A 71,133-nucleotide genomic window follows, 5' to 3' on the forward strand; every position below is an offset into this window, starting at 1 on the left:
GGGAACAGGCCAAAGGGAGGCAAGAGGAAAAAGTAGTGCCGGGCTGCAGGACTGAAATGGAGGAATTGAAAGACGAAAGCCAGGAAGCAGGAGAGTTTGAGAAAAGGAGAGAGGAAAGAAGAGACATGCAGCCAGACGAGGGGTTAGTGAGAGAGGCTGGGACAGAGAACAGGATGAGAAGGAAATAAGGCAAGGCAAGGCAAGGCTAGGCCAAAGGACGTTTCTTTGATTTATATTTTCTACCACATTCATCTTGAGATGAGGAGGAAAGCCATCAGACCTTATGGATTAGGCCCAAACAAAAGCCCCGGCTACTTGAGACACTTAGACTAAGCCTAAACCACAAAGATCTCTCCTTAAAGATGGTTTTTATACTGTACTTCGACAACCTTCTGTCAGTACAGAAGAACAAGCGGCAGATGTACTTAGGCTGAGTCATGGTGGTTTGGTGCAGAGACCATGCATATCATGGGAATATTTCAGCATTTCTGCTCTGGTTTGCAGTGTATTACACCAAAACACCCACCTGATGGCATCATTTCAAGAGCAAAAGCAGCAATTTGCAGAATTCAGCTTCTTTGGGGAACTGAGCAACTGCTGAACTGACACCAAGTCCTGCTGGGTCCCTGTCACCTGCAGAGTGCCCGCATCCTCACCACGGTAGCGGGCATTGTGACAAAGGTTCTATGTCAGCTGGGTGTGGCAGCCGAGCGCCCGCTAGGGGAGGGGGAGCCTGTCAGCCCCGGGCCCGTCACTGCCTGCTGTCCCCCCTGTCAGCAGCGAGGCCTCTGAGAAGTTTCCAAAACATCCCCAGACTTGGGTGCAAAGTGGCCAAAAGTCTCCAAGAGACAAGTCGGGAAGAAGGATATGGAACAGAGGGAGAAAGGCAAGGGAGCAGGCCAAAGGGAGGCAAGAGGAAAAAGTAGTGCGGGGCTGCAGGACTGAAATGGAGGAATTGAAAGACGAAAGCCAGGAAGCAGGAGAGTTTGAGAAAAGGAGAGAGGAAAGAAGAGACATGCAGCCAGACGAGGGGTTAGTGAGAGAGGCTGGGACAGAGAACAGGATGAGAAGGAAATAAGGCAAGGCAAGGCAAGGCTAGGCCAAAGGACGTTTCTTTGATTTATATTTTCTACCACATTCATCTTGAGTGAGGAGGAAAGCCATCAGACCTTATGGATTAGGCCCAAACAAAAGCCCCGGCTACTTGAGACACTTAGACTAAGCCTAAACCACAAAGATCTCTCCATAAAGATGGTTTTTACACTGTACTTGCACAATCTGCTGGCAGTACAAGAGAACAAGCGGCAGATGTATTTAGGCTGAGTCGTGGTGGTTTGGTGCAGAGACCATGCATATCATGGGAATATTTCAGCATTTCTGCTCTGGTTTTCAGTGTATTACACCAAAACACCCACCTGATGACATCATTTCAAGAGCAAAAGCAGCAATTTGCAGAATTCAGCTTCTTTGGGGAACTGAGCAATTGCTGAGCTGACACCAAGTCCTACTGGGTCCCTGTCACCTGCAGAGTGCCCGCATCCTCACCACGGTAGCGGGCATTGTGACAAAGGTTCTATGTCAGGTGGGTGTGGCAGCCGAGCGCCCGCTAGGGGAGGGGGAGCCTGTCAGCCCCGGGCCTGTCACTGCCTCTGTCCCCCCTGTCACCAGCGAGGCCTCTGAAAAGTTTCCAAAACATCCCCAGACTTGGGTGCAAAGTGGCCAAAAGTCTCCAAGAGACAAGTCGGGAAGAAGGATATGGAACAGAGGGAGAAAGGCAAGGGAACAGGCCAAAGGGAGGCAAGAGGAAAAAGTAGTGCCGGGCTGCAGGACTGAAATGGAGGAATTGAAAGACGAAAGCCAGGAAGCAGGAGAGTTTGAGAAAAGGAGAGAGGAAAGAAGAGACATGCAGCCAGACGAGGGGTTAGTGAGAGAGGCTGGGACAGAGAACAGGATGAGAAGGAAATAAGGCAAGGCAAGGCAAGGCTAGGCCAAAGGACGTTTCTTTGATTTATATTTTCTACCACATTCATCTTGAGATGAGGAGGAAAGCCATCAGACCTTATGGATTAGGCCCAAACAAAAGCCCCGGCTACTTGAGACACTTAGACTAAGCCTAAACCACAAAGATCTCTCCATAAAGATGGTTTTTATACTGTACTTCGACAACCTTCTGTCAGTACAGAAGAACAAGCGGCAGATGTACTTAGGCTGAGTCATGGTGGTTTGGTGCAGAGACCATGCATATCATGGGAATATTTCAGCATTTCTGCTCTGGTTTTCAGTGTATTACACCAAAACACCCACCTGATGACATCATTTCAAGAGCAAAAGCAGCAATTTGCAGAATTCAGCTTCTTTGGGGAACTGAGCAATTGCTGAACTGACACCAAGTCCTGCTGGGTCCCTGTCACCTGCAGAGTGCCCGCATCCTCACCACGGTAGCGGGCATTGTGACAAAGGTTCTATGTCAGCTGGGTGTGGCAGCCGAGCGCCCGCTAGGGGAGGGGGAGCCTGTCAGCCCCGGGCCCGTCACTGCCTGCTGTCCCCCCTGTCAGCAGCGAGGCCTCTGAAAAGTTTCCAAAACATCCCCAGACTTGGGTGCAAAGTGGCCAAAAGTCTCCAAGAGACAAGTCGGGAAGAAGGATATGGAACAGAGGGAGAAAGGCAAGGGAGCAGGCCAAAGGGAGGCAAGAGGAAAAAGTAGTGCCGGGCTGCAGGACTGAAATGGAGGAATTGAAAGACGAAAGCCAGGAAGCAGGAGAGTTTGAGAAAAGGAGAGAGGAAAGAAGAGACATGCAGCCAGACGAGGGGTTAGTGAGAGAGGCTGGGACAGAGAACAGGATGAGAAGGAAATAAGGCAAGGCAAGGCAAGGCTAGGCCAAAGGACGTTTCTTTGATTTATATTTTCTACCACATTCATCTTGAGTGAGGAGGAAAGCCATCAGACCTTATGGATTAGGCCCAAACAAAAGCCCCGGCTACTTGAGATACTTAGACTAAGCCTAAACCACAAAGATCTCTCCATAAAGATGGTTTTTACACTGTACTTCCACAATCTGCTGGCAGTACAAGAGAACAAGCGGCAGATGTATTTAGGCTGAGTCGTGGTGGTTTGGTGCAGAGACCATGCATATCATGGGAATATTTCAGCATTTCTGCTCTGGTTTTCAGTGTATTACGCCAAAACACCCACCTGATGGCATCATTTCAAGAGCAAAAGCAGCAATTTGCAGAATTCAGCTTCTTTGGGGAACTGAGCAATTGCTGAGCTGACACCAAGTCCTGCTGGGTCCCTGTCACCTGCAGAGTGCCCGCATCCTCACCACGGTAGCGGGCATTGTGACAAAGGTTCTATGTCAGCTGGGTGTGGCAGCCGAGCGCCCGCTAGGGGAGGGGGAGCCTGTCAGACCCGGGCCTGTCACTGCCTCTGTCCTCCCTGTCACCAACGAGGCCTCTGAAAAGTTTCCAAAACATCGCCAGACTTGGGTGCAAAGTGGCCAAAAGTCTCCAAGAGACAAGTCGGGAAGAAGGATATGGAACAGAGGGAGAAAGGCAAGGGAGCAGGCCAAAGGGAGGCAAGAGGAAAAAGTAGTGCCGGGCTGCAGGACTGAAATGGAGGAATTGAAAGACGAAAGCCAGGAAGCAGGAGAGTTTGAGAAAAGGAGAGAGGAAAGAAGAGACATGCAGCCAGACGAGGGGTTAGTGAGAGAGGCTGGGACAGAGAACAGGATGAGAAGGAAATAAGGCAAGGCAAGGCAAGGGTAGGCCAAAGGACGTTTCTTTGATTTATATTTTCTACCACATTCATCTTGAGATGAGGAGGAAAGCCATCAGACCTTATGGATTAGGCCCAAACAAAAGCCCCGGCTACTTGAGACACTTAGACTAAGCCTAAACCACAAAGATCTCTCCATAAAGATGGTTTTTACACTGTACTTCCACAATCTGCTGGCAGTACAAGAGAACAAGCGGCAGATGTATTTAGGCTGAGTCGTGGTGGTTTGGTGCAGAGACCATGCATATCATGGGAATATTTCAGCATTTCTGCTCTGGTTTTCAGTGTATTACGCCAAAACACCCACCTGATGACATCATTTCAAGAGCAAAAGCAGCAATTTGCAGAACTCAGCTTCTTTGGGGAACTGAGCAATTGCTGAGCTGACACCAAGTCCTACTGGGTCCCTGTCACCTGCAGAGTGCCCGCATCCTCACCACGGTAGCGGGCATTGTGACAAAGGTTCTATGTCAGCTGGGTGTGGCAGCCGAGCGCCCGCTAGGGGAGGGGGAGCCTGTCAGCCCCGGGCCTGTCACTGCCTGCTGTCCCCCCTGTCAGCAGCGAGGCCTCTGAAAAGTTTCCAAAACATCCCCAGACTTGGGTGCAAAGTGGCCAAAAGTCTCCAAGAGACAAGTCGGGAAGAAGGATATGGAACAGAGGGAGAAAGGCAAGGGAGCAGGCCAAAGGGAGGCAAGAGGAAAAAGTAGTGCCGGGCTGCAGGACTGAAATGGAGGAATTGAAAGACGAAAGCCAGGAAGCAGGAGAGTTTGAGAAAAGGAGAGAGGAAAGAAGAGACATGCAGCCAGACGAGGGGTTAGTGAGAGAGGCTGGGACAGAGAACAGGATGAGAAGGAAATAAGGCAAGGCAAGGCAAGGGTAGGCCAAAGGACGTTTCTTTGATTTATATTTTCTACCACATTCATCTTGAGATGAGGAGGAAAGCCATCAGACCTTATGGATTAGGCCCAAACAAAAGCCCCGGCTACTTGAGACACTTAGACTAAGCCTAAACCACAAAGATCTCTCCATAAAGATGGTTTTTACACTGTACTTCCACAATCTGCTTGCAGTACAAGAGAACAAGCGGCAGATGTATTTAGGCTGAGTCGTGGTGGTTTGGTGCAGAGACCATGCATATCATGGGAATATTTCAGCATTTCTGCTCTGGTTTTCAGTGTATTACGCCAAAACACCCACCTGATGACATCATTTCAAGAGCAAAAGCAGCAATTTGCAGAACTCAGCTTCTTTGGGGAACTGAGCAATTGCTGAGCTGACACCAAGTCCTACTGGGTCCCTGTCACCTGCAGAGTGCCCGCATCCTCACCACGGTAGCGGGCATTGTGACAAAGGTTCTATGTCAGCTGGGTGTGGCAGCCGAGCGCCCGCTAGGGGAGGGGGAGCCTGTCAGCCCCGGGCCTGTCACTGCCTGCTGTCCCCCCTGTCAGCAGCGAGGCCTCTGAAAAGTTTCCAAAACATCCCCAGACTTGGGTGCAAAGTGGCCAAAAGTCTCCAAGAGACAAGTCGGGAAGAAGGATATGGAACAGAGGGAGAAAGGCAAGGGAGCAGGCCAAAGGGAGGCAAGAGGAAAAAGTAGTGCCGGGCTGCAGGACTGAAATGGAGGAATTGAAAGACGAAAGCCAGGAAGCAGGAGAGTTTGAGAAAAGGAGAGAGGAAAGAAGAGACATGCAGCCAGACGAGGGGTTAGTGAGAGAGGCTGGGACAGAGAACAGGATGAGAAGGAAATAAGGCAAGGCAAGGCAAGGCTAGGCCAAAGGACGTTTCTTTGATTTATATTTTCTACCACATCCATCTTGAGATGAGTAGGAAAGCCATCAGACCTTATGGACTAGGCCCAAACAAAAGCCCCGGCTACTTGAGACACTTAGACTAAGCCTAAACCACAAAGATCTCTCCATAAAGATGGTTTTTACACTGTACTTCCACAATCTGCTGGCAGTACAAGAGAACAAGCGGCAGATGTATTTAGGCTGAGTCGTGGTGGTTTGGTGCAGAGACCATGCATATCATGGGAATATTTCAGCATTTCTGCTCTGGTTTTCAGTGTATTACACCAAAACACCCACCTGATGACATCATTTCAAGAGCAAAAGCAGCAATTTGCAGAATTCAGCTTCTTTGGGGAACTGAGCAATTGCTGAACTGACACCAAGTCCTGCTGGGTCCCTGTCACCTGCAGAGTGCCCGCATCCTCACCACGGTAGCGGGCATTGTGACAAAGGTTCTATGTCAGGTGGGTGTGGCAGCCGAGCGCCCGCTAGGGGAGGGGGAGCCTGTCAGCCCCGGGCCTGTCACTGCCTCTGTCCCCCCTGTCAGCAGCGAGGCCTCTGAAAAGTTTCCAAAACATCCCCAGACTTGGGTGCAAAGTGGCCAAAAGTCTCCAAGAGACAAGTCGGGAAGAAGGATATGGAACAGAGGGAGAAAGGCAAGGGAGCAGGCCAAAGGGAGGCAAGAGGAAAAAGTAGTGCCGGGCTGCAGGACTGAAATGGAGGAATTGAAAGACGAAAGCCAGGAAGCAGGAGAGTTTGAGAAAAGGAGAGAGGAAAGAAGAGACATGCAGCCAGACGAGGGGTTAGTGAGAGAGGCTGGGACAGAGAACAGGATGAGAAGGAAATAAGGCAAGGCAAGGCAAGGCTAGGCCAAAGGACGTTTCTTTGATTTATATTTTCTACCACATTCATCTTGAGATGAGGAGGAAAGCCATCAGACCTTATGGATTAGGCCCAAACAAAAGCCCCGGCTACTTGAGACACTTAGACTAAGCCTAAACCACAAAGATCTCTCCATAAAGATGGTTTTTATACTGTACTTCGACAACCTTCTGTCAGTACAGAAGAACAAGCGGCAGATGTACTTAGGCTGAGTCATGGTGGTTTGGTGCAGAGACCATGCATATCATGGGAATATTTCAGCATTTCTGCTCTGGTTTTCAGTGTATTACACCAAAACACCCACCAGATGACATCATTTCAAGAGCAAAAGCAGCAATTTGCAGAACTCAGCTTCTTTGGGGAACTGAGCAATTGCTGAACTGACACCAAGTCCTGCTGGGTCCCTGTCACCTGCAGAGTGCCCGCATCCTCACCACGGTAGTGGGCATTGTGACAAAGGTTCTATGTCAGGTGGGTGTGGCAGCCGAGCGCCCGCTAGGGGAGGGGGAGCCTGTCAGCCCCGGGCCCGTCACTGCCTGCTGTCCCCCCTGTCAGCAGCGAGGCCTCTGAGAAGTTTCCAAAACATCCCCAGACTTGGGTGCAAAGTGGCCAAAAGTCTCCAAGAGACAAGTCGGGAAGAAGGATATGGAACAGAGGGAGAAAGGCAAGGGAGCAGGCCAAAGGGAGGCAAGAGGAAAAAGTAGTGCCGGGCTGCAGGACTGAAATGGAGGAATTGAAAGACGAAAGCCAGGAAGCAGGAGAGTTTGAGAAAAGGAGAGAGGAAAGAAGAGACATGCAGCCAGACGAGGGGTTAGTGAGAGAGGCTGGGACAGAGAACAGGATGAGAAGGAAATAAGGCAAGGCAAGGCAAGGCTAGGCCAAAGGACGTTTCTTTGATTTATATTTTCTACCACATTCATCTTGAGATGAGGAGGAAAGCCATCAGACCTTATGGATTAGGCCCAAACAAAAGCCCCGGCTACTTGAGACACTTAGACTAAGCCTAAACCACAAAGATCTCTCCATAAAGATGGTTTTTACACTGTACTTCCACAATCTGCTGGCAGTACTAGAGAACAAGCGGCAGATGTATTTAGGCTGAGTCGTGGTGGTTTGGTGCAGAGACCATGCATATCATGGGAATATTTCAGCATTTCTGCTCTGGTTTTCAGTGTATTACACCAAAACACCCACCTGATGACATCATTTCAAGAGCAAAAGCAGCAATTTGCAGAATTCAGCTTCTTTGGGGAACTGAGCAATTGCTGAACTGACACCAAGTCCTGCTGGGTCCCTGTCACCTGCAGAGTGCCCGCATCCTCACCACGGTAGCGGGCATTGTGACAAAGGTTCTATGTCAGCTGGGTGTGGCAGCCGAGCGCCCGCTAGGGGAGGGGGAGCCTGTCATCCCTGGGCCTGTCACTGCCTGCTGTCCCCCCTGTCAGCAGCGAGGCCTCTGAAAAGTTTCCAAAACATCCCCAGACTTGGGTGCAAAGTGGCCAAAAGTCTCCAAGAGACAAGTCGGGAAGAAGGATATGGAACAGAGGGAGAAAGGCAAGGGAGCAGGCCAAAGGGAGGCAAGAGGAAAAAGTAGTGCCGGGCTGCAGGACTGAAATGGAGGAATTGAAAGACGAAAGCCAGGAAGCAGGAGAGTTTGAGAAAAGGAGAGAGGAAAGAAGAGACATGCAGCCAGACGAGGGGTTAGTGAGAGAGGCTGGGACAGAGAACAGGATGAGAAGGAAATAAGGCAAGGCAAGGCAAGGCTAGGCCAAAGGACGTTTCTTTGATTTATATTTTCTACCACATTCATCTTGAGTGAGGAGGAAAGCCATCAGACCTTATGGATTAGGCCCAAACAAAAGCCCCGGCTACTTGAGACACTTAGACTAAGCCTAAACCACAAAGATCTCTCCATAAAGATGGTTTTTACACTGTACTTCCACAATCTGCTGGCAGTACAAGAGAACAAGCGGCAGATGTATTTAGTCTGAGTCGTGGTGGTTTGGTGCAGAGACCATGCATATCATGGGAATTTTTCAGCATTTCTGCTCTGGTTTTCAGTGTATTACACCAAAACACCCTCCTGATGGCATCATTTCAAGAGCAAAAGCAGCAATTTGCAGAATTCAGCTTCTTTGGGGAACTGAGCAACTGCTGAACTGACACCAAGTCCTGCTGGGTCCCTGTCACCTGCAGAGTGCCCGCATCCTCACCACGGTAGCGGGCATTGTGACAAAGGTTCTATGTCAGCTGGGTGTGGCAGCCGAGCGCCCGCTAGGGGAGGGGGAGCCTGTCAGCCCCGGGCCTGTCACTGCCTCTGTCCCCCCTGTCAGCAGCGAGGCCTCTGAAAAGTTTCCAAAACATCCCCAGACTTGGGTGCAAAGTGGCCAAAAGTCTCCAAGAGACAAGTCGGGAAGAAGGATATGGAACAGAGGGAGAAAGGCAAGGGAGCAGGCCAAAGGGAGGCAAGAGGAAAAAGTAGTGCCGGGCTGCAGGACTGAAATGGAGGAATTGAAAGACGAAAGCCAGGAAGCAGGAGAGTTTGAGAAAAGGAGAGAGGAAAGAAGAGACATGCAGCCAGACGAGGGGTTAGTGAGAGAGGCTGGGACAGAGAACAGGATGAGAAGGAAATAAGGCAAGGCAAGGCAAGGCTAGGCCAAAGGACATTTCTTTGATTTATATTTTCTACCACATTCATCTTGAGATGAGGAGGAAAGCCATCAGACCTTATGGATTAGGCCCAAACAAAAGCCCCGGCTACTTGAGACACTTAGACTAAGCCTAAACCACAAAGATCTCTCCATAAAGATGGTTTTTACACTGTACTTCCACAATCTGCTGGCAGTACAAGAGAACAAGCGGCAGATGTATTTAGTCTGAGTCGTGGTGGTTTGGTGCAGAGACCATGCATATCATGGGAATATTTCAGCATTTCTGCTCTGGTTTTCAGTGTATTACACCAAAACACCCACCTGATGGCATCATTTCAAGAGCAAAAGCAGCAATTTGCAGAATTCAGCTTCTTTGGGGAACTGAGCAACTGCTGAACTGACACCAAGTCCTGCTGGGTCCCTGTCACCTGCAGAGTGCCCGCATCCTCACCACGGTAGCGGGCATTGTGACAAAGGTTCTATGTCAGCTGGGTGTGGCAGCCGAGCGCCCGCTAGGGGAGGGGGAGCCTGTCAGCCCCGGGCCTGTCACTGCCTCTGTCCCCCCTGTCACCAGCGAGGCCTCTGAAAAGTTTCCAAAACATCCCCAGACTTGGGTGCAAAGTGGCCAAAAGTCTCCAAGAGACAAGTCGGGAAGAAGGATATGGAACAGAGGGAGAAAGGCAAGGGAGCAGGCCAAAGGGAGGCAAGAGGAAAAAGTAGTGCCGGGCTGCAGGACTGAAATGGAGGAATTGAAAGACGAAAGCCAGGAAGCAGGAGAGTTTGAGAAAAGGAGAGAGGAAAGAAGAGACATGCAGCCAGACGAGGGGTTAGTGAGAGAGGCTGGGACAGAGAACAGGATGAGAAGGAAATAAGGCAAGGCAAGGCAAGGCTAGGCCAAAGGACGTTTCTTTGATTTACGTTTTCTACCACATTTATCTTGAGTGAGGAGGAAAGCCATCAGACCTTATGGATTAGGCCCAAACAAAAGCCCCGGCTACTTGAGACACTTAGACTAAGCCTAAACCACAAAGATCTCTCCATAAAGATGGTTTTTACACTGTACTTCCACAATCTGCTGGCAGTACAAGAGAACAAGCGGCAGATGTATTTAGGCTGAGTCGTGGTGGTTTGGTGCAGAGACCATGCATATCATGGGAATATTTCAGCATTTCTGCTCTGGTTTTCAGTGTATTACACCAAAACACCCACCTGATGACATCATTTCAAGAGCAAAAGCAGCAATTTGCAGAATTCAGCTTCTTTGGGGAACTGAGCAATTGCTGAACTGACACCAAGTCCTGCTGGGTCCCTGTCACCTGCAGAGTGCCCGCATCCTCACCACGGTAGCGGGCATTGTGACAAAGGTTCTATGTCAGCTGGGTGTGGCAGCCGAGCGCCCGCTAGGGGAGGGGGAGCCTGTCAGCCCCGGGCCTGTCACTGCCTCTGTCCCCCCTGTCACCAGCGAGGCCTCTGAAAAGTTTCCAAAACATCCCCAGACTTGGGTGCAAAGTGGCCAAAAGTCTCCAAGAGACAAGTCGGGAAGAAGGATATGGAACAGAGGGAGAAAGGCAAGGGAGCAGGCCAAAGGGAGGCAAGAGGAAAAAGTAGTGCCGGGCTGCAGGACTGAAATGGAGGAATTGAAAGACGAAAGCCAGGAAGCAGGAGAGTTTGAGAAAAGGAGAGAGGAAAGAAGAGACATGCAGCCAGACGAGGGGTTAGTGAGAGAGGCTGGGACAGAGAACAGGATGAGAAGGAAATAAGGCAAGGCAAGGCAAGGCTAGGCCAAAGGACGTTTCTTTGATTTATATTTTCTACCACATTCATCTTGAGATGAGGAGGAAAGCCATCAGACCTTATGGATTAGGCCCAAACAAAAGCCCCGGCTACTTGAGACACTTAGACTAAGCCTAAACCACAAAGATCTCTCCATAAAGATGGTTTTTACACTGTACTTCCACAATCTGCTGGCAGTACAAGAGAACAAGCGGCAGATGTACTTAGGCTGAGTCGTGGTGGTTTGGTGCAGAGACCATGCATATCATGCGAATATTTCAGCATTTCTGCTCTGGTTTTCAGTGTATTACACCAAAACACCCACCTGATGGCATCATTTCAAGAGCAAAAGCAGCAATTTGCAGAATTCAGCTTCTTTGGGGAACTGAGCAACTGCTGAACTGACACCAAGTCCTGCTGGGTCCCTGTCACCTGCAGAGTGCCCGCATCCTCACCACGGTAGCGGGCATTGTGACAAAGGTTCTATGTCAGGTGGGTGTGGCAGCCGAGCGCCCGCTAGGGGAGGGGGAGCCTGTCAGCCCCGGGCCTGTCACTGCCTCTGTCCCCCCTGTCAGCAGCGAGGCCTCTGAAAAGTTTCCAAAACATCCCCAGACTTGGGTGCAAAGTGGCCAAAAGTCTCCAAGAGACAAGTCGGGAAGAAGGATATGGAACAGAGGGAGAAAGGCAAGGGAGCAGGCCAAAGGGAGGCAAGAGGAAAAAGTAGTGCCGGGCTGCAGGACTGAAATGGAGGAATTGAAAGACGAAAGCCAGGAAATAGGAGAGTTTGAGAAAAGGAGAGAGGAAAGAAGAGACATGCAGCCAGACGAGGGGTTAGTGAGAGAGGCTGGGACAGAGAACAGGATGAGAAGGAAATAAGGCAAGGCAAGGCAAGGCTAGGCCAAAGGACGTTTCTTTGATTTATGTTTTCTACCACATTCATCTTGAGATGAGGAGGAAAGCCATCAGACCTTATGGATTAGGCCCAAACAAAAGCCCCGGCTACTTGAGACACTTAGACTAAGCCTAAACCACAAAGATCTCTCCATAAAGATGGTTTTTACACTGTACTTCCACAACCTTCTGTCAGTACAGAAGAACAAGCGGCAGATGTACTTAGGCTGAGTCGTGGTGGTTTGGTGCAGAGACCATGCATATCATGGGAATATTTCAGCATTTCTGCTCTGGTTTTCAGTGTATTACACCAAGAGACCTACCTGATGACATCATTTCAAGAGCAAAAGCAGCGATTTGCAGAATTCAGCTTCTTTGGGGAACTGAGCAATTGCTGAACTGACACCAAGTCCTGCTGGGTCCCTGTCACCTGCAGAGTGCCCGCATCCTCACCACGGTAGCGGGCATTGTGACAAAGGTTCTATGTCAGCTGGGTGTGGCAGCCGAGCGCCCGCTAGGTGAGGGGGAGCCTGTCAGTCCCGGGCCTGTCACTGCCTGCTGTCCCCCCTGTCAGCAGCGAGGCCTCTGAAAATTTTCCAAAACATCCCCAGACTTGGGTGCAAAGTGGCCAAAAGTCTCCAAGAGACAAGTCGGGAAGAAGGATATGGAACAGAGGGAGAAAGGCAAGGGAGCAGGCCAAAGGGAGGCAAGAGGAAAAAGTAGTGCCGGGCTGCAGGACTGAAATGGAGGAATTGAAAGACGAAAGCCAGGAAGCAGGAGAGTTTGAGAAAAGGAGAGAGGAAAGAAGAGACATGCAGCCAGACGAGGGGTTAGTGAGAGAGGCTGGGACAGAGAACAGGATGAGAAGGAAATAAGGCAAGGCAAGGCAAGGCTAGGCCAAAGGACGTTTCTTTGATTTATATTTTCTACCACATCCATCTTGAGATGAGGAGGAAAGCCATCAGACCTTATGGACTAGGCCCAAACAAAAGCCCCGGCTACTTGAGACACTTAGACTAAGCCTAAACCACAAAGATCTCTCCATAAAGATGGTTTTTACACTGTACTTCCACAATCTGCTGGCAGTACAAGAGAACAAGCGGCAGATGTACTTAGGCTGAGTCGTGGTGGTTTGGTGCAGAGACCATGCATATCATGGGAATATTTCAGCATTTCTGCTCTGGTTTTCAGTGTATTACACCAAAACACCCACCTGATGACATCATTTCAAGAGCAAAAGCAGCAATTTGCAGAATTCAGCTTCTTTGGGGAACTGAGCAATTGCTGAACTGACACCAAGTCCTGCTGGGTCCCTGTCACCTGCAGAGTGCCCGCATCCTCACCACGGTAGCGGGCATTGTGACAAAGGTTCTATGTCAGGTGGGTGTGGCAGCCGAGCGCCCGCTAGGGGAGGGGGAGCCTGTCAGCCCCGGGCCTGTCACTGCCTCTGTCCCCCCTGTCAGCAGCGAGGCCTCTGAAAAGTTTCCAAAACATCCCCAGACTTGGGTGCAAAGTGGCCAAAAGTCTCCAAGAGACAAGTCGGGAAGAAGGATATGGAACAGAGGGAGAAAGGCAAGGGAGCAGGCCAAAGGGAGGCAAGAGGAAAAAGTAGTGCCGGGCTGCAGGACTGAAATGGAGGAATTGAAAGACGAAAGCCAGGAAGCAGGAGAGTTTGAGAAAAGGAGAGAGGAAAGAAGAGACATGCAGCCAGACGAGGGGTTAGTGAGAGAGGCTGGGACAGAGAACAGGATGAGAAGGAAATAAGGCAAGGCAAGGCAAGGCTAGGCCAAAGGACGTTTCTTTGATTTATATTTTCTACCACATTCATCTTGAGATGAGGAGGAAAGCCATCAGACCTTATGGATTAGGCCCAAACAAAAGCCCCGGCTACTTGAGACACTTAGACTAAGCCTAAACCACAAAGATCTCTCCATAAAGATGGTTTTTACACTGTACTTCCACAATCTGCTGGCAGTACAAGAGAACAAGCGGCAGATGTATTTAGGCTGAGTCGTGGTGGTTTGGTGCAGAGACCATGCATATCATGCGAATATTTCAGCATTTCTGCTCTGGTTTTCAGTGTATTACACCAAAACACCCACCTGATGGCATCATTTCAAGAGCAAAAGCAGCAATTTGCAGAATTCAGCTTCTTTGGGGAACTGAGCAACTGCTGAACTGACACCAAGTCCTGCTGGGTCCCTGTCACCTGCAGAGTGCCCGCATCCTCACCACGGTAGCGGGCATTGTGACAAAGGTTCTATGTCAGCTGGGTGTGGCAGCCGAGCGCCCGCTAGGGGAGGGGGAGCCTGTCAGCCCCGGGCCTGTCACTGCCTCTGTCCCCCCTGTCAGCAGCGAGGCCTCTGAAAAGTTTCCAAAACATCCCCAGACTTGGGTGCAAAGTGGCCAAAAGTCTCCAAGAGACAAGTCGGGAAGAAGGATATGGAACAGAGGGAGAAAGGCAAGGGAGCAGGCCAAAGGGAGGCAAGAGGAAAAAGTAGTGCCGGGCTGCAGGACTGAAATGGAGGAATTGAAAGACGAAAGCCAGGAAGCAGGAGAGTTTGAGAAAAGGAGAGAGGAAAGAAGAGACATGCAGCCAGACGAGGGGTTAGTGAGAGAGGCTGGGACAGAGAACAGGATGAGAAGGAAATAAGGCAAGGCAAGGCAAGGCTAGGCCAAAGGACGTTTCTTTGATTTACGTTTTCTACCACATTTATCTTGAGTGAGGAGGAAAGCCATCAGACCTTATGGATTAGGCCCAAACAAAAGCCCCGGCTACTTGAGACACTTAGACTAAGCCTAAACCACAAAGATCTCTCCATAAAGATGGTTTTTACACTGTACTTCCACAATCTGCTGGCAGTACAAGAGAACAAGCGGCAGATGTATTTAGGCTGAGTCGTGGTGGTTTGGTGCAGAGACCATGCATATCATGGGAATATTTCAGCATTTCTGCTGTGGTTTTCAGTGTATTACACCAAAACACCCACCTGATGACATCATTTCAAGAGCAAAAGCAGCAATTTGCAGAATTCAGCTTCTTTGGGGAACTGAGCAATTGCTGAGCTGACACCAAGTCCTGCTGGGTCCCTGTCACCTGCAGAGTGCCCGCATCGTCACCACGGTAGCGGGCATTGTGACAAAGGTTCTATGTCAGGTGGGTGTGGCAGCCGAGCGCCCGCTAGGGGAGGGGGAGCCTGTCAGCCCCGGGCCTGTCACTGCCTCTGTCCCCCCTGTCACCAGCGAGGCCTCTGAAAAGTTTCCAAAACATCCCCAGACTTGGGTGCAAAGTGGCCAAAAGTCTCCAAGAGACAAGTCGGGAAGAAGGATATGGAACAGAGGGAGAAAGGCAAGGGAGCAGGCCAAAGGGAAACAAGAGGAAAAAGTAGTGCCGGGCTGCAGGACTGAAATGGAGGACTTGAAAGACGAAAGCCAGGAAGCAGGAGAGTTTGAGAAAAGGAGAGAGGAAAGAAGAGACATGCAGCCAGACGAGGGGTTAGTGAGAGAGGCTGGGACAGAGAACAGGATGAGAAGGAAATAAGGCAAGGCAAGGCAAGGCTAGGCCAAAGGACGTTTCTTTGATTTATATTTTCTACCACATTCATCTTGAGTGAGGAGGAAAGCCATCAGACCTAATGGATTAGGCCCAAACAAAAGCCCCGGCTACTTGAGACACTTAGACTAAGCCTAAACCACAAAGATCTCTCCATAAAGATGGTTTTTACACTGTACTTCCACAATCTGCTGGCAGTACAAGAGAACAAGTGGCAGATGTACTTAGGCTGAGTCGTGGTGGTTTGGTGCAGAGACCATGCATATCATGCGAATATTTCAGCATTTCTGCTCTGGTTTTCAGTGTATTACACCAAAACACCCACCTGATGGCATCATTTCAAGAGCAAAAGCAGCAATTTGCAGAATTCAGCTTCTTTGGGGAACTGAGCAACTGCTGAACTGACACCAAGTCCTGCTGGGTCCCTGTCACCTGCAGAGTGCCCGCATCCTCACCACGGTAGCGGGCATTGTGACAAAGGTTCTATGTCAGCTGGGTGTGGCAGCCGAGCGCCCGCTAGGGGAGGGGGAGCCTGTCAGCCCCGGGCCTGTCACTGCCTGCTGTCCCCCCTGTCAGCAGCGAGGCCTCTGAAAAGTTTCCAAAACATCCCCAGACTTGGGTGCAAAGTGGCCAAAAGTCTCCAAGAGACAAGTCGGGCAGAAGGATATGGAACAGAGGGAGAAAGGCAAGGGAGCAGGCCAAAGGGAGGCAAGAGGAAAAAGTAGTGCCGGGCTGCAGGACTGAAATGGAGGAATTGAAAGACGAAAGCCAGGAAGCAGGAGAGTTTGAGAAAAGGAGAGAGGAAAGAAGAGACATGCAGCCAGACGAGGGGTTAGTGAGAGAGGCTGGGACAGAGAACAGGATGAGAAGGAAATAAGGCAAGGCAAGGCAAGGCTAGGCCAAAGGACGTTTCTTTGATTTATATTTTCTACCACATTCATCTTGAGATGAGGAGGAAAGCCATCAGACCTTATGGATTAGGCCCAAACAAAAGCCCCGGCTACTTGAGACACTTAGACTAAGCCTAAACCACAAAGATCTCTCCATAAAGATGGTTTTTACACTGTACTTCCACAATCTGCTGGCAGTACAAGAGAACAAGCGGCAGATGTATTTAGGCTGAGTCGTGGTGGTTTGGTGCAGAGACCATGCATATCATGGGAATATTTCAGCATTTCTGCTCTGGTTTTCAGTGTATTACACCAAAACACCCACCTGATGACATCATTTCAAGAGCAAAAGCAGCAATTTGCAGAATTCAGCTTCTTTGGGGAACTGAGCAACTGCTGAACTGACACCAAGTCCTGCTGGGTCCCTGTCACCTGCAGAGTGCCCGCATCCTCACCACGGTAGCGGGCATTGTGACAAAGGTTCTATGTCAGCTGGGTGTGGCAGCCGAGCGCCCGCTAGGGGAGGGGGAGCCTGTCAGCCCCGGGCCTGTCACTGCCTTCTGTCCCCCCTGTCAGCAGCGAGGCCTCTGAAAAGTTTCCAAAACATCCCCAGACTTGGGTGCAAAGTGGCCAAAAGTCTCCAAGAGACAAGTCGGGCAGAAGGATATGGAACAGAGGGAGAAAGGCAAGGGAGCAGGCCAAAGGGAGGCAAGAGGAAAAAGTAGTGCCGGGCTGCAGGACTGAAATGGAGGAATTGAAAGACGAAAGCCAGGAAGCAGGAGAGTTTGAGAAAAGGAGAGAGGAAAGAAGAGACATGCAGCCAGACGAGGGGTTAGTGAGAGAGGCTGGGACAGAGAACAGGATGAGAAGGAAATAAGGCAAGGCAAGGCAAGGCTAGGCCAAAGGACGTTTCTTTGATTTATATTTTCTACCACATTCATCTTGAGATGAGGAGGAAAGCCATCAGACCTTATGGATTAGGCCCAAACAAAAGCCCCGGCTACTTGAGACACTTAGACTAAGCCTAAACCACAAAGATCTCTCCATAAAGATGGTTTTTACACTGTACTTCCACAATCTGCTGGCAGTACAAGAGAACCAGCGGCAGATGTATTTAGTCTGAGTCGTGGTGGTTTGGTGCAGAGACCATGCATATCATGGGAATATTTCAGCATTTCTGCTCTGGTTTTCAGTGTATTACACCAAAACACCCACCTGATGGCATCATTTCAAGAGCAAAAGCAGCAATTTGCAGAATTCAGCTTCTTTGGGGAACTGAGCAACTGCTGAACTGACACCAAGTCCTGCTGGGTCCCTGTCACCTGCAGAGTGCCCGCATCGTCACCACGGTAGCGGGCATTGTGACAAAGGTTCTATGTCAGGTGGGTGTGGCAGCCGAGCGCCCGCTAGGGGAGGGGGAGCCTGTCAGCCCCGGGCCTGTCACTGCCTCTGTCCCCCCTGTCAGCAGCGAGGCCTCTGAAAAGTTTCCAAAACATCGCCAGACTTGGGTGCAAAGTGGCCAAAAGTCTCCAAGAGACAAGTCGGGAAGAAGGATATGGAACAGAGGGAGAAAGGCAAGGGAGCAGGCCAAAGGGAGGCAAGAGGAAAAAGTAGTGCCGGGCTGCAGGACTGAAATGGAGGAATTGAAAGACGAAAGCCATGAAATAGGAGAGTTTGAGAAAAGGAGAGAGGAAAGAAGAGACATGCAGCCAGACGAGGGGTTAGTGAGAGAGGCTGGGACAGAGAACAGGATGAGAAGGAAATAAGGCAAGGCAAGGCAAGGCTAGGCCAAAGGACATTTCTTTGATTTATATTTTCTACCACATTCATCTTGAGATGAGGAGGAAAGCCATCAGACCTTATGGATTAGGCCCAAACAAAAGCCCCGGCTACTTGAGACACTTAGACTAAGCCTAAACCACAAAGATCTCTCCATAAAGATGGTTTTTACACTGTACTTCCACAATCTGCTGGCAGTACAAGAGAACAAGCGGCAGATGTATTTAGTCTGAGTCGTGGTGGTTTGGTGCAGAGACCATGCATATCATGGGAATATTTCAGCATTTCTGCTCTGGTTTTCAGTGTATTACACCAAAACACCCACCTGATGGCATCATTTCAAGAGCAAAAGCAGCAATTTGCAGAATTCAGCTTCTTTGGGGAACTGAGCAACTGCTGAACTGACACCAAGTCCTGCTGGGTCCCTGTCACCTGCAGAGTGCCCGCATCCTCACCACGGTAGCGGGCATTGTGACAAAGGTTCTATGTCAGGTGGGTGTGGAAGCCGAGCGCCCGCTAGGGGAGGGGGAGCCTGTCAGCCCCGGGCCTGTCACTGCCTCTGTCCCCCCTGTCACCAGCGAGGCCTCTGAAAAGTTTCCAAAACATCCCCAGACTTGGGTGCAAAGTGGCCAAAAGTCTCCAAGAGACAAGTCGGGAAGAAGGATATGGAACAGAGGGAGAAAGGCAAGGGAGCAGGCCAAAGGGAGGCAAGAGGAAAAAGTAGTGCCGGGCTGCAGGACTGAAATGGAGGAATTGAAAGACGAAAGCCAGGAAGCAGGAGAGTTTGAGAAAAGGAGAGAGGAAAGAAGAGACATGCAGCCAGACGAGGGGTTAGTGAGAGAGGCTGGGACAGAGAACAGGATGAGAAGGAAATAAGGCAAGGCAAGGCAAGGCTAGGCCAAAGGACGTTTCTTTGATTTACGTTTTCTACCACATTTATCTTGAGTGAGGAGGAAAGCCATCAGACCTTATGGATTAGGCCCAAACAAAAGCCCCGGCTACTTGAGACACTTAGACTAAGCCTAAACCACAAAGATCTCTCCATAAAGATGGTTTTTACACTGTACTTCCACAATCTGCTGGCAGTACAAGAGAACAAGCGACAGATGTATTTAGGCTGAGTCGTGGTGGTTTGGTGCAGAGACCATGCATATCATGGGAATATTTCAGCATTTCTGCTCTGGTTTTCAGTGTATTACACCAAAACACCCACCTGATGACATCATTTCAAGAGCAAAAGCAGCAATTTGCAGAATTCAGCTTCTTTGGGGAACTGAGCAATTGCTGAACTGACACCAAGTCCTGCTGGGTCCCTGTCACCTGCAGAGTGCCCGCATCCTCACCACGGTAGCGGGCATTGTGACAAAGGTTCTATGTCAGCTGGGTGTGGCAGCCGAGCGCCCGCTAGGGGAGGGGGAGCCTGTCAGCCCCGGGCCTGTCACTGCCTCTGTCCCCCCTGTCACCAGCGAGGCCTCTGAAAAGTTTCCAAAACATCCCCAGACTTGGGTGCAAAGTGGCCAAAAGTCTCCAAGAGACAAGTCGGGAAGAAGGATATGGAACAGAGGGAGAAAGGCAAGGGAGCAGGCCAAAGGGAGGCAAGAGGAAAAAGTAGTGCCGGGCTGCAGGACTGAAATGGAGGACTTGAAAGACGAAAGCCAGGAAGCAGGAGAGTTTGAGAAAAGGAGAGAGGAAAGAAGAGACATGCAGCCAGACGAGGGGTTAGTGAGAGAGGCTGGGACAGAGAACAGGATGAGAAGGAAATAAGGCAAGGCAAGGCAAGGCTAGGCCAAAGGACGTTTCTTTGATTTATATTTTCTACCACATTCATCTTGAGATGAGGAGGAAAGCCATCAGACCTTATGGATTAGGCCCAAACAAAAGCCCCGGCTACTTGAGACACTTAGACTAAGCCTAAACCACAAAGATCTCTCCATAAAGATGGTTTTTACACTGTACTTCCACAATCTGCTGGCAGTACAAGAGAACAAGCGGCAGATGTACTTAGGCTGAGTCGTGGTGGTTTGGTGCAGAGACCATGCATATCATGCGAATATTTCAGCATTTCTGCTCTGGTTTTCAGTGTATTACACCAAAACACCCACCTGATGGCATCATTTCAAGAGCAAAAGCAGCAATTTGCAGAATTCAGCTTCTTTGGGGAACTGAGCAACTGCTGAACTGACACCAAGTCCTGCTGGGTCCCTGTCACCTGCAGAGTTCCCGCATCGTCACCACGGTAGCGGGCATTGTGACAAAGGTTCTATGTCAGGTGGGTGTGGCAGCCGAGCGCCCGCTAGGGGAGGGGGAGCCTGTCAGCCCCGGGCCTGTCACTGCCTCTGTCCCCCCTGTCAGCAGCGAGGCCTCTGAAAAGTTTCCAAAACATCCCCAGACTTGGGTGCAAAGTGGCCAAAAGTCTCCAAGAGACAAGTCGGGAAGAAGGATATGGAACAGAGGGAGAAAGGCAAGGGAGCAGGCCAAAGGGAGGCAAGAGGAAAAAGTAGTGCCGGGCTGCAGGACTGAAATGGAGGAATTGAAAGACGAAAGCCAGGAAATAGGAGAGTTTGAGAAAAGGAGAGAGGAAAGAAGAGACATGCAGCCAGACGAGGGGTTAGTGAGAGAGGCTGGGACAGAGAACAGGATGAGAAGGAAATAAGGCAAGGCAAGGCAAGGCTAGGCCAAAGGACGTTTCTTTGATTTACGTTTTCTACCACATTTATCTTGAGTGAGGAGGAAAGCCATCAGACCTTATGGATTAGGCCCAAACAAAAGCCCCGGCTACTTGAGACACTTAGACTAAGCCTAAACCACAAAGATCTCTCCATAAAGATGGTTTTTACACTGTACTTCCACAATCTGCTGGCAGTACAAGAGAACAAGCGGCAGATGTATTTAGGCTGAGTCGTGGTGGTTTGGTGCAGAGACCATGCATATCATGCGAATATTTCAGCATTTCTGCTCTGGTTTTCAGTGTATTACACCAAAACACCCACCTGATGGCATGATTTCAAGAGCAAAAGCAGCAATTTGCAGAATTCAGCTTCTTTGGGGAACTGAGCAACTGCTGAACTGACACCAAGTCCTGCTGGGTCCCTGTCACCTGCAGAGTGCCCGCATCCTCACCACGGTAGCGGGCATTGTGACAAAGGTTCTATGTCAGCTGGGTGTGGCAGCCGAGCGCCCGCTAGGGGAGGGGGAGCCTGTCAGCCCCGGGCCTGTCACTGCCTCTGTCCCCCCTGTCACCAGCGAGGCCTCTGAAAAGTTTCCAAAACATCCCCAGACTTGGGTGCAAAGTGGCCAAAAGTCTCCAAGAGACAAGTCGGGAAGAAGGATATGGAACAGAGGGAGAAAGGCAAGGGAGCAGGCCAAAGGGAGGCAAGAGGAAAAAGTAGTGCCGGGCTGCAGGACTGAAATGGAGGAATTGAAAGACGAAAGCCAGGAAGCAGGAGAGTTTGAGAAAAGGAGAGAGGAAAGAAGAGACATGCAGCCAGACGAGGGGTTAGTGAGAGAGGCTGGGACAGAGAACAGGATGAGAAGGAAATAAGGCAAGGCAAGGCAAGGCTAGGCCAAAGGACGTTTCTTTGATTTACGTTTTCTACCACATTTATCTTGAGTGAGGAGGAAAGCCATCAGACCTTATGGATTAGGCCCAAACAAAAGCCCCGGCTACTTGAGACACTTAGACTAAGCCTAAACCACAAAGATCTCTCCATAAAGATGGTTTTTACACTGTACTTCCACAATCTGCTGGCAGTACAAGAGAACAAGCGGCAGATGTATTTAGGCTGAGTCGTGGTGGTTTGGTGCAGAGACCATGCATATCATGGGAATATTTCAGCATTTCTGCTCTGGTTTTCAGTGTATTACACCAAAACACCCACCTGATGACATCATTTCAAGAGCAAAAGCAGCAATTTGCAGAATTCAGCTTCTTTGGGGAACTGAGCAATTGCTGAGCTGACACCAAGTCCTGCTGGGTCCCTGTCACCTGCAGAGTGCCCGCATCCTCACCACGGTAGCGGGCATTGTGACAAAGGTTCTATGTCAGGTGGGTGTGGCAGCCGAGCGCCCGCTAGGGGAGGGGGAGCCTGTCAGCCCCGGGCCTGTCACTGCCTCTGTCCCCCCTGTCACCAGCGAGGCCTCTGAAAAGTTTCCAAAACATCCCCAGACTTGGGTGCAAAGTGGCCAAAAGTCTCCAAGAGACAAGTCGGGAAGAAGGATATGGAACAGAGGGAGAAAGGCAAGGGAGCAGGCCAAAGGGAAACAAGAGGAAAAAGTAGTGCCGGGCTGCAGGACTGAAATGGAGGAATTGAAAGACGAAAGCCAGGAAGCAGGAGAGTTTGAGAAAAGGAGAGAGGAAAGAAGAGACATGCAGCCAGACGAGGGGTTAGTGAGAGAGGCTGGGACAGAGAACAGGATGAGAAGGAAATAAGGCAAGGCAAGGCAAGGCTAGGCCAAAGGACGTTTCTTTGATTTACGTTTTCTACCACATTCATCTTGAGTGAGGAGGAAAGCCATCAGACCTTATGGATTAGGCCCAAACAAAAGCCCCGGCTACTTGAGACACTTAGACTAAGCCTAAACCACAAAGATCTCTCCATAAAGATGGTTTTTACACTGTACTTCCACAATCTGCTGGCAGTACAAGAGAACAAGCGGCAGATGTATTTAGGCTGAGTCGTGGTGGTTTGGTGCAGAGACCATGCATATCATGCAAATATTTCAGCATTTCTGCTCTGGTTTTCAGTGTATTACACCAAAACACCCACCTGATGGCATGATTTCAAGAGCAAAAGCAGCAATTTGCAGAATTCAGCTTCTTTGGGGAACTGAGCAACTGCTGAACTGACACCAAGTCCTGCTGGGTCCCTGTCACCTGCAGAGTGCCCGCATCCTCACCACGGTAGCGGGCATTGTGACAAAGGTTCTATGTCAGGTGGGTGTGGCAGCCGAGCGCCCGCTAGGGGAGGGGGAGCCTGTCAGCCCCGGGCCTGTCACTGCCTCTGTCCCCCCTGTCAGCAGCGAGGCCTCTGAAAAGTTTCCAAAACATCCCCAGACTTGGGTGCAAAGTGGCCAAAAGTCTCCAAGAGACAAGTCGGGAAGAAGGATATGGAACAGAGGGAGAAAGGCAAGGGAGCAGGCCAAAGGGAGGCAAGAGGAAAAAGTAGTGCCGGGCTGCAGGACTGAAATGGAGGAATTGAAAGACGAAAGCCAGGAAGCAGGAGAGTTTGAGAAAAGGAGAGAGGAAAGAAGAGACATGCAGCCAGACGAGGGGTTAGTGAGAGAGGCTGGGACAGAGAACAGGATGAGAAGGAAATAAGGCAAGGCAAGGCAAGGCTAGGCCAAAGGACGTTTCTTTGATTTACGTTTTCTACCACATTTATCTTGAGTGAGGAGGAAAGCCATCAGACCTTATGGATTAGGCCCAAACAAAAGCCCCGGCTACTTGAGACACTTAGACTAAGCCTAAACCACAAAGATCTCTCCATAAAGATGGTTTTTACACTGTACTTCCACAATCTGCTGGCAGTACAAGAGAACAAGCGGCAGATGTATTTAGGCTGAGTCGTGGTGGTTTGGTGCAGAGACCATGCATATCATGGGAATATTTCAGCATTTCTGCTCTGGTTTTCAGTGTATTACACCAAAACACCCACCTGATGACATCATTTCAAGAGCAAAAGCAGCAATTTGCAGAATTCAGCTTCTTTGGGGAACTGAGCAATTGCTGAGCTGACACCAAGTCCTGCTGGGTCCCTGTCACCTGCAGAGTGCCCGCATCCTCACCACGGTAGCGGGCATTGTGACAAAGGTTCTATGTCAGGTGGGTGTGGCAGCCGAGCGCCCGCTAGGGGAGGGGGAGCCTGTCAGCCCCGGGCCTGTCACTGCCTCTGTCCCCCCTGTCACCAGCGAGGCCTCTGAAAAGTTTCCAAAACATCCCCAGACTTGGGTGCAAAGTGGCCAAAAGTCTCCAAGAGACAAGTCGGGAAGAAGGATATGGAACAGAGGGAGAAAGGCAAGGGAGCAGGCCAAAGGGAAACAAGAGGAAAAAGTAGTGCCGGGCTGCAGGACTGAAATGGAGGAATTGAAAGACGAAAGCCAGGAAGCAGGAGAGTTTGAGAAAAGGAGAGAGGAAAGAAGAGACATGCAGCCAGACGAGGGGTTAGTGAGAGAGGCTGGGACAGAGAACAGGATGAGAAGGAAATAAGGCAAGGCAAGGCAAGGCTAGGCCAAAGGACGTTTCTTTGATTTACGTTTTCTACCACATTCATCTTGAGTGAGGAGGAAAGCCATCAGACCTTATGGATTAGGCCCAAACAAAAGCCCCGGCTACTTGAGACACTTAGACTAAGCCTAAACCACAAAGATCTCTCCATAAAGATGGTTTTTACACTGTACTTCCACAATCTGCTGGCAGTACAAGAGAACAAGCGGCAGATGTATTTAGGCTGAGTCGTGGTGGTTTGGTGCAGAGACCATGCATATCATGCGAATATTTCAGCATTTCTGCTCTGGTTTTCAGTGTATTACACCAAAACACCCACCTGATGACATCATTTCAAGAGCAAAAGCAGCAATTTGCAGAATTCAGCTTCTTTGTGGAACTGAGCAATTGCTGAACTGACACCAAGTCCTGCTGGGTCCCTGTCACCTGCAGAGTGCCCGCATCCTCACCACGGTAGCGGGCATTGTGACAAAGGTTCTATGTCAGCTGGGTGTGGCAGCCGAGCGCCCGCTAGGGGAGGGGGAGCCTGTCAGCCCCGGGCCTGTCACTGCCTGCTGTCCCCCCTGTCACCAGCGAGGCCTCTGAAAAGTTTCCAAAACATCCCCAGACTTGGGTGCAAAGTGGCCAAAAGTCTCCAAGAGACAAGTCGGGAAGAAGGATATGGAACAGAGGGAGAAAGGCAAGGGAGCAGGCCAAAGGGAGGCAAGAGGAAAAAGTAGTGCCGGGCTGCAGGACTGAAATGGAGGAATTGAAAGACGAAAGCCAGGAAGCAGGAGAGTTTGAGAAAAGGAGAGAGGAAAGAAGAGACATGCAGCCAGACGAGGGGTTAGTGAGAGAGGCTGGGACAGAGAACAGGATGAGAAGGAAATAAGGCAAGGCAAGGCAAGGCTAGGCCAAAGGACGTTTCTTTGATTTATATTTTCTACCACATTCATCTTGAGTGAGGAGGAAAGCCATCAGACCTTATGGATTAGGCCCAAACAAAAGCCCCGGCTACTTGAGACACTTAGACTAAGCCTAAACCACAAAGATCTCTCCATAAAGATGGTTTTTACACTGTACTTCCACAATCTGCTGGCAGTACAAGAGAACAAGCGGCAGATGTACTTAGGCTGAGTCGTGGTGGTTTGGTGCAGAGACCATGCATATCATGGGAATATTTCAGCATTTCTGCTCTGGTTTTCAGTGTATTACACCAAAACACCCACCTGATGACATCATTTCAAGAGCAAAAGCATCAATTTGCAGAATTCAGCTTCTTTGGGGAACTGAGCAATTGCTGAGCTGACAGCAAGTCCTGCTGGGTCCCTGTCACCTGCAGAGTGCCCGCATCCTCACCACGGTAGCGGGCATTGTGACAAAGGTTCTATGTCAGCTGGGTGTGGCAGCCGAGCGCCCGCTAGGGGAGGGGGAGCCTGTCAGCCCCGGGCCTGTCACTGCCTGCTGTCCCCCCTGTCAGCAGCGAGGCCTCTGAAAAGTTTCCAAAACATCCCCAGACTTGGGTGCAAAGTGGCCAAAAGTCTCCAAGAGACAAGTCGGGAAGAAGGATATGGAACAGAGGGAGAAAGGCAAGGGAGCAGGCCAAAGGGAGGCAAGAGGAAAAAGTAGTGCCGGGCTGCAGGACTGAAATGGAGGAATTGAAAGACGAAAGCCAGGAAGCAGGAGAGTTTGAGAAAAGGAGAGAGGAAAGAAGAGACATGCAGCCAGACGAGGGGTTAGTGAGAGAGGCTGGGACAGAGAACAGGATGAGAAAGAAATAAGGCAAGGCAAGGTAGGCTAGGCCAAAGGACGTTTCTTTGATTTACGTTTTCTACCACATTTATCTTGAGTGAGGAGGAAAGCCATCAGACCTTATGGATTAGGCCCAAACAAAAGCCCCGGCTACTTGAGACACTTAGATTAAGCCTAAACCACAAAGATCTCTCCATAAAGATGGTTTTTACACTGTACTTCCACAATCTGCTGGCAGTACAAGAGAACAAGCGGCAGATGTACTTAGGCTGAGTCGTGGTGGTTTGGTGCAGAGACCATGCATATCATGGGAATATTTCAGCATTTCTGCTCTGGTTTTCAGTGTATTACACCAAAACACCCACCTGATGACATCATTTCAAGAGCAAAAGCATCAATTTGCAGAATTCAGCTTCTTTGGGGAACTGAGCAATTGCTGAGCTGACACCAAGTCCTGCTGGGTCCCTGTCACCTGCAGAGTGCCCGCATCCTCACCACGGTTGCGGGCATTGTGACAAAGGTTCTATGTCAGCTGGGTGTGGCAGCCGAGCGCCCGCTAGGGGAGGGGGAGCCTGTCAGCCCCGGGCCTGTCACTGCCTGCTGTCCCCCCTGTCACCAGCGAGGCCTCTGAAAAGTTTCCAAAACATCCCCAGACTTGGGTGCAAAGTGGCCAAAAGTCTCCAAGAGACAAGTCGGGAAGAAGGATATGGAACAGAGGGAGAAAGGCAAGGGAGCAGGCCAAAGGGAGGCAAGAGGAAAAAGTAGTGCCGGGCTGCAGGACTGAAATGGAGGAATTGAAAGACGAAAGCCAGGAAGCAGGAGAGTTTGAGAAAAGGAGAGAGGAAAGAAGAGACATGCAACCAGACGAGGGGTTAGTGAGAGAGGCTGGGACAGAGAACAGGATGAGAAGGAAATAAGGCAAGGCAAGGCAAGGCTAGGCCAAAGGACGTTTCTTTGATTTACATTTTCTACCACATTTATCTTGAGATGACGAGGAAAGCCATCAGACCTTATGGCTTAGGCCCAAACAAGAGCCCCGGCTACTTGAGACACTTAGACTAAGCCTAAACCACAAAGATCTCTCCATAAAGATGGTTTTTACACTGTACTTCCACAATCTGCTGGCAGTACAAGAGAACAAGCGGCAGATGTACTTAGTCTGAGTCATGGTGGTTTGGTGCAGAGACCATGCATATCATGGGAATATTTCAGCATTTCTGCTCTGGTTTTCAGTGTATTACACCAAAACACCCACCTGATGACATCATTTCAAGAGCAAAAGCAGCAATTTGCAGAATTCAGCTTCTTTGGGGAACTGAGCAATTGCTGAGCTGACACCAAGTCCTGCTGGGTCCCTGTCACCTGCAGAGTGCCCGCATCCTCACCACGGTAGCGGGCATTGTGACAAAGGTTCTATGTCAGCTGGGTGTGGCAGCCGAGCGCCCGCTAGGGGAGGGGGAGCCTGTCAGCCCCGGGCCTGTCACTGCCTGCTGTCCCCCCTGTCACCAGCGAGGCCTCTGAAAAGTTTCCAAAACATCCCCAGACTTGGGTGCAAAGTGGCCAAAAGTCTCTAAGAGACAAGTCGGGAAGAAGGATATGGAACAGAGGGAGAAAGGCAAGGGAGCAGGTCAAAGGGAGGCAAGAGGAAAAAGTAGTGCCGGGCTGCAGGACTGAAATGGAGGAATTGAAAGACGAAAGCCAGGAAGCAGGAGAGTTTGAGAAAAGGAGAGAGGAAAGAAGAGACATGCAGCCAGATGAGGGGTTAGTGAGAGAGGCTGGGACAGAGAACAGGATGAGAAGGAAATAAGGCAAGGCAAGGCAAGGCTAGGCCAAAGGACGTTTCTTTGATTTATATTTTCTACCACATTCATCTTGAGTGAGGAGGAAAGCCATCAGACCTTATGGATTAGGCCCAAACAAAAGCCCCGACTACTTGAGACACTTAGACTAAGCCTAAACCACAAAGATCTCTCCATAAAGATGGTTTTTACACTGTACTTCCACAGTCTGCTGGCAGTACAAGAGAACAAGCGGCAGATGTACTTAGGCTGAGTCGTGGTGGTTTGGTGCAGAGACCATGCATATCATGCGAATATTTCAGCATTTCTGCTCTGGTTTTCAGTGTATTACACCAAAACACCCACCTGATGACATCATTTCAAGAGCAAAAGCAGCAATTTGCAGAATTCAGCTTCTTTGGGGAACTGAGCAACTGCTGAACTGACACCAAGTCCTGCTGGGTCCCTGTCACCTGCAGAGTGCCCGCATCCTCACCACGGTAGCGGGCATTGTGACAAAGGTTCTATCTCAGCTGGGTGTGGCAGCCGAGCGCTCGCTAGGGGAGGGGGAGCCTGTCAGCCCCGGGCCTGTCACTGCCTGCTGTCTCCCCTGTCAGCAGCGAGGCCTCTGAAAAGTTTCCAAAACATCCCCAGACTTGGGTGCAAAGTGGCCAAAATTCTCCAAGAGACAAGTCGGGAAGAAGGATATGGAACAGAGGGAGAAAGGCAAGGGAGCAGGCCAAAGGGAGGCAAGAGGAAAAAGTAGTGCCGGGCTGCAGGACTGAAATGGAGGAATTGAAAGACGAAGCCAGGAAGCAGAAGAGTTTGAGAAAAGGAGAGAGGAAAGAAGAGACATGCAGCCAGACGAGGGGTTAGTGAGAGAGGCTGGGACAGAGAACAGGATGAGAAGGAAATAAGGCAAGGCAAGGCAAGGCTAGGCCAAAGGACGTTTCTTTGATTTATATTTTCTACCACATTCATCTTGAGATGAGGAGGAAAGCCATCAGACCTTATGGATTAGGCCCAAACAAAAGCCCCGGCTACTTGAGACACTTAGACTAAGCCTAAACCACAAAGATCTCTCCATAAAGATGGTTTTTATACTGTACTTCGACAACCTTCTGGCAGTACAGAAGAACAAGCGGCAGAAGTACTTAGGCTGAGTCATGGTGGTTTGGTGCAGAGACCATGCATATCATGGGAATATTTCAGCATTTCTGCTCTGGTTTTCAGTGTATTACACCAAAACACCCACCAGATGACATCATTTCAAGAGCAAAAGCAGCAATTTGCAGAATTCAGCTTCTTTGGGGAACTGAGCAATTGCTGAACTGACACCAAGTCCTGCTGGGTCCCTGTCATCTGCAGAGTGCCCGCATCCTCACCACGGTAGCGGGCATTGTGACAAAGGTTCTATGTCAGCTGGGTGTGGCAGCCGAGCGCCCGCTAGGGGAGGGGGAGCCTGTCAGCCCCGGGCCTGTCACTGCCTGCTGTCCCCCCTGTCAGCAGCGAGGCCTCTGAAAAGTTTCCAAAACATCCCCAGACTTGGGTGCAAAGTGGCCAAAAGTCTCCAAGAGACAAGTCGGGAAGAAGGATATGGAACAGAGGGAGAAAGGCAAGGGAGCAGGCCAAAGGGAGGCAAGAGGAAAAAGTAGTGCCGGGCTGCAGGACTGAAATGGAGGACTTGAAAGACGAAAGCCAGGAAGCAGGAGAGTTTGAGAAAAGGAGAGAGGAAAGAAGAGACATGCAGCCAGACGAGGGGTTAGTGAGAGAGGCTGGGACAGAGAACAGGATGAGAAGGAAATAAGGCAAGGCAAGGCAAGGCTAGGCCAAAGGACGTTTCTTTGATTTATATTTTCTACCACATTCATCTTGAGATGAGGAGGAAAGCCATCAGACCTTATGGATTAGGCCCAAACAAAAGCCCCGGCTACTTGAGACACTTAGACTAAGCCTAAACCACAAAGATCTCTCCATAAAGATGGTTTTTATACTGTACTTCGACAACCTTCTGGCAGTACAGAAGAACAAGCGGCAGATGTACTTAGGCTGAGTCATGGTGGTTTGGTGCAGAGACCATGCATATCATGGGAATATTTCAGCATTTCTGCTCTGGTTTTCAGTGTATTACACCAAAACACCCACCTGATGACATCATTTCAAGAGCAAAAGCAGCAATTTGCAGAATTCAGCTTCTTTGGGGAACTGAGCAATTGCTGAACTGACACCCAGTCCTGCTGGGTCCCTGTCACTTGCAGAGTGCCCGCATCCTCACCACGGTAGCGGGCATTGTGACAAAGGTTCTATGTCAGCTGGGTGTGGCAGCCGAGCGCCCGCTAGGGGAGGGGGAGCCTGTCAGCCCCGGGCCTGTCACTGCCTCTGTCCCCCCTGTCACCAGCGAGGCCTCTGAAAAGTTTCCAAAACATCCCCAGACTTGGGTGCAAAGTGGCCAAAAGTCTCCAAGAGACAAGTCGGGAAGAAGGATATGGAACAGAGGGAGAAAGGCAAGGGAGCAGGCCAAAGGGAGGCAAGAGGAAAAAGTAGTGCCGGGCTGCAAGACTGAAATGGAGGAATTGAAAGACGAAAGCCAGGAAGCAGGAGAGTTTGAGAAAAGGAGAGAGGAAAGAAGAGACATGCAGCCAGACGAGGGGTTAGTGAGAGAGGCTGGGACAGAGAACAGGATGAGAAGGAAATAAGGCAAGGCAAGGCAAGGGTAGGCCAAAGGACGTTTCTTTGATTTATATTTTCTACCACATTCATCTTGAGTGAGGAGGAAAGCCATCAGACCTTATGGATTAGGCCCAAACAAAAACCCCGGCTACTTGAGACACTTAGACTAAGCCTAAACCACAAAGATCTCTCCATAAAGATGGTTTTTATACTGTACTTCCACAATCTGCTGGCAGTACAAGAGAACAAGCGGCAGATGTACTTAGGCTGAGTCGTGGTGGTTTGGTGCAGAGACCATGCATATCATGCGAATATTTCAGCATTTCTGCTCTGGTTTTCAGTGTATTACACCAAAACACCCACCTGATGACATCATTTCAAGAGCAAAAGCATCAATTTGCAGAATTCAGCTTCTTTGGGGAACTGAGCAATTGCTGAACTGACACCCAGTCCTGCTGGGTCCCTGTCACTTGCAGAGTGCCCGCATCCTCACCACGGTTGCGGGCATTGTGACAAAGGTTCTATGTCAGCTGGGTGTGGCAGCCGAGCGCCCGCTAGGGGAGGGGGAGCCTGTCAGCCCCGGGCCTGTCACTGCCTCTGTCCCCCCTGTCACCAGCGAGGCCTCTGAAAAGTTTCCAAAACATCCCCAGACTTGGGTGCAAAGTGGCCAAAAGTCTCCAAGAGACAAGTCGGGAAGAAGGATATGGAACAGAGGGAGAAAGGCAAGGGAGCAGGCCAAAGGGAGGCAAGAGGAAAAAGTAGTGCCGGGCTGCAAGACTGAAATGGAGGAATTGAAAGACGAAAGCCAGGAAGCAGGAGTGTTTGAGAAAAGGAGAGAGTAAAGAAGAGACATGCAGCCAGATGAGGGGTTAGTGAGAGAGGCTGGGACAGAGAACAGGATGAGAAGGAAATAAGGCAAGGCAAGGCAAGGCTAGGCCAAAGGACGTTTCTTTGATTTATATTTTCTACCACATTCATCTTGAGTGAGGAGGAAAGCCATCAGACCTTATGGATTAGGCCCAAACAAAAACCCCGGCTACTTGAGACACTTAGACTAAGCCTAAACCACAAAGATCTCTCCATAAAGATGGTTTTTACACTGTACTTCCACAATCTGCTGGCAGTACAAGAGAGCAAGCGGCAGATGTACTTAGGCTGAGTCGTGGTGGTTTGGTGCAGAGACCATGCATATCATGCGAATATTTCAGCATTTCTGCTCTGGTTTTCAGTGTATTACACCAAAACACCCACCTGATGACATCATTTCAAGAGCAAAAGCAGCAATTTGCAGAATTCAGCTTCTTTGGGGAACTGAGCAATTGCTGAACTGACACCAAGTCCTGCTGGGTCCCTGTCACCTGCAGAGTGCCCGCATCCTCACCACGGTAGCGGGCATTGTGACAAAGGTTCTATGTCAGGTGGGTGTGGCAGCCGAGCGCCCGCTAGGGGAGGGGGAGCCTGTCAGCCCCGGGCCTGTCACTGCCTGCTGTCCCCCCTGTCAGCAGCGAGGCCTCTGAAAAGTTTCCAAAACATCCCCAGACTTGGGTGCAAAGTGGCCAAAAGTCTCCAAGAGACAAGTCGGGAAGAAGGATATGGAACAGAGGGAGAAAGGCAAGGGAGCAGGCCAAAGGGAGGCAAGAGGAAAAAGTAGTGCCGGGCTGCAGGACTGAAATGGAGGAATTTAAAGACGAAGCCAGGAAGCAGGAGAGTTTGAGAAAAGGAGAGAGGAAAGAAGAGACATGCAGCCAGACGAGGGGTTAGTGAGAGAGGCTGGGACAGAGAACAGGATGAGAAGGAAATAAGGCAAGGCAAGGCAAGGCTAGGCCAAAGGACGTTTCTTTGATTTATATTTTCTACCACATTCATCTTGAGATGAGGAGGAAAGCCATCAGACCTTATGGATTAGGCCCAAACAAAAGCCCCGGCTACTTGAGACACTTAGACTAAGCCTAAACCACAAAGATCTCTCCATAAAGATGGTTTTTATACTGTACTTCGACAACCTTCTGGCAGTACAGAAGAACAAGCGGCAGATGTACTTAGGCTGAGTCATGGTGGTTTGGTGCAGAGACCATGCATATCATGCGAATATTTCAGCATTTCTGCTCTGGTTTTCAGTGTATTACACCAAAACACCCACCTGATGACATCATTTCAAGAGCAAAAGCAGCAATTTGCAGAATTCAGCTTCTTTGGGGAACTGAGCAATTGCTGAACTGACACCAAGTCCTGCTGGGTCCCTGTCACCTGCAGAGTGCCCGCATCCTCACCACGGTAGCGGGCATTGTGACAAAGGTTCTATGTCAGCTGGGTGTGGCAGCCGAGCGCCCGCTAGGGGAGGGGGAGCCTGTCAGCCCCGGGCCTGTCACTGCCTGCTGTCCCCCCTGTCAGCAGCGAGGCCTCTGAAAAGTTTCCAAAACATCCCCAGACTTGGGTGCAAAGTGGCCAAAAGTCTCCAAGAGACAAGTCGGGAAGAAGGATATGGAACAGAGAGAGAAAGGCAAGGGAGCAGGCCAAAGGGAGGCAAGAGGAAAAAGTAGTGCCGGGCTGCAGGACTGAAATGGAGGAATTGAAAGACGAAAGCCAGGAAGCAGGAGAGTTTGAGAAAAGGAGAGAGGAAAGAAGAGACATGCAGCCAGACGAGGGGTTAGTGAGAGAGGCTGGGACAGAGAACAGGATGAGAAGGAAATAAGGCAAGGCAAGGCAAGGGTAGGCCAAAGGACGTTTCCTTGATTTATATTTTCTACCACATTCATCTTGAGATGAGGAGGAAAGCCATCAGACCTTATGGATTAGGCCCAAACAAAAGCCCCGGCTACTTGAGACACTTAGACTAAGCCTAAACCACAAAGATCTCTCCATAAAGATGGTTTTTACACTGTACTTCCACAATCTGCTGGCAGTACAAGAGAACAAGCGGCAGATGTATTTAGTCTGAGTCATGGTGGTTTGGTGCAGAGACCATGCATATCATGGGAATATTTCAGCATTTCTGCTCTGGTTTTCAGTGTATTACACCAAAACACCCACCTGATGACATCATTTCAAGAGCAAAAGCAGCAGTTTGCAGAATTCAGCTTCTTTGGGGAACTGAGCAATTGCTGAACTGACACCAAGTCCTGCTGGGTCCCTGTCACCTGCAGAGTGCCCGCATCCTCACCACGGTAGCGGGCATTGTGACAAAGGTTCTATGTCAGCTGGGTGTGGCAGCCGAGCGCCCGCTAGGGGAGGGGGAGCCTGTCAGCCCCGGGCCTGTCACTGCCTGCTGTCCCCCCTGTCACCAGCGAGGCCTCTGAAAAGTTTCCAAAACATCCCCAGACTTGGGTGCAAAGTGGCCAAAAGTCTCCAAGAGACAAGTCGGGAAGAAGGATATGGAACAGAGGGAGAAAGGCAAGGGAGCAGGCCAAAGGGAGGCAAGAGGAAAAAGTAGTGCCGGGCTGCAGGACTGAAATGGAGGAATTGAAAGACGAAAGCCAGGAAGCAGGAGAGTTTGAGAAAAGGAGAGAGGAAAGAAGAGACATGCAGCCAGACGAGGGGTTAGTGAGAGAGGCTGGGACAGAGAACAGGATGAGAAGGAAATAAGGCAAGGCAAGGCAAGGGTAGGCCAAAGGACGTTTCTTTGATTTATATTTTCTACCACATTCATCTTGAGTGAGGAGGAAAGCCGTCAGACCTTATGGATTAGGCCCAAACAAAAACCCCGGCTACTTGAGACACTTAGACTAAGCCTAAACCACAAAGATCTCTCCATAAAGATGGTTTTTATACTGTACTTCGACAACCTTCTGTCAGTACAGAAGAACAAGCGGCAGATGTATTTAGTCTGAGTCATGGTGGTTTGGTGCAGAGACCATGCATATCATGGGAATATGTCAGCATTTCCGCTCTGGTTTTCAGTGTATTACACCAAAACACCCACCGAATGACATCATTTCAAGAGCAAAAGCAGCAGTTTGCAGAATTCAGCTTCTTTGGGGAACTGAGCAATTGCTGAACTGACACCAAGTCCTGCTGGGTCCCTGTCACCTGCAGAGTGCCCGCATCCTCACCACGGTAGCGGGCATTGTGACAAAGGTTCTATGTCAGCTGGGTGTGGCAGCCGAGCGCCCGCTAGGGGAGGGGGAGCCTGTCAGCCCCGGGCCTGTCACTGCCTGCTGTCCCCCCTGTCAGCAGCGAGGCCTCTGAAAAGTTTCCAAAACATCCCCAGACTTGGGTGCAAAGTGGCCAAAAGTCTCCAAGAGACAAGTCGGGCAGAAGGATATGGAACAGAGGGAGAAAGGCAAGGGAGCAGGCCAAAGGGAGGCAAGAGGAAAAAGTAGTGCCGGGCTGCAGGACTGAAATGGAGGAATTGAAAGACGAAAGCCAGGAAGCAGGAGAGTTTGAGAAAAGGAGAGAGGAAAGAAGAGACATGCAGCCAGACGAGGGGTTAGTGAGAGAGGCTGGGACAGAGAACAGGATGAGAAGGAAATAAGGCAAGGCAAGGCAAGGCTAGGCCAAAGGACGTTTCCTTGATTTATATTTTCTACCACATTCATCTTGAGATGAGGAGGAAAGCCATCAGACCTTATGGATTAGGCCCAAACAAAAGCCCCGGCTACTTGAGGCACTTAGACTAAGCCTAAACCACAAAGATCTGTCCATAAAGATGGTTTTTACACTGTACTTCCACAATCTGCTGGCAGTACAAGAGAACAAGCGGCAGATGTATTTAGTCTGAGTCGTGGTCGTTTGGTGCAGAGACCATGCATATCATGGGAATATTTCAGCATTTCCGCTCTGGTTTTCGGTGTATTACACCAAAACACCCACCTGATGACATCATTTCAAGAGCAAAAGCAGCAGTTTGCAGAATTCAGCTTCTTTGGGGAACTGAGCAATTGCTGAACTGACACCAAGTCCTGCTGGGTCCCTGTCACCTGCAGAGTGCCCGCATCCTCACCACGGTAGCGGGCATTGTGACAAAGGTTCTATGTCAGCTGGGTGTGGCAGCCGAGCGCCCGCTAGGGGAGGGGGAGCCTGTCAGCCCCGGGCCTGTCACTGCCTGCTGTCCCCCCTGTCACCAGCGAGGCCTCTGAAAAGTTTCCAAAACATCCCCAGACTTGGGTGCAAACTGGCCAAAAGTCTCCAAGAGACAAGTCGGGAAGAAGGATATGGAACAGAGGGAGAAAGGCAAGGAGCAGGCCAAAGGGAGGCAAGAGGAAAAAGTAGTGCCGGGCTGCAGGACTGAAATGGAGGAATTGAAAGACGAAAGCCAGGAAGCAGGAGAGTTTGAGAAAAGGAGAGAGGAAAGAAGAGACATGCAGCCAGACGAGGGGTTAGTGAGAGAGGCTGGGACAGAGAACAGGATGAGAAGGAAATAAGGCAAGGCAAGGCAAGGCTAGGCCAAAGGACGTTTCCTTGATTTATATTTTCTACCACATTCATCTTGAGATGAGGAGGAAAGCCATCAGACCTTATGGATTAGGCCCAAACAAAAGCCCCGGCTACTTGAGACACTTAGACTAAGCCTAAACCACAAAGATCTCTCCATAAAGATGGTTTTTACACTGTACTTCCACAATCTGCTGGCAGTACAAGAGAACAAGCGGCAGATGTATTTAGTCGGAGTCATGGTGGTTTGGTGCAGAGACCATGCATATCATGGGAATATTTCAGCATTTCTGCTCTGGTTTTCAGTGTATTACACCAAAACACCCACCTGATGACATCATTTCAAGAGCAAAAGCAGCAATTTGCAGAATTCAGCTTCTTTGGGGAACTGAGCAATTGCTGAACTGACACCAAGTCCTGCTGGGTCCCTGTCACTTGCAGAGTGCCCGCATCCTCACCACGGTTGCGGGCATTGTGACAAAGGTTCTATGTCAGCTGGGTGTGGCAGCCGAGCGCCCGCTAGGGGAGGGGGAGCCTGTCAGCCCCGGGCCTGTCACTGCCTGCTGTCCCCCCTGTCACCAGCGAGGCCTCTGAAAAGTTTCCAAAACATCCCCAGACTTGGGTGCAAAGTGGCCAAAAGTCTCCAAGAGACAAGTCGGGAAGAAGGATATGGAACAGAGGGAGAAAGGCAAGGGAGCAGGCCAAAGGGAGGCAAGAGGAAAAAGTAGTGCCGGGCTGCAGGACTGAAATGGAGGAATTGAAAGACGAAAGCCAGGAAGCAGGAGAGTTTGAGAAAAGGAGAGAGGAAAGAAGAGACATGCAGCCAGACGAGGGGTTAGTGAGAGAGGCTGGGACAGAGAACAGGATGAGAAGGAAATAAGGCAAGGCAAGGCAAGGCTAGGCCAAAGGACGTTTCTTTGATTTATATTTTCTACCACATTCATCTTGAGATGAGGAGGAAAGCCATCAGACCTTATGGATTAGGCCCAAACAAAAGCCCCGGCTACTTGAGACACTTAGACTAAGCCTAAACCACAAAGATCTCTCCATAAAGATGGTTTTTACACTGTACTTTTACAATCTGCTGGCAGTACAAGAGAACAAGCGGCAGATGTACTTAGGCTGAGTCATGGTGGTTTGGTGCAGAGACCATGCATATCATGGGAATATTTCAGCATTTCTGCTCTGGTTTTCAGTGTATTACACCAAAACACCCACCTGATGACATCATTTCAAGAGCAAAAGCAGCAATTTGCAGAATTCAGCTTATTTGGGGAACTGAGCAACTGCTGAACTGACACCAAGTCCTGCTGGGTCCCTGTCACCTGCAGAGTGCCCGCATCCTCACCACGGTAGCGGGCATTGTGACAAAGGTTCTATGTCAGCTGGGTGTGGCAGCCGAGCGCCCGCTAGGGGAGGGGGAGCCTGTCAGCCCCGGGCCTGTCACTGCCTGCTGTCCCCCCTGTCAGCAGCGAGGCCTCTGAAAAGTTTCCAAAACATCCCCAGACTTGGGTGCAAAGTGGCCAAAAGTCTCCAAGAGACAAGTCGGGAAGAAGGATATGGAACAGAGGGAGAAAGGCAAGGGAGCAGGCCAAAGAGAGGCAAGAGGAAAAAGTAGTGCCGGGCTGCAGGACTGAAATGGAGGACTTGAAAGACGAAAGCCAGGAAGCAGGAGAGTTTGAGAAAAGGAGAGAGGAAAGAAGAGACATGCAGCCAGACGAGGGGTTAGTGAGAGAGGCTGGGACAGAGAACAGGATGAGAAGGAAATAAGGCAAGGCAAGGCAAGGCTAGGCCAAAGGACGTTTCTTTGATTTATATTTTCTACCACATTCATCTTGAGATGAGGAGGAAAGCCATCAGACCTTATGGATTAGGCCCAAACAAAAGCCCCGGCTACTTGAGACACTTAGACTAAGCCTAAACCACAAAGATCTCTCCATAAAGATGGTTTTTATACTGTACTTCGACAACCTTCTGGCAGTACAGAAGAACAAGCGGCAGATGTACTTAGTCTGAGTCATGGTGGTTTGGTGCAGAGACCATGCATATCATGGGAATATTTCAGCATTTCTGCTCTGGTTTTCAGTGTATTACACCAAAACACCCACCTGATGACATCATTTCAAGAGCAAAAGCAGCAATTTGCAGAATTCAGCTTCTTTGGGGAACTGAGCAATTGCTGAACTGACACCAAGTCCTGCTGGGTCCCTGTCACCTGCAGAGTGCCCGCATCCTCACCACGGTTGCAGGCATTGTGACAAAGGTTCTATGTCAGGTGGGTGTGGCAGCCGAGCGCCCGCTAGGGGAGGGGGAGCCTGTCAGCCCCGGGCCTGTCACTGCCTCTGTCCCCCCTGTCACCAGCGAGGCCTCTGAAAAGTTTCCAAAACATCCCCAGACTTGGGTGCAAAGTGGCCAAAAGTCTCCAAGAGACAAGTCGGGCAGAAGGATATGGAACAGAGGGAGAAAGGCAAGGGAGCAGGCCAAAGAGAGGCAAGAGGAAAAAGTAGTGCCGGGCTGCAGGACTGAAATGGAGGAATTGAAAGACGAAAGCCAGGAAGCAGGAGAGTTTGAGAAAAGGAGAGAGGAAAGAAGAGACATGCAGCCAGACGAGGGGTTAGTGAGAGAGGCTGGGACAGAGAACAGGATGAGAAGGAAATAAGGCAAGGCAAGGCAAGGCTAGGCCAAAGGACGTTTCTTTGATTTATATTTTCTACCACATTCATCTTGAGTTAGGAGGAAAGCCGTCAGACCTTATGGATTAGGCCCAAACAAAAACCCCGGCTACTTGAGACACTTAGACTAAGCCTAAACCACAAAGATCTCTCCATAAAGATGGTTTTTACACTGTACTTCCACAATCTGCTGGCAGTACAAGAGAACAAGCGGCAGATGTACTTAGGCTGAGTCGTGGTGGTTTGGTGCAGAGACCATGCATATCATGCGAATATTTCAGCATTTCTGCTCTGGTTTTCAGTGTATTACACCAAAACACCCACCTGATGACATCATTTCAAGAGCAAAAGCAGCAATTTGCAGAATTCAGCTTCTTTGGGGAACTGAGCAACTGCTGAACTGACACCAAGTCCTGCTGGGTCCCTGTCACCTGCAGAGTGCCCGCATCCTCCCCACGGTAGCGGGCATTGTGACAAAGGTTCTATGTCAGCTGGGTGTGGCAGCCGAGCGCCCGCTAGGGGAGGGGGAGCCTGTCAGCCCCGGGCCTGTCACTGCCTGCTGTCCCCCCTGTCAGCAGCGAGGCCTCTGAAAAGTTTCCAAAACATCCCCAGACTTGGGTGCAAAGTGGCCAAAAGTCTCCAAGAGACAAGTCGGGAAGAAGGATATGGAACAGAGGGAGAAAGGCAAGGGAGCAGGCCAAAGGGAGGCAAGAGGAAAAAGTAGTGCCGGGCTGCAGGACTGAAATGGAGGAATTGAAAGACGAAAGCCAGGAAGCAGGAGAGTTTGAGAAAAGGAGAGAGGAAAGAAGAGACATGCAGCCAGACGAGGGGTTAGTGAGAGAGGCTGGGACAGAGAACAGGATGAGAAGGAAATAAGGCAAGGCAAGGCAAGGCTAGGCCAAAGGACGTTTCTTTGATTTATATTTTCTACCACATTCATCTTGAGATGAGGAGGAAAGCCATCAGACCTTATGGATTAGGCCCAAACAAAAGCCCCGGCTACTTGAGACACTTAGACTAAGCCTAAACCACAAAGATCTCTCCATAAAGATGGTTTTTATACTGTACTTCGACAACCTTCTGGCAGTACAGAAGAACAAGCGGCAGATGTACTTAGGCTGAGTCATGGTGGTTTGGTGCAGAGACCATGCATATCATGCGAATATTTCAGCATTTCTGCTCTGGTTTTCAGTGTATTACACCAAAACACCCACCTGATGACATCATTTCAAGAGCAAAAGCAGCAATTTGCAGAATTCAGCTTCTTTGGGGAACTGAGCAATTGCTGAACTGACACCAAGTCCTGCTGGGTCCCTGTCACCTGCAGAGTGCCCGCATCCTCACCACGGTAGCGGGCATTGTGACAAAGGTTCTATGTCAGCTGGGTGTGGCAGCCGAGCGCCCGCTAGGGGAGGGGGAGCCTGTCAGCCCCGGGCCTGTCACTGCCTGCTGTCCCCCCTGTCAGCAGCGAGGCCTCTGAAAAGTTTCCAAAACATCCCCAGACTTGGGTGCAAAGTGGCCAAAAGTCTCCAAGAGACAAGTCGGGAAGAAGGATATGGAACAGAGAGAGAAAGGCAAGGGAGCAGGCCAAAGGGAGGCAAGAGGAAAAAGTAGTGCCGGGCTGCAGGACTGAAATGGAGGAATTGAAAGACGAAAGCCAGGAAGCAGGAGAGTTTGAGAAAAGGAGAGAGGAAAGAAGAGACATGCAGCCAGACGAGGGGTTAGTGAGAGAGGCTGGGACAGAGAACAGGATGAGAAGGAAATAAGGCAAGGCAAGGCAAGGGTAGGCCAAAGGACGTTTCCTTGATTTATATTTTCTACCACATTCATCTTGAGATGAGGAGGAAAGCCATCAGACCTTATGGATTAGGCCCAAACAAAAGCCCCGGCTACTTGAGACACTTAGACTAAGCCTAAACCACAAAGATCTCTCCATAAAGATGGTTTTTACACTGTACTTCCACAATCTGCTGGCAGTACAAGAGAACAAGCGGCAGATGTATTTAGTCTGAGTCATGGTGGTTTGGTGCAGAGACCATGCATATCATGGGAATATTTCAGCATTTCTTCTCTGGTTTTCAGTGTATTACACCAAAACACCCACCTGATGACATCATTTCAAGAGCAAAAGCAGCAGTTTGCAGAATTCAGCTTCTTTGGGGAACTGAGCAATTGCTGAACTGACACCAAGTCCTGCTGGGTCCCTGTCACCTGCAGAGTGCCCGCATCCTCACCACGGTAGCGGGCATTGTGACAAAGGTTCTATGTCAGCTGGGTGTGGCAGCCGAGCGCCCGCTAGGGGAGGGGGAGCCTGTCAGCCCCGGGCCTGTCACTGCCTGCTGTCCCCCCTGTCACCAGCGAGGCCTCTGAAAAGTTTCCAAAACATCCCCAGACTTGGGTGCAAAGTGGCCAAAAGTCTCCAAGAGACAAGTCGGGAAGAAGGATATGGAACAGAGGGAGAAAGGCAAGGGAGCAGGCCAAAGGGAGGCAAGAGGAAAAAGTAGTGCCGGGCTGCAGGACTGAAATGGAGGAATTGAAAGACGAAAGCCAGGAAGCAGGAGAGTTTGAGAAAAGGAGAGAGGAAAGAAGAGACATGCAGCCAGACGAGGGGTTAGTGAGAGAGGCTGGGACAGAGAACAGGATGAGAAGGAAATAAGGCAAGGCAAGGCAAGGGTAGGCCAAAGGACGTTTCTTTGATTTATATTTTCTACCACATTCATCTTGAGTGAGGAGGAAAGCCGTCAGACCTTATGGATTAGGCCCAAACAAAAACCCCGGCTACTTGAGACACTTAGACTAAGCCTAAACCACAAAGATCTCTCCATAAAGATGGTTTTTATACTGTACTTCGACAACCTTCTGTCAGTACAGAAGAACAAGCGGCAGATGTATTTAGTCTGAGTCATGGTGGTTTGGTGCAGAGACCATGCATATCATGGGAATATGTCAGCATTTCCGCTCTGGTTTTCAGTGTATTACACCAAAACACCCACCGAATGACATCATTTCAAGAGCAAAAGCAGCAGTTTGCAGAATTCAGCTTCTTTGGGGAACTGAGCAATTGCTGAACTGACACCAAGTCCTGCTGGGTCCCTGTCACCTGCAGAGTGCCCGCATCCTCACCACGGTAGCGGGCATTGTGACAAAGGTTCTATGTCAGCTGGGTGTGGCAGCCGAGCGCCCGCTAGGGGAGGGGGAGCCTGTCAGCCCCGGGCCTGTCACTGCCTGCTGTCCCCCCTGTCAGCAGCGAGGCCTCTGAAAAGTTTCCAAAACATCCCCAGACTTGGGTGCAAAGTGGCCAAAAGTCTCCAAGAGACAAGTCGGGCAGAAGGATATGGAACAGAGGGAGAAAGGCAAGGGAGCAGGCCAAAGGGAGGCAAGAGGAAAAAGTAGTGCCGGGCTGCAGGACTGAAATGGAGGAATTGAAAGACGAAAGCCAGGAAGCAGGAGAGTTTGAGAAAAGGAGAGAGGAAAGAAGAGACATGCAGCCAGACGAGGGGTTAGTGAGAGAGGCTGGGACAGAGAACAGGATGAGAAGGAAATAAGGCAAGGCAAGGCAAGGCTAGGCCAAAGGACGTTTCCTTGATTTATATTTTCTACCACATTCATCTTGAGATGAGGAGGAAAGCCATCAGACCTTATGGATTAGGCCCAAACAAAAGCCCCGGCTACTTGAGGCACTTAGACTAAGCCTAAACCACAAAGATCTGTCCATAAAGATGGTTTTTACACTGTACTTCCACAATCTGCTGGCAGTACAAGAGAACAAGCGGCAGATGTATTTAGTCTGAGTCGTGGTCGTTTGGTGCAGAGACCATGCATATCATGGGAATATTTCAGCATTTCCGCTCTGGTTTTCGGTGTATTACACCAAAACACCCACCTGATGACATCATTTCAAGAGCAAAAGCAGCAGTTTGCAGAATTCAGCTTCTTTGGGGAACTGAGCAATTGCTGAACTGACACCAAGTCCTGCTGGGTCCCTGTCACCTGCAGAGTACCCGCATCCTCACCACGGTAGCGGGCATTGTGACAAAGGTTCTATGTCAGCTGGGTGTGGCAGCCGAGCGCCCGCTAGGGGAGGGGGAGCCTGTCAGCCCCGGGCCTGTCACTGCCTGCTGTCCCCCCTGTCACCAGCGAGGCCTCTGAAAAGTTTCCAAAACATCCCCAGACTTGGGTGCAAAGTGGCCAAAAGTCTCCAAGAGACAAGTCGGGAAGAAGGATATGGAACAGAGGGAGAAAGGCAAGGGAGCAGGCCAAAGGGAGGCAAGAGGAAAAAGTAGTGCCGGGCTGCAGGACTGAAATGGAGGAATTGAAAGACGAAAGCCAGGAAGCAGGAGAGTTTGAGAAAAGGAGAGAGGAAAGAAGAGACATGCAGCCAGACGAGGGGTTAGTGAGAGAGGCTGGGACAGAGAACAGGATGAGAAGGAAATAAGGCAAGGCAAGGCAAGGCTAGGCCAAAGGACGTTTCTTTGATTTATATTTTCTACCACATTCATCTTGAGATGAGGAGGAAAGCCATCAGACCTTATGGATTAGGCCCAAACAAAAGCCCCGGCTACTTGAGACACTTAGACTAAGCCTAAACCACAAAGATCTCTCCATAAAGATGGTTTTTACACTGTACTTTTACAATCTGCTGGCAGTACAAGAGAACAAGCGGCAGATGTACTTAGGCTGAGTCATGGTGGTTTGGTGCAGAGACCATGCATATCATGGGAATATTTCAGCATTTCTGCTCTGGTTTTCAGTGTATTACACCAAAACACCCACCTGATGACATCATTTCAAGAGCAAAAGCAGCAATTTGCAGAATTCAGCTTATTTGGGGAACTGAGCAACTGCTGAACTGACACCAAGTCCTGCTGGGTCCCTGTCACCTGCAGAGTGCCCGCATCCTCACCACGGTAGCGGGCATTGTGACAAAGGTTCTATGTCAGCTGGGTGTGGCAGCCGAGCGCCCGCTAGGGGAGGGGGAGCCTGTCAGCCCCGGGCCTGTCACTGCCTGCTGTCCCCCCTGTCAGCAGCGAGGCCTCTGAAAAGTTTCCAAAACATCCCCAGACTTGGGTGCAAAGTGGCCAAAAGTCTCCAAGAGACAAGTCGGGAAGAAGGATATGGAACAGAGGGAGAAAGGCAAGGGAGCAGGCCAAAGAGAGGCAAGAGGAAAAAGTAGTGCCGGGCTGCAGGACTGAAATGGAGGACTTGAAAGACGAAAGCCAGGAAGCAGGAGAGTTTGAGAAAAGGAGAGAGGAAAGAAGAGACATGCAGCCAGACGAGGGGTTAGTGAGAGAGGCTGGGACAGAGAACAGGATGAGAAGGAAATAAGGCAAGGCAAGGCAAGGCTAGGCCAAAGGACGTTTCTTTGATTTATATTTTCTACCACATTCATCTTGAGATGAGGAGGAAAGCCATCAGACCTTATGGATTAGGCCCAAACAAAAGCCCCGGCTACTTGAGACACTTAGACTAAGCCTAAACCACAAAGATCTCTCCATAAAGATGGTTTTTATACTGTACTTCGACAACCTTCTGGCAGTACAGAAGAACAAGCGGCAGATGTACTTAGTCTGAGTCATGGTGGTTTGGTGCAGAGACCATGCATATCATGGGAATATTTCAGCATTTCTGCTCTGGTTTTCAGTGTATTACACCAAAACACCCACCTGATGACATCATTTCAAGAGCAAAAGCAGCAATTTGCAGAATTCAGCTTCTTTGGGGAACTGAGCAATTGCTGAACTGACACCAAGTCCTGCTGGGTCCCTGTCACCTGCAGAGTGCCCGCATCCTCACCACGGTTGCAGGCATTGTGACAAAGGTTCTATGTCAGGTGGGTGTGGCAGCCGAGCGCCCGCTAGGGGAGGGGGAGCCTGTCAGCCCCGGGCCTGTCACTGCCTCTGTCCCCCCTGTCACCAGCGAGGCCTCTGAAAAGTTTCCAAAACATCCCCAGACTTGGGTGCAAAGTGGCCAAAAGTCTCCAAGAGACAAGTCGGGAAGAAGGATATGGAACAGAGGGAGAAAGGCAAGGGAGCAGGCCAAAGGGAGGCAAGAGGAAAAAGTAGTGCCGGGCTGCAGGACTGAAATGGAGGAATTGAAAGACGAAAGCCAGGAAGCAGGAGAGTTTGAGAAAAGGAGAGAGGAAAGAAGAGACATGCAGCCAGACGAGGGGTTAGTGAGAGAGGCTGGGACAGAGAACAGGATGAGAAGGAAATAAGGCAAGGCAAGGCAAGGCTAGGCCAAAGGACGTTTCTTTGATTTATATTTTCTACCACATTCATCTTGAGATGAGGAGGAAAGCCATCAGACCTTATGGATTAGGCCCAAACAAAAGCCCCGGCTACTTGAGACACTTAGACTAAGCCTAAACCACAAAGATCTCTCCATAAAGATGGTTTTTACACTGTACTTCCACAATCTGCTGGCAGTACAAGAGAACCAGCGGCAGATGTATTTAGTCTGAGTCGTGGTGGTTTGGTGCAGAGACCATGCATATCATGGGAATATTTCAGCATTTCTGCTCTGGTTTTCAGTGTATTACACCAAAACACCCACCTGATGGCATCATTTCAAGAGCAAAAGCAGCAATTTGCAGAATTCAGCTTCTTTGGGGAACTGAGCAACTGCTGAACTGACACCAAGTCCTGCTGGGTCCCTGTCACCTGCAGAGTGCCCGCATCCTCACCACGGTAGCGGGCATTGTGACAAAGGTTCTATGTCAGCTGGGTGTGGCAGCCGAGCGCCCGCTAGGGGAGGGGGAGCCTGTCAGCCCCGGGCCTGTCACTGCCTCTGTCCCCCCTGTCAGCAGCGAGGCCTCTGAAAAGTTTCCAAAACATCCCCAGACTTGGGTGCAAAGTGGCCAAAAGTCTCCAAGAGACAAGTCGGGAAGAAGGATATGGAACAGAGGGAGAAAGGCAAGGGAGCAGGCCAAAGGGAGGCAAGAGGAAAAAGTAGTGCCGGGCTGCAGGACTGAAATGGAGGAATTGAAAGACGAAAGCCAGGAAATAGGAGAGTTTGAGAAAAGGAGAGAGGAAAGAAGAGACATGCAGCCAGACGAGGGGTTAGTGAGAGAGGCTGGGACAGAGAACAGGATGAGAAGGAAATAAGGCAAGGCAAGGCAAGGCTAGGCCAAAGGACATTTCTTTGATTTATATTTTCTACCACATTCATCTTGAGATGAGGAGGAAAGCCATCAGACCTTATGGATTAGGCCCAAACAAAAGCCCCGGCTACTTGAGACACTTAGACTAAGCCTAAACCACAAAGATCTCTCCATAAAGATGGTTTTTACACTGTACTTCCACAATCTGCTGGCAGTACAAGAGAACAAGCGGCAGATGTATTTAGTCTGAGTCGTGGTGGTTTGGTGCAGAGACCATGCATATCATGGGAATATTTCAGCATTTCTGCTCTGGTTTTCAGTGTATTACACCAAAACACCCACCTGATGGCATCATTTCAAGAGCAAAAGCAGCAATTTGCAGAATTCAGCTTCTTTGGGGAACTGAGCAACTGCTGAACTGACACCAAGTCCTGCTGGGTCCCTGTCACCTGCAGAGTGCCCGCATCCTCACCACGGTAGCGGGCATTGTGACAAAGGTTCTATGTCAGGTGGGTGTGGAAGCCGAGCGCCCGCTCGGGGAGGGGGAGCCTGTCAGCCCCGGGCCTGTCACTGCCTCTGTCCCCCCTGTCACCAGCGAGGCCTCTGAAAAGTTTCCAAAACATCCCCAGACTTGGGTGCAAAGTGGCCAAAAGTCTCCAAGAGACAAGTCGGGAAGAAGGATATGGAACAGAGGGAGAAAGGCAAGGGAGCAGGCCAAAGGGAGGCAAGAGGAAAAAGTAGTGCCGGGCTGCAGGACTGAAATGGAGGAATTGAAAGACGAAAGCCAGGAAGCAGGAGAGTTTGAGAAAAGGAGAGAGGAAAGAAGAGACATGCAGCCAGACGAGGGGTTAGTGAGAGAGGCTGGGACAGAGAACAGGATGAGAAGGAAATAAGGCAAGGCAAGGCAAGGCTAGGCCAAAGGACGTTTCTTTGATTTACGTTTTCTACCACATTTATCTTGAGTGAGGAGGAAAGCCATCAGACCTTATGGATTAGGCCCAAACAAAAGCCCCGGCTACTTGAGACACTTAGACTAAGCCTAAACCACAAAGATCTCTCCATAAAGATGGTTTTTACACTGTACTTCCACAATCTGCTGGCAGTACAAGAGAACAAGCGGCAGATGTATTTAGTCTGAGTCGTGGTGGTTTGGTGCAGAGACCATGCATATCATGGGAATATTTCAGCATTTCTGCTCTGGTTTTCAGTGTATTACACCAAAACACCCACCTGATGACATCATTTCAAGAGCAAAAGCAGCAATTTGCAGAATTCAGCTTCTTTGGGGAACTGAGCAATTGCTGAACTGACACCAAGTCCTGCTGGGTCCCTGTCACCTGCAGAGTGCCCGCATCCTCACCACGGTAGCGGGCATTGTGACAAAGGTTCTATGTCAGCTGGGTGTGGCAGTCGAGCGCCCGCTAGGGGAGGGGGAGCCTGTCAGCCCCGGGCCTGTCACTGCCTCTGTCCCCCCTGTCACCAGCGAGGCCTCTGAAAAGTTTCCAAAACATCCCCAGACTTGGGTGCAAAGTGGCCAAAAGTCTCCAAGAGACAAGTCGGGAAGAAGGATATGGAACAGAGGGAGAAAGGCAAGGGAGCAGGCCAAAGGGAGGCAAGAGGAAAAAGTAGTGCCGGGCTGCAGGACTGAAATGGAGGAATTGAAAGACGAAAGCCAGGAAGCAGGAGAGTTTGAGAAAAGGAGAGAGGAAAGAAGAGACATGCAGCCAGACGAGGGGTTAGTGAGAGAGGCTGGGACAGAGAACAGGATGAGAAGGAAATAAGGCAAGGCAAGGCAAGGCTAGGCCAAAGGACGTTTCTTTGATTTATATTTTCTACCACATTCATCTTGAGATGAGGAGGAAAGCCATCAGACCTTATGGATTAGGCCCAAACAAAAGCCACGGCTACTTGAGACACTTAGACTAAGCCTAAACCACAAAGATCTCTCCATAAAGATGGTTTTTACACTGTACTTCCACAATCTGCTGGCAGTACAAGAGAACAAGCGGCAGATGTACTTAGGCTGAGTCGTGGTGGTTTGGTGCAGAGACCATGCATATCATGCGAATATTTCAGCATTTCTGCTCTGGTTTTCAGTGTATTACACCAAAACACCCACCTGATGGCATCATTTCAAGAGCAAAAGCAGCAATTTGCAGAATTCAGCTTCTTTGGGGAACTGAGCAACTGCTGAACTGACACCAAGTCCTGCTGGGTCCCTGTCACCTGCAGAGTTCCCGCATCGTCACCACGGTAGCGGGCATTGTGACAAAGGTTCTATGTCAGGTGGGTGTGGCAGCCGAGCGCCCGCTAGGGGAGGGGGAGCCTGTCAGCCCCGGGCCTGTCACTGCCTCTGTCCCCCCTGTCAGCAGCGAGGCCTCTGAAAAGTTTCCAAAACATCCCCAGACTTGGGTGCAAAGTGGCCAAAAGTCTCCAAGAGACAAGTCGGGAAGAAGGATATGGAACAGAGGGAGAAAGGCAAGGGAGCAGGCCAAAGGGAGGCAAGAGGAAAAAGTAGTGCCGGGCTGCAGGACTGAAATGGAGGAATTGAAAGACGAAAGCCAGGAAATAGGAGAGTTTGAGAAAAGGAGAGAGGAAAGAAGAGACATGCAGCCAGACGAGGGGTTAGTGAGAGAGGCTGGGACAGAGAACAGGATGAGAAGGAAATAAGGCAAGGCAAGGCAAGGCTAGGCCAAAGGACGTTTCTTTGATTTACGTTTTCTACCACATTTATCTTGAGTGAGGAGGAAAGCCATCAGACCTTATGGATTAGGCCCAAACAAAAGCCCCGGCTACTTGAGACACTTAGACTAAGCCTAAACCACAAAGATCTCTCCATAAAGATGGTTTTTACACTGTACTTCCACAATCTGCTGGCAGTACAAGAGAACAAGCGGCAGATGTATTTAGGCTGAGTCGTGGTGGTTTGGTGCAGAGACCATGCATATCATGCGAATATTTCAGCATTTCTGCTCTGGTTTTCAGTGTATTACACCAAAACACCCACCTGATGGCATCATTTCAAGAGCAAAAGCAGCAATTTGCAGAATTCAGCTTCTTTGGGGAACTGAGCAACTGCTGAACTGACACCAAGTCCTGCTGGGTCCCTGTCACCTGCAGAGTGCCCGCATCCTCACCACGGTAGCGGGCATTGTGACAAAGGTTCTATGTCAGCTGGGTGTGGCAGCCGAGCGCCCGCTAGGGGAGGGGGAGCCTGTCAGCCCCGGGCCTGTCACTGCCTCTGTCCCCCCTGTCACCAGCGAGGCCTCTGAAAAGTTTCCAAAACATCCCCAGACTTGGGTGCAAAGTGGCCAAAAGTCTCCAAGAGAGAAGTCGGGAAGAAGTATATGGAACAGAGGGAGAAAGGCAAGGGAGCAGGCCAAAGGGAGGCAAGAGGAAAAAGTAGTGCCGGGCTGCAGGACTGAAATGGAGGAATTGAAAGACGAAAGCCAGGAAGCAGGAGAGTTTGAGAAAAGGAGAGAGGAAAGAAGAGACATGCAGCCAGACGAGGGGTTAGTGAGAGAGGCTGGGACAGAGAACAAGATGAGAAGGAAATAAGGCAAGGCAAGGCAAGGCTAGGCCAAAGGACGTTTCTTTGATTTACGTTTTCTACCACATTTATCTTGAGTGAGGAGGAAAGCCATCAGACCTTATGGATTAGGCCCAAACAAAAGCCCCGGCTACTTGAGACACTTAGACTAAGCCTAAACCACAAAGATCTCTCCATAAAGATGGTTTTTACACTGTACTTCCACAATCTGCTGGCAGTACAAGAGAACAAGCGGCAGATGTATTTAGGCTGAGTCGTGGTGGTTTGGTGCAGAGACCATGCATATCATGGGAATATTTCAGCATTTCTGCTCTGGTTTTCAGTGTATTACACCAAAACACCCACCTGATGACATCATTTCAAGAGCAAAAGCAGCAATTTGCAGAATTCAGCTTCTTTGGGGAACTGAGCAATTGCTGAGCTGACACCAAGTCCTGCTGGGTCCCTGTCACCTGCAGAGTGCCCGCATCCTCACCACGGTAGCGGGCATTGTGACAAAGGTTCTATGTCAGGTGGGTGTGGCAGCCGAGCGCCCGCTAGGGGAGGGGGAGCCTGTCAGCCCCGGGCCTGTCACTGCCTCTGTCCCCCCTGTCACCAGCGAGGCCTCTGAAAAGTTTCCAAAACATCCCCAGACTTGGGTGCAAAGTGGCCAAAAGTCTCCAAGAGACAAGTCGGGAAGAAGGATATGGAACAGAGGGAGAAAGGCAAGGGAGCAGGCCAAAGGGAAACAAGAGGAAAAAGTAGTGCCGGGCTGCAGGACTGAAATGGAGGACTTGAAAGATGAAAGCCAGGAAGCAGGAGAGTTTGAGAAAAGGAGAGAGGAAAGAAGAGACATGCAGCCAGACGAGGGGTTAGTGAGAGAGGCTGGGACAGAGAACAGGATGAGAAGGAAATAAGGCAAGGCAAGGCAAGGCTAGGCCAAAGGACGTTTCTTTGATTTACGTTTTCTACCACATTTATCTTGAGTGAGGAGGAAAGCCATCAGACCTTATGGATTAGGCCCAAACAAAAGCCCCGGCTACTTGAGACACTTAGACTAAGCCTAAACCACAAAGATCTGTCCATAAAGATGGTTTTTACACTGTACTTCCACAATCTGCTGGCAGTACAAGAGAACAAGTGGCAGATGTACTTAGGCTGAGTCGTGGTGGTTTGGTGCAGAGACCATGCATATCATGCGAATATTTCAGCATTTCTGCTCTGGTTTTCAGTGTATTACACCAAAACACCCACCTGATGGCATCATTTCAAGAGCAAAAGCAGCAATTTGCAGAATTCAGCTTCTTTGGGGAACTGAGCAACTGCTGAACTGACACCAAGTCCTGCTGGGTCCCTGTCACCTGCAGAGTGCCCGCATCCTCACCACGGTAGCGGGCATTGTGACAAAGGTTCTATGTCAGCTGGGTGTGGCAGCCGAGCGCCCGCTAGGGGAGGGGGAGCCTGTCAGCCCCGGGCCTGTCACTGCCTCTGTCCCCCCTGTCACCAGCGAGGCCTCTGAAAAGTTTCCAAAACATCCCCAGACTTGGCTCCAAAGTGGCCAAAAGTTTCCAAGAGACAAGTCGGGAAGAAGGATATGGAACAGAGGGAGAAAGGCAAGGGAGCAGGCCAAAGGGAGGCAAGAGGAAAAAGTAGTGCCGGGCTGCAGGACTGAAATGGAGGAATTGAAAGACGAAAGCCAGGAAGCAGGAGAGTTTGAGAAAAGGAGAGAGGAAAGAAGAGACATGCAGCCAGACGAGGGGTTAGTGAGAGAGGCTGGGACAGAGAACAGGATGAGAAGGAAATAAGGCAAGGCAAGGCAAGGCTAGGCCAAAGGACGTTTCTTTGATTTATATTTTCTACCACATTCATCTTGAGTGAGGAGGAAAGCCATCAGACCTTATGGATTAGGCCCAAACAAAAGCCCCGGCTACTTGAGACACTTAGACTAAGCCTAAACCACAGAGATCTCTCCATAAAGATGGTTTTTACACTGTACTTCCACAATCTGCTGGCAGTACAAGAGAACAAGCGGCAGATGTACTTAGGCTGAGTCGTGGTGGTTTGGTGCAGAGACCATGCATATCATGGGAATATTTCAGCATTTCTGCTCTGGTTTTCAGTGTATTACACCAAAACACCCACCTGATGACATCATTTCAAGAGCAAAAGCATCAATTTGCAGAATTCAGCTTCTTTGGGGAACTGAGCAATTGCTGAGCTGACACCAAGTCCTGCTGGGTCCCTGTCACCTGCAGAGTGCCCGCATCCTCACCACGGTTGCGGGCATTGTGACAAAGGTTCTATGTCAGGTGGGTGTGGCAGCCGAGCGCCCGCTAGGGGAGGGGGAGCCTATCAGCCCCGGGCCTGTCACTGCCTGCTGTCCCCCCTGTCACCAGCGAGGCCTCTGAAAAGTTTCCAAAACATCCCCAGACTTGGGTGCAAAGTGGCCAAAAGTCTCCAAGAGACAAGTCGGGAAGAAGGATATGGAACAGAGGGAGAAAGGCAAGGGAGCAGGCCAAAGGGAGGCAAGAGGAAAAAGTAGTGCCGGGCTGCAGGACTGAAATGGAGGAATTGAAAGACGAAAGCCAGGAAGCAGGAGAGTTTGAGAAAAGGAGAGAGGAAAGAAGAGACATGCAGCCAGACGAGGGGTTAGTGAGAGAGGCTGGGACAGAGAACAGGATGAGAAGGAAATAAGGCAAGGCAAGGCAAGGCTAGGCCAAAGGACGTTTCTTTGATTTACATTTTCTACCACATTTATCTTGAGATGACGAGGAAAGCCATCAGACCTTATGGATTAGGCCCAAACAAAAGCCCCGGCTACTTGAGACACTTAGACTAAGCCTAAACCACAAAGATCTCTCCATAAAGATGGTTTTTATACTGTACTTCGACAACCTTCTGGCAGTACAGAAGAACAAGCTGCAGATGTACTTAGGCTGAGTCATGGTGGTTTGGTGCAGAGACCATGCATATCATGGGAATATTTCAGCATTTCTGCTCTGGTTTTCAGTGTATTACACCAAAACACCCACCTGATGACATCATTTCAAGAGCAAAAGCAGCAATTTGCAGAATTCAGCTTCTTTGGGGAACTGAGCAATTGCTGAACTGACACCAAGTCCTGCTGGGTCCCTGTCACCTGCAGAGTGCCCGCATCCTCACCACGGTAGCGGGCATTGTGACAAAGGTTCTATGTCAGCTGGGTGTGGCAGCCGAGCGCCCGCTAGGGGAGGGGGAGCCTGTCAGCCCCGGGCCTGTCACTGCCTGCTGTCCCCCCTGTCAGCAGCGAGGCCTCTGAAAAGTTTCCAAAACATCCCCAGACTTGGGTGCAAAGTGGCCAAAAGTCTCCAAGAGACAAGTCGGGAAGAAGGATATGGAACAGAGGGAGAAAGGCAAGGGAGCAGGCCAAAGGGAGGCAAGAGGAAAAAGTAGTGCCGGGCTGCAGGACTGAAATGGAGGAATTGAAAGACGAAAGCCAGGAAGCAGGAGAGTTTGAGAAAAGGAGAGAGGAAAGAAGAGACATGCAGCCAGACGAGGGGTTAGTGAGAGAGGCTGGGACAGAGAACAGGATGAGAAGGAAATAAGGCAAGGCAAGGTAGGCTAGGCCAAAGGACGTTTCTTTGATTTACGTTTTCTACCACATTTATCTTGAGTGAGGAGGAAAGCCATCAGACCTTATGGATTAGGCCCAAACAAAAGCCCCGGCTACTTGAGACACTTAGACTAAGCCTAAACCACAAAGATCTCTCCATAAAGATGGTTTTTACACTGTACTTCCACAATCTGCTGGCAGTACAAGAGAACAAGCGGCAGATGTACTTAGGCTGAGTCGTGGTGGTTTGGTGCAGAGACCATGCATATCATGGGAATATTTCAGCATTTCTGCTCTGGTTTTCAGTGTATTACACCAAAACACCCACCTGATGACATCATTTCAAGAGCAAAAGCATCAATTTGCAGAATTCAGCTTCTTTGGGGAACTGAGCAATTGCTGAGCTGACACCAAGTCCTGCTGGGTCCCTGTCACCTGCAGAGTGCCCGCATCCTCACCACGGTTGCGGGCATTGTGACAAAGGTTCTATGTCAGGTGGGTGTGGCAGCCGAGCGCCCGCTAGGGGAGGGGGAGCCTGTCAGCCCCGGGCCTGTCACTGCCTGCTGTCCCCCCTGTCAGCAGCGAGGCCTCTGAAAAGTTTCCAAAACATCCCCAGACTTGGGTGCAAAGTGGCCAAAAGTCTCCAAGAGACAAGTCGGGAAGAAGGATATGGAACAGAGGGAGAAAGGCAAGGGAGCAGGCCAAATGGAGGCAAGAGGAAAAAGTAGTGCCGGGCTGCAGGACTGAAATGGAGGAATTGAAAGACGAAGCCAGGAAGCAGGAGAGTTTGAGAAAAGGAGAGAGGAAAGAAGAGACATGCAGCCAGACGAGGGGTTAGTGAGAGAGGCTGGGACAGAGAACAGGATGAGAAGGAAATAAGGCAAGGCAAGGCAAGGCTAGGCCAAAGGACGTTTCTTTGATTTATATTTTCTACCACATTCATCTTGAGATGAGGAGGAAAGCCATCAGACCTTATGGATTAGGCCCAAACAAAAACCCCGGCTACTTGAGACACTTAGACTAAGCCTAAACCACAAAGATCTCTCCATAAAGATGGTTTTTATACTGTACTTCGACAACCTTCTGTCAGTACAGAAGAACAAGCGGCAGATGTATTTAGTCTGAGTCATGGTGGTTTGGTGCAGAGACCATGCATATCATGGGAATATGTCAGCATTTCCGCTCTGGTTTTCAGTGTATTACACCAAAACACCCACCGAATGACATCATTTCAAGAGCAAAAGCAGCAGTTTGCAGAATTCAGCGTCTTTGGGGAACTGAGCAATTGCTGAACTGACACCAAGTCCTGCTGGGTCCCTGTCACCTGCAGAGTGCCCGCATCCTCACCACGGTAGCGGGCATTGTGACAAAGGTTCTATGTCAGCTGGGTGTGGCAGCCGAGCGCCCGCTAGGGGAGGGGGAGCCTGTCAGCCCCGGGCCTGTCACTGCCTGCTGTCCCCCCTGTCACCAGCGAGGCCTCTGAAAAGTTTCCAAAACATCCCCAGACTTGGGTGCAAAGTGGCCAAAAGTCTCCAAGAGACAAGTCGGGAAGAAGGATATGGAACAGAGGGAGAAAGGCAAGGGAGCAGGCCAAAGGGAGGCAAGAGGAAAAAGTAGTGCCGGGCTGCAGGACTGAAATGGAGGAATTGAAAGACGAAAGCCAGGAAGCAGGAGAGTTAGAGAAAAGGAGAGAGGAAAGAAGAGACATGCAGCCAGACGAGGGGTTAGTGAGAGAGGCTGGGACAGAGAACAGGATGAGAAGGAAATAAGGCAAGGCAAGGCAAGGCTAGGCCAAAGGACGTTTCCTTGATTTATATTTTCTACCACATTCATCTTGAGATGAGGAGGAAAGCCATCAGACCTTATGGATTAGGCCCAAACAAAAGCCCCGGCTACTTGAGGCACTTAGACTAAGCCTAAACCACAAAGATCTGTCCATAAAGATGGTTTTTACACTGTACTTCCACAATCTGCTGGCAGTACAAGAGAACAAGCGGCAGATGTATTTAGTCTGAGTCGTGGTCGTTTGGTGCAGAGACCATGCATATCATGGGAATATTTCAGCATTTCCGCTCTGGTTTTCGGTGTATTACACCAAAACACCCACCTGATGACATCATTTCAAGAGCAAAAGCAGCAGTTTGCAGAATTCAGCTTCTTTGGGGAACTGAGCAATTGCTGAGCTGACACCAAGTCCTGCTGGGTCCCTGTCACCTGCAGAGTGCCCGCATCCTCACCACGGTTGCGGGCATTGTGACAAAGGTTCTATGTCAGGTGGGTGTGGCAGCCGAGCGCCCGCTAGGGGAGGGGGAGCCTGTCAGCCCCGGGCCTGTCACTGCCTGCTGTCCCCCCTGTCAGCAGCGAGGCCTCTGAAAAGTTTCCAAAACATCCCCAGACTTGGGTGCAAAGTGGCCAAAAGTCTCCAAGAGACAAGTCGGGAAGAAGGATATGGAACAGAGGGAGAAAGGCAAGGGAGCAGGCCAAAGGGAGGCAAGAGGAAAAAGTAGTGCCGGGCTGCAGGACTGAAATGGAGGAATTGAAAGACGAAAGCCAGGAAGCAGGAGAGTTTGAGAAAAGGAGAGAGGAAAGAAGAGACATGCAACCAGACGAGGGGTTAGTGAGAGAGGCTGGGACAGAGAACAGGATGAGAAGGAAATAAGGCAAGGCAAGGCAAGGCTAGGCCAAAGGACGTTTCTTTGATTTACATTTTCTACCACATTCATCTTGAGATGACGAGGAAAGCCATCAGACCTTATGGCTTAGGCCCAAACAAGAGCCCCGGCTACTTGAGACACTTAGACTAAGCCTAAACCACAAAGATCTCTCCATAAAGATGGTTTTTACACTGTACTTCCACAATCTGCTGGCAGTACAAGAGAACAAGCGGCAGATGTACTTAGTCTGAGTCATGGTGGTTTGGTGCAGAGACCATGCATATCATGGGAATATTTCAGCATTTCTGCTCTGGTTTTCAGTGTATTACACCAAAACACCCACCTGATGACATCATTTCAAGAGCAAAAGCAGCAATTTGCAGAATTCAGCTTCTTTGGGGAACTGAGCAATTGCTGAGCTGACACCAAGTCCTGCTGGGTCCCTGTCACCTGCAGAGTGCCCGCATCCTCACCACGGTAGCGGGCATTGTGACAAAGGTTCTATGTCAGCTGGGTGTGGCAGCCGAGCGCCCGCTAGGGGAGGGGGAGCCTGTCAGCCCCGGGCCTGTCACTGCCTGCTGTCCCCCCTGTCACCAGCGAGGCCTCTGAAAAGTTTCCAAAACATCCCCAGACTTGGGTGCAAAGTGGCCAAAAGTCTCCAAGAGACAAGTCGGGAAGAAGGATATGGAACAGAGGGAGAAAGGCAAGGGAGCAGGCCAAAGGGAGGCAAGAGGAAAAAGTAGTGCCGGGCTGCAGGACTGAAATGGAGGAATTGAAAGACGAAGCCAGGAAGCAGGAGAGTTTGAGAAAAGGAGAGAGGAAAGAAGAGACATGCAGCCAGACGAGGGGTTAGTGAGAGAGGCTGGGACAGAGAACAGGATGAGAAGGAAATAAGGCAAGGCAAGGCAAGGCTAGGCCAAAGGACGTTTCTTTGATTTATATTTTCTACCACATTCATCTTGAGATGAGGAGGAAAGCCATCAGACCTTATGGATTAGGCCCAAACAAAAACCCCGGCTACTTGAGACACTTAGACTAAGCCTAAACCACAAAGATCTCTCCATAAAGATGGTTTTTATACTGTACTTCGACAACCTTCTGTCAGTACAGAAGAACAAGCGGCAGATGTATTTAGTCTGAGTCATGGTGGTTTGGTGCAGAGACCATGCATATCATGGGAATATGTCAGCATTTCCGCTCTGGTTTTCAGTGTATTACAACAAAACACCCACCGAATGACATCATTTCAAGAGCAAAAGCAGCAGTTTGCAGAATTCAGCTTCTTTGGGGAACTGAGCAATTGCTGAACTGACACCAAGTCCTGCTGGGTCCCTGTCACCTGCAGAGTGCCCGCATCCTCACCACGGTTGCGGGCATTGTGACAAAGGTTCTATGTCAGCTGGGTGTGGCAGCCGAGCGCCCGCTAGGGGAGGGGGAGCCTGTCAGCCCCGGGCCTGTCACTGCCTCTGTCCCCCCTGTCACCAGCGAGGCCTCTGAAAAGTTTCCAAAACATCCCCAGACTTGGGTGCAAAGTGGCCAAAAGTCTCCAAGAGACAAGTCGGGAAGAAGGATATGGAACAGAGGGAGAAAGGCAAGGAGCAGGCCAAAGGGAGGCAAGAGGAAAAAGTAGTGCCGGGCTGCAGGACTGAAATGGAGGAATTGAAAGACGAAAGCCAGGAAGCAGGAGAGTTTGAGAAAAGGAGAGAGGAAAGAAGAGACATGCAGCCAGACGAGGGGTTAGTGAGAGAGGCTGGGACAGAGAACAGGATGAGAAGGAAATAAGGCAAGGCAAGGCAAGGCTAGGCCAAAGGACGTTTCCTTGATTTATATTTTCTACCACATTCATCTTGAGATGAGGAGGAAAGCCATCAGACCTTATGGATTAGGCCCAAACAAAAGCCCCGGCTACTTGAGACACTTAGACTAAGCCTAAACCACAAAGATCTCTCCATAAAGATGGTTTTTACACTGTACTTCCACAATCTGCTGGCAGTACAAGAGAACAAGCGGCAGATGTATTTAGTCGGAATCATGGTGGTTTGGTGCAGAGACCATGCATATCATGGGAATATTTCAGCATTTCTGCTCTGGTTTTCAGTGTATTACACCAAAACACCCACCTGATGACATCATTTCAAGAGCAAAAGCAGCAATTTGCAGAATTCAGCTTCTTTGGGGAACTGAGCAATTGCTGAACTGACACCAAGTCCTGCTGGGTCCCTGTCACTTGCAGAGTGCCCGCATCCTCACCACGGTTGCGGGCATTGTGACAAAGGTTCTATGTCAGCTGGGTGTGGCAGCCGAGCGCCCGCTAGGGGAGGGGGAGCCTGTCAGCCCCGGGCCTGTCACTGCCTGCTGTCCCCCCTGTCAGCAGCGAGGCCTCTGAAAAGTTTCCAAAACATCCCCAGACTTGGGTGCAAAGTGGCCAAAAGTCTCCAAGAGACAAGTCGGGAAGAAGGATATGGAACAGAGGGAGAAAGGCAAGGGAGCAGGCCAAAGGGAGGCAAGAGGAAAAAGTAGTGCCGGGCTGCAGGGCTGAAATGGAGGAATTGAAAGACGAAAGCCAGGAAGCAGGAGAGTTTGAGAAAAGGAGAGAGGAAAGAAGAGACATGCAGCCAGACGAGGGGTTAGTGAGAGAGGCTGGGACAGAGAACAGGATGAGAAGGAAATAAGGCAAGGCAAGGCAAGGCTAGGCCAAAGGACGTTTCTTTGATTTATATTTTCTACCACATTCATCTTGAGATGAGGAGGAAAGCCATCAGACCTTATGGATTAGGCCCAAACAAAAGCCCCGGCTACTTGAGACACTTAGACTAAGCCTAAACCACAAAGATCTCTCCATAAAGATGGTTTTTACACTGTACTTCCACAATCTGCTGGCAGTACAAGAGAACAAGCGGCAGATGTACTTAGGCTGAGTCATGGTGGTTTGGTGCAGAGACCATGCATATCATGGGAATATTTCAGCATTTCTGCTCTGGTTTTCAGTGTATTACACCAAAACACCCACCTGATGACATCATTTCAAGAGCAAAAGCAGCAATTTGCAGAATTCAGCTTCTTTGGGGAACTGAGCAATTGCTGAACTGACACCAAGTCCTGCTGGGTCCCTGTCACTTGCAGAGTGCCCGCATCCTCACCACGGTAGCGGGCATTGTGACAAAGGTTCTATGTCAGCTGGGTGTGGCAGCCGAGCGCCCGCTAGGGGAGGGGGAGCCTGTCAGCCCCGGGCCTGTCACTGCCTGCTGTCCCCCCTGTCAGCAGCGAGGCCTCTGAAAAGTTTCCAAAACATCCCCAGACTTGGGTGCAAAGTGGCCAAAAGTCTCCAAGAGACAAGTCGGGAAGAAGGATATGGAACAGAGGGAGAAAGGCAAGGGAGCAGGCCAAAGGGAGGCAAGAGGAAAAAGTAGTGCCGGGCTGCAGGGCTGAAATGGAGGAATTGAAAGACGAAAGCCAGGAAGCAGGAGAGTTTGAGAAAAGGAGAGAGGAAAGAAGAGACATGCAGCCAGACGAGGGGTTAGTGAGAGAGGCTGGGACAGAGAACAGGATGAGAAGGAAATAAGGCAAGGCAAGGCAAGGCTAGGCCAAAGGACGTTTCTTTGATTTATATTTTCTACCACATTCATCTTGAGATGAGGAGGAAAGCCATCAGACCTTATGGATTAGGCCCAAACAAAAGCCCCGGCTACTTGAGACACTTAGACTAAGCCTAAACCACAAAGATCTCTCCATAAAGATGGTTTTTACACTGTACTTCCACAATCTGCTGGCAGTACAAGAGAACAAGCGGCAGATGTACTTAGGCTGAGTCATGGTGGTTTGGTGCAGAGACCATGCATATCATGGGAATATTTCAGCATTTCTGCTCTGGTTTTCAGTGTATTACACCAAAACACCCACCTGATGACATCATTTCAAGAGCAAAAGCAGCAATTTGCAGAATTCAGCTTCTTTGGGGAACTGAGCAATTGCTGAACTGACACCAAGTCCTGCTGGGTCCCTGTCACTTGCAGAGTGCCCGCATCCTCACCACGGTAGCGGGCATTGTGACAAAGGTTCTATGTCAGGTGGGTGTGGCAGCCGAGCGCCCGCTAGGGGAGGGGGAGCCTGTCAGCCCCGGGCCTGTCACTGCCTGCTGTCCCCCCTGTCAGCAGCGAGGCCTCTGAAAAGTTTCCAAAACATCCCCAGACTTGGGTGCAAAGTGGCCAAAAGTCTCCAAGAGACAAGTCGGGAAGAAGGATATGGAACAGAGGGAGAAAGGCAAGGGAGCAGGCCAAAGGGAGGCAAGAGGAAAAAGTAGTGCCGGGCTGCAGGGCTGAAATGGAGGAATTGAAAGACGAAAGCCAGGAAGCAGGAGAGTTTGAGAAAAGGAGAGAGGAAAGAAGAGACATGCAGCCAGACGAGGGGTTAGTGAGAGAGGCTGGGACAGAGAACAGGATGAGAAGGAAATAAGGCAAGGCAAGGCAAGGCTAGGCCAAAGGACGTTTCTTTGATTTATATTTTCTACCACATTCATCTTGAGATGAGGAGGAAAGCCATCAGACCTTATGGATTAGGCCCAAACAAAAGCCCCGGCTACTTGAGACACTTAGACTAAGCCTAAACCACAAAGATCTCTCCATAAAGATGGTTTTTACACTGTACTTCCACAATCTGCTGGCAGTACAAGAGAACAAGCGGCAGATGTACTTAGGCTGAGTCATGGTGGTTTGGTGCAGAGACCATGCATATCATGGGAATATTTCAGCATTTCTGCTCTGGTTTTCAGTGTATTACACCAAAACACCCACCTGATGACATCATTTCAAGAGCAAAAGCAGCAATTTGCAGAATTCAGCTTCTTTGGGGAACTGAGCAATTGCTGAACTGACACCAAGTCCTGCTGGGTCCCTGTCACCTGCAGAGTGCCCGCATCCTCACCACGGTTGCAGGCATTGTGACAAAGGTTCTATGTCAGCTGGGTGTGGCAGCCGAGCGCCCGCTAGGGGAGGGGGAGCCTGTCAGCCCCGGGCCTGTCACTGCCTCTGTCCCCCCTGTCACCAGCGAGGCCTCTGAAAAGTTTCCAAAACATCCCCAGACTTGGGTGCAAAGTGGCCAAAAGTCTCCAAGAGACAAGTCGGGAAGAAGGATATGGAACAGAGGGAGAAAGGCAAGGGAGCAGGCCAAAGGGAGGCAAGAGGAAAAAGTAGTGCCGGGCTGCAGGACTGAAATGGAGGAATTGAAAGACGAAAGCCAGGAAGCAGGAGAGTTTGAGAAAAGGAGAGAGGAAAGAAGAGACATGCAGCCAGACGAGGGGTTAGTGAGAGAGGCTGGGACAGAGAACAGGATGAGAAGGAAATAAGGCAAGGCAAGGCAAGGCTAGGCCAAAGGACGTTTCTTTGATTTATATTTTCTACCACATTCATCTTGAGTGAGGAGGAAAGCCGTCAGACCTTATGGATTAGGCCCAAACAAAAACCCCGGCTACTTGAGACACTTAGACTAAGCCTAAACCACAAAGATCTCTCCATAAAGATGGTTTTTACACTGTACTTCCACAATCTGCTGGCAGTACAAGAGAACAAGCGGCAGATGTACTTAGGCTGAGTCGTGGTGGTTTGGTGCAGAGACCATGCATATCATGCGAATATTTCAGCATTTCTGCTCTGGTTTTCAGTGTATTACACCAAAACACCCACCTGATGACATCATTTCAAGAGCAAAAGCAGCAATTTGCAGAATTCAGCTTCTTTGGGGAACTGAGCAACTGCTGAACTGACACCAAGTCCTGCTGGGTCCCTGTCACCTGCAGAGTGCCCGCATCCTCACCACGGTTGCAGGCATTGTGACAAAGGTTCTATGTCAGGTGGGTGTGGCAGCCGAGCGCCCGCTAGGGGAGGGGGAGCCTGTCAGCCCCGGGCCTGTCACTGCCTCTGTCCCCCCTGTCACCAGCGAGGCCTCTGAAAAGTTTCCAAAACATCCCCAGACTTGGGTGCAAAGTGGCCAAAAGTCTCCAAGAGACAAGTCGGGAAGAAGGATATGGAACAGAGGGAGAAAGGCAAGGGAGCAGGCCAAAGGGAGGCAAGAGGAAAAAGTAGTGCCGGGCTGCAGGACTGAAATGGAGGAATTGAAAGACGAAAGCCAGGAAGCAGGAGAGTTTGAGAAAAGGAGAGAGGAAAGAAGAGACATGCAGCCAGACGAGGGGTTAGTGAGAGAGGCTGGGACAGAGAACAGGATGAGAAGGAAATAAGGCAAGGCAAGGCAAGGCTAGGCCAAAGGACGTTTCTTTGATTTATATTTTCTACCACATTCATCTTGAGTGAGGAGGAAAGCCGTCAGACCTTATGGATTAGGCCCAAACAAAAACCCCGGCTACTTGAGACACTTAGACTAAGCCTAAACCACAAAGATCTCTCCATAAAGATGGTTTTTACACTGTACTTCCACAATCTGCTGGCAGTACAAGAGAACAAGCGGCAGATGTACTTAGGCTGAGTCGTGGTGGTTTGGTGCAGAGACCATGCATATCATGCGAATATTTCAGCATTTCTGCTCTGGTTTTCAGTGTATTACACCAAAACACCCACCTGATGACATCATTTCAAGAGCAAAAGCAGCAATTTGCAGAATTCAGCTTCTTTGGGGAACTGAGCAACTGCTGAACTGACACCAAGTCCTGCTGGGTCCCTGTCACCTGCAGAGTGCCCGCATCCTCCCCACGGTAGCGGGCATTGTGACAAAGGTTCTATGTCAGCTGGGTGTGGCAGCCGAGCGCCCGCTAGGGGAGGGGGAGCCTGTCAGCCCCGGGCCTGTCACTGCCTGCTGTCCCCCCTGTCACCAGCGAGGCCTCTGAAAAGTTTCCAAAACATCCCCAGACTTGGGTGCAAAGTGGCCAAAAGTCTCCAAGAGACAAGTCGGGAAGAAGGATATGGAACAGAGGGAGAAAGGCAAGGGAGCAGGCCAAAGGGAGGCAAGAGGAAAAAGTAGTGCCGGGCTGCAGGACTGAAATGGAGGAATTGAAAGACGAAAGCCAGGAAGCAGGAGAGTTTGAGAAAAGGAGAGAGGAAAGAAGAGACATGCAGCCAGACGAGGGGTTAGTGAGAGAGGCTGGGACAGAGAACAGGATGAGAAGGAAATAAGGCAAGGCAAGGCAAGGCTAGGCCAAAGGACGTTTCTTTGATTTATATTTTCTACCACATTCATCTTGAGATGAGGAGGAAAGCCATCAGACCTTATGGATTAGGCCCAAACAAAAGCCCCGGCTACTTGAGACACTTAGACTAAGCCTAAACCACAAAGATCTCTCCATAAAGATGGTTTTTATACTGTACTTCGACAACCTTCTGGCAGTACAGAAGAACAAGCGGCAGATGTACTTAGTCTGAGTCATGGTGGTTTGGTGCAGAGACCATGCATATCATGGGAATATTTCAGCATTTCTGCTCTGGTTTTCAGTGTATTACACCAAAACACCCACCTGATGACATCATTTCAAGAGCAAAAGCAGCAATTTGCAGAATTCAGCTTCTTTGGGGAACTGAGCAATTGCTGAACTGACACCAAGTCCTGCTGGGTCCCTGTCACCTGCAGAGTGCCCGCATCCTCACCACGGTAGCGGGCATTGTGACAAAGGTTCTATGTCAGGTGGGTGTGGCAGCCGAGCGCCCGCTAGGGGAGGGGGAGCCTGTCAGCCCCGGGCCTGTCACTGCCTCTGTCCCCCCTGTCACCAGCGAGGCCTCTGAAAAGTTTCCAAAACATCCCCAGACTTGGGTGCAAAGTGGCCAAAAGTCTCCAAGAGACAAGTCGGGAAGAAGGATATGGAACAGAGGGAGAAAGGCAAGGGAGCAGGCCAAAGGGAGGCAAGAGGAAAAAGTAGTGCCGGGCTGCAGGACTGAAATGGAGGAATTGAAAGACGAAAGCCAGGAAGCAGGAGAGTTTGAGAAAAGGAGAGAGGAAAGAAGAGACATGCAGCCAGACGAGGGGTTAGTGAGAGAGGCTGGGACAGAGAACAGGATGAGAAGGAAATAAGGCAAGGCAAGGCAAGGCTAGGCCAAAGGACGTTTCTTTGATTTATATTTTCTACCACATTCATCTTGAGTGAGGAGGAAAGCCGTCAGACCTTATGGATTAGGCCCAAACAAAAACCCCGGCTACTTGAGACACTTAGACTAAGCCTAAACCACAAAGATCTCTCCATAAAGATGGTTTTTACACTGTACTTCCACAATCTGCTGGCAGTACAAGAGAACAAGCGGCAGATCTACTTAGGCTGAGTCGTGGTGGTTTGGTGCAGAGACCATGCATATCATGCGAATATTTCAGCATTTCTGCTCTGGTTTTCAGTGTATTACACCAAAACACCCACCTGATGACATCATTTCAAGAGCAAAAGCAGCAATTTGCAGAATTCAGCTTCTTTGGGGAACTGAGCAACTGCTGAACTGACACCAAGTCCTGCTGGGTCCCTGTCACCTGCAGAGTGCCCGCATCCTCCCCACGGTAGCGGGCATTGTGACAAAGGTTCTATGTCAGCTGGGTGTGGCAGCCGAGCGCCCGCTAGGGGAGGGGGAGCCTGTCAGCCCCGGGCCTGTCACTGCCTGCTGTCCCCCCTGTCACCAGCGAGGCCTCTGAAAAGTTTCCAAAACATCCCCAGACTTGGGTGCAAAGTGGCCAAAAGTCTCCAAGAGACAAGTCGGGAAGAAGGATATGGAACAGAGGGAGAAAGGCAAAGGAGCAGGCCAAAGGGAGGCAAGAGGAAAAAGTAGTGCCGGGCTGCAGGACTGAAATGGAGGAATTGAAAGACGAAAGCCAGGAAGCAGGAGAGTTTGAGAAAAGGAGAGAGGAAAGAAGAGACATGCAGCCAGACGAGGGGTTAGTGAGAGAGGCTGGGACAGAGAAAAGGATGAGAAGGAAATAAGGCAAGGCAAGGCAAGGCTAGGCCAAAGGACGTTTCTTTGATTTATATTTTCTACCACATTCATCTTGAGATGGGGAGGAAAGCCATCAGACCTTATGGATTAGGCCCAAACAAAAGCCCCGGCTACTTGAGACACTTAGACTAAGCCTAAACCACAAAGATCTCTCCATAAAGATGGTTTTTATACTGTACTTCGACAACCTTCTGTCAGTACAGAAGAACAAGCGGCAGATGTATTTAGTCTGAGTCATGGTGGTTTGGTGCAGAGACCATGCATATCATGGGAATATGTCAGCATTTCCGCTCTGGTTTTCAGTGTATTACACCAAAACACCCACCGAATGACATCATTTCAAGAGCAAAAGCAGCAGTTTGCAGAATTCAGCTTCTTTGGGGAACTGAGCAATTGCTGAACTGACACCAAGTCCTGCTGGGTCCCTGTCACCTGCAGAGTGCCCGCATCCTCACCACGGTAGCGGGCATTGTGACAAAGGTTCTATGTCAGGTGGGTGTGGCAGCCGAGCGCCCGCTAGGGGAGGGGGAGCCTGTCAGCCCCGGGCCTGTCACTGCCTGCTGTCCCCCCTGTCACCAGCGAGGCCTCTGAAAAGTTTCCAAAACATCCCCAGACTTGGGTGCAAAGTGGCCAAAAGTCTCCAAGAGACAAGTCGGGAAGAAGGATATGGAACAGAGGGAGAAAGGCAAGGGAGCAGGCCAAAGGGAGGCAAGAGGAAAAAGTAGTGCCGGGCTGCAGGACTGAAATGGAGGAATTGAAAGACGAAAGCCAGGAAGCAGGAGAGTTTGAGAAAAGGAGAGAGGAAAGAAGAGACATGCAGCCAGACGAGGGGTTAGTGAGAGAGGCTGGGACAGAGAACAGGATGAGAAGGAAATAAGGCAAGGCAAGGCAAGGCTAGGCCAAAGGACGTTTCCTTGATTTATATTTTCTACCACATTCATCTTGAGATGAGGAGGAAAGCCATCAGACCTTATGGATTAGGCCCAAACAAAAGCCCCGGCTACTTGAGGCACTTAGACTAAAGCCTAAACCACAAAGATCTGTCCATAAAGATGGTTTTTACACTGTACTTCCACAATCTGCTGGCAGTACAAGAGAACAAGCGGCAGATGTATTTAGTCTGAGTCGTGGTCGTTTGGTGCAGAGACCATGCATATCATGGGAATATTTCAGCATTTCCGCTCTGGTTTTCGGTGTATTACACCAAAACACCCACCTGATGACATCATTTCAAGAGCAAAAGCAGCAGTTTGCAGAATTCAGCTTCTTTGGGGAACTGAGCAATTGCTGAACTGACACCAAGTCCTGCTGGGTCCCTGTCACCTGCAGAGTGCCCGCATCCTCACCACGGTTGCGGGCATTGTGACAAAGGTTCTATGTCAGCTGGGTGTGGCAGCCGAGCGCCCGCTAGGGGAGGGGGAGCCTGTCAGCCCCGGGCCTGTCACTGCCTCTGTCCTCCCTGTCACCAGCGAGGCCTCTGAAAAGTTTCCAAAACATCCCCAGACTTGGGTGCAAAGTGGCCAAAAGTCTCCAAGAGACAAGTCGGGAAGAAGGATATGGAACAGAGGGAGAAAGGCAAGGGAGCAGGCCAAAGGGAGGCAAGAGGAAAAAGTAGTGCCGGGCTGCAGGACTGAAATGGAGGAATTGAAAGACGAAAGCCAGGAAGCAGGAGAGTTTGAGAAAAGGAGAGAGGAAAGAAGAGACATGCAGCCAGACGAGGGGTTAGTGAGAGAGGCTGGGACAGAGAACAGGATGAGAAGGAAATAAGGCAAGGCAAGGCAAGGGTAGGCCAAAGGACGTTTCCTTGATTTATATTTTCTACCACATTCATCTTGAGATGAGGAGGAAAGCCATCAGACCTTATGGATTAGGCCCAAACAAAAGCCCCGGCTACTTGAGACACTTAGACTAAGCCTAAACCACAAAGATCTCTCCATAAAGATGGTTTTTACACTGTACTTCCACAATCTGCTGGCAGTACAAGAGAACAAGCGGCAGATGTATTTAGTCGGAGTCATGGTGGTTTGGTGCAGAGACCATGCATATCATGGGAATATTTCAGCATTTCTGCTCTGGTTTTCAGTGTATTACACCAAAACACCCACCTGATGACATCATTTCAAGAGCAAAAGCAGCAATTTGCAGAATTCAGCTTCTTTGGGGAACTGAGCAATTGCTGAACTGACACCAAGTCCTGCTGGGTCCCTGTCACCTGCAGAGTGCCCGCATCCTCACCACGGTAGCGGGCATTGTGACAAAGGTTCTATGTCAGCTGGGTGTGGCAGCCGAGCGCCCGCTAGGAGAGGGGGAGCCTGTCAGCCCCGGGCCTGTCACTGCCTGCTGTCCCCCCTGTCACCAGCGAGGCCTCTGAAAAGTTTCCAAAACATCCCCAGACTTGGGTGCAAAGTGGCCAAAAGTCTCCAAGAGACAAGTCGGGAAGAAGGATATGGAACAGAGGGAGAAAGGCAAGGGAGCAAGCCAAAGGGAGGCAAGAGGAAAAAGTAGTGCCGGGCTGCAGGACTGAAATGGAGGAATTGAAAGACGAAAGCCAGAAAGCAGGAGAGTTTGAGAAAAGGAGAGAGGAAAGAAGAGACATGCAGCCAGACGAGGGGTTAGTGAGAGAGGCTGGGACAGAGAACAGGATGAGAAGGAAATAAGGCAAGGCAAGGCAAGGCTAGGCCAAAGGACGTTTCTTTGATTTATATTTTCTACCACATTCATCTTGAGTGAGGAGGAAAGCCATCAGACCTTATGGATTAGGCCCAAACAAAAACCCCGGCTACTTGAGACACTTAGACTAAGCCTAAACCACAAAGATCTCTCCATAAAGATGGTTTTTACACTGTACTTCCACAATCTTCTGGCAGTACAAGAGAACAAGCGGCAGATGTACTTAGGCTGAGTCGTGGTGGTTTGGTGCAGAGACCATGCATATCATGCGAATATTTCAGCATTTCTGCTCTGGTTTTCAGTGTATTACACCAAAACACCCACCTGATGACATCATTTCAAGAGCAAAAGCAGCAATTTGCAGAATTCAGCTTCTTTGGGGAACTGAGCAACTGCTGAACTGACACCAAGTCTTGCTGGGTCCCTGTCACCTGCAGAGTGCCCGCATCCTCCCCACGGTAGCGGGCATTGTGACAAAGGTTCTATGTCAGCTGGGTGTGGCAGCCGAGCGCCCGCTAGGGGAGGGGGAGCCTGTCAGCCCCGGGCCTGTCACTGCCTGCTGTCCCCCCTGTCACCAGCGAGGCCTCTGAAAAGTTTCCAAAACATCCCCAGACTTGGGTGCAAAGTGGCCAAAAGTCTCCAAGAGAGAAGTCGGGAAGAAGTATATGGAACAGAGGGAGAAAGGCAAGGGAGCAGGCCAAAGGGAGGCAAGAGGAAAAAGTAGTGCCGGGCTGCAGGACTGAAATGGAGGAAATGAAAGACGAAAGCCAGGAAGCAGGAGAGTTTGAGAAAAGGAGAGAGGAAAGAAGAGACATGCAGCCAGACGAGGGGTTAGTGAGAGAGGCTGGGACAGAGAACAGGATGAGAAGGAAATAAGGCAAGGCAAGGCAAGGCTAGGCCAAAGGACGTTTCTTTGATTTATATTTTCTACCACATTCATCTTGAGATGAGGAGGAAAGCCATCAGACCTTATGGATTAGGCCCAAACAAAAGCCCCGGCTACTTGAGACACTTAGACTAAGCCTAAACCACAAAGATCTCTCCATAAAGATGGTTTTTACACTGTACTTCCACAATCTGCTGGCAGTACAAGAGAACAAGCGGCAGATGTACTTAGGCTGAGTCATGGTGGTTTGGTGCAGAGACCATGCATATCATGGGAATATTTCAGCATTTCTGCTCTGGTTTTAAGTGTATTACACCAAAACACCCACCTGATGACATCATTTCAAGAGCAAAAGCAGCAATTTGCAGAATTCAGCATCTTTGGGGAACTGAGCAATTGCTGAACTGACACCAAGTCCTGCTGGGTCCCTGTCACCTGCAGAGTGCCCGCATCCTCACCACGGTAGCGGGCATTGTGACAAAGGTTCTATGTCAGTTGGGTGTGGCAGCCGAGCGCCCGCTAGGGGAGGGGGAGCCTGTCAGCCCCGGGCCTGTCACTGCCTGCTGTCCCCGCTGTCACCAGCGAGGCCTCTGAAAAGTTTCCAAAACATCGCCAGACTTGGGTGCAAAGTGGCCAAAAGTCTCCAAGAGACAAGTCGGGAAGAAGGATATGGAACAGAGGGAGAAAGCCAAGGGAGCAGGCCAAAGGGAGGCAAGAGGAAAAAGTAGTGCCGGGCTGCAGGACTGAAATGGAGGAATTGAAAGACGAAAGCCAGGAAGCAGGAGAGTTTGAGAAAAGGAGAGAGGAAAGAAGAGACATGCAGCCAGACGAGGGGTTAGTGAGAGAGGCTGGGACAGAGAACAGGATGAGAAGGAAATAAGGCAAGGCAAGGCAAGGCTAGGCCAAATGACGTTTCTTTGATTTATATTTTCTACCACATTCATCTTGAGATGAGGAGGAAAGCCATCAGACCTTATGGATTAGGCCCAAACAAAAGCCCCGGCTACTTGAGACACTTAGACTAAGCCTAAACCACAAAGATCTCTCCATAAAGATGGTTTTTACACTGTAGTTCCACAATCTGCTGGCAGTACAAAAGAACAGGCGGCAGATGTACTTAGGCTGAGTCATGGTGGTTTGGTGCAGAGACCATTCATATCATGGGAATATTTCAGCATTTCTGCTCTGGTTTTCAGTGTATTACACCAAAACACCCACCAGATGACATCATTTCAAGAGCAAAAGCAGCAATTTGCAGAATTCAGCTTCTTTGGGGAACTGAGCAACTGCTGAACTGACACCAAGTCCTGCTGGGTCCCTGTCACCTGCAGAGTGCCCGCATCCTCCCCACAGTAGCGGGCATTGTGACAAAGGTTCTATGTCAGCTGGGTGTGGCAGCCGAGCGCCCGCTAGGGGAGGGGGAGCCTGTCAGCCCCGGGCCTGTCACTGCCTGCTGTCCCCCCTGTCACCAGCGAGGCCTCTGAAAAGTTTCCAAAACATCCCCAGACTTGGGTGCAAAGTGGCCAAAAGTCTCCAAGAGACAAGTCGGGAAGAAGGATATGGAACAGAGGGAGAAAGGCAAAGGAGCAGGCCAAAGGGAGGCAAGAGGAAAAAGTAGTGCCGGGCTGCAGGACTGAAATGGAGGAATTGAAAGACGAAAGCCAGGAAGCAGGAGAGTTTGAGAAAAGGAGAGAGGAAAGAAGAGACATGCAGCCAGACGAGGGGTTAGTGAGAGAGGCTGGGACAGAGAAAAGGATGAGAAGGAAATAAGGCAAGGCAAGGCAAGGCTAGGCCAAAGGACGTTTCTTTGATTTATATTTTCTACCACATTCATCTTGAGATGGGGAGGAAAGCCATCAGACCTTATGGATTAGGCCCAAACAAAAGCCCCGGCTACTTGAGACACTTAGACTAAGCCTAAACCACAAAGATCTCTCCATAAAGATGGTTTTTATACTGTACTTCGACAACCTTCTGTCAGTACAGAAGAACAAGCGGCAGATGTATTTAGTCTGAGTCATGGTGGTTTGGTGCAGAGACCATGCATATCATGGGAATATGTCAGCATTTCCGCTCTGGTTTTCAGTGTATTACACCAAAACACCCACCGAATGACATCATTTCAAGAGCAAAAGCAGCAGTTTGCAGAATTCAGCTTCTTTGGGGAACTGAGCAATTGCTGAACTGACACCAAGTCCTGCTGGGTCCCTGTCACCTGCAGAGTGCCCGCATCCTCACCACGGTAGCGGGCATTGTGACAAAGGTTCTATGTCAGGTGGGTGTGGCAGCCGAGCGCCCGCTAGGGGAGGGGGAGCCTGTCAGCCCCGGGCCTGTCACTGCCTGCTGTCCCCCCTGTCACCAGCGAGGCCTCTGAAAAGTTTCCAAAACATCCCCAGACTTGGGTGCAAAGTGGCCAAAAGTCTCCAAGAGACAAGTCGGGAAGAAGGATATGGAACAGAGGGAGAAAGGCAAGGGAGCAGGCCAAAGGGAGGCAAGAGGAAAAAGTAGTGCCGGGCTGCAGGACTGAAATGGAGGAATTGAAAGACGAAAGCCAGGAAGCAGGAGAGTTTGAGAAAAGGAGAGAGGAAAGAAGAGACATGCAGCCAGACGAGGGGTTAGTGAGAGAGGCTGGGACAGAGAACAGGATGAGAAGGAAATAAGGCAAGGCAAGGCAAGGCTAGGCCAAAGGACGTTTCCTTGATTTATATTTTCTACCACATTCATCTTGAGATGAGGAGGAAAGCCATCAGACCTTATGGATTAGGCCCAAACAAAAGCCCCGGCTACTTGAGGCACTTAGACTAAAGCCTAAACCACAAAGATCTGTCCATAAAGATGGTTTTTACACTGTACTTCCACAATCTGCTGGCAGTACAAGAGAACAAGCGGCAGATGTATTTAGTCTGAGTCGTGGTCGTTTGGTGCAGAGACCATGCATATCATGGGAATATTTCAGCATTTCCGCTCTGGTTTTCGGTGTATTACACCAAAACACCCACCTGATGACATCATTTCAAGAGCAAAAGCAGCAGTTTGCAGAATTCAGCTTCTTTGGGGAACTGAGCAATTGCTGAACTGACACCAAGTCCTGCTGGGTCCCTGTCACCTGCAGAGTGCCCGCATCCTCACCACGGTTGCGGGCATTGTGACAAAGGTTCTATGTCAGCTGGGTGTGGCAGCCGAGCGCCCGCTAGGGGAGGGGGAGCCTGTCAGCCCCGGGCCTGTCACTGCCTCTGTCCTCCCTGTCACCAGCGAGGCCTCTGAAAAGTTTCCAAAACATCCCCAGACTTGGGTGCAAAGTGGCCAAAAGTCTCCAAGAGACAAGTCGGGAAGAAGGATATGGAACAGAGGGAGAAAGGCAAGGGA

The sequence above is a fragment of the Patagioenas fasciata genome, chromosome 6, assembly GCF_037038585.1.
Source record: "Patagioenas fasciata isolate bPatFas1 chromosome 6, bPatFas1.hap1, whole genome shotgun sequence".
Taxonomy (NCBI): Eukaryota; Metazoa; Chordata; class Aves; order Columbiformes; family Columbidae; genus Patagioenas; species Patagioenas fasciata.